The sequence below is a fragment of the Emys orbicularis genome, chromosome 5 (genome assembly GCF_028017835.1).
Source record: "Emys orbicularis isolate rEmyOrb1 chromosome 5, rEmyOrb1.hap1, whole genome shotgun sequence".
Classification (NCBI taxonomy): domain Eukaryota; kingdom Metazoa; phylum Chordata; order Testudines; family Emydidae; genus Emys; species Emys orbicularis.
In genome coordinates, this window is record NC_088687.1 from 17,027,191 (window position 1) to 17,088,138 (window position 60,948).

The following is a 60,948-nucleotide window of genomic DNA, read 5'->3' on the forward strand; positions in this document are numbered from 1 at the left end:
GCCTAAATCAGCCAATGTCTCTCAGGGGATCGAAGGGATGCTTTTATAGCAGGGATGGGGATGGGATGAACTTCCAGGTTGCAGAGGCGAATAATAATAAGAAGGTGATGAGGACATACATAGACGTAAACATACGCATATACAATTCCACGGATGACTATTAAAGGGAGCTTCCACCTCTGACCATCCATCCCTCTGGCCTGGGAATCACAGAAACTTCACTGGATGCAACGGGTCCCCGATGGAAACTCTTCCTGGCCCTTCAGTGGTGCTCGCGGGGCCAAAGAGACATGCAGGCATAGAAGCCTGTCTGTTTCCAGCCTGGACCTCCAGTCTTTCTGCTGTGTGTATTTGCAGAGGGGTCGGAAAGGGACGGCATCCCACATATAACATCATCTAGATGGACTGAAAGAGCTGGGCAGAGGGAACATATACCACACTGGAATCTCAGTGTCAGTTTTAAATACCTTTCTACCCGTGTGGGGGTTCGTCAAGACTTTAATATGGCATTTGTTTTTCGATATGATCCTTGGTCACCAGAGGTGAGATCCTGCTCCTCAAAGAGTGGGGAGCGGAGTACATCAGAATTAATTCTGTTAAGGTCAGGGACGTTACTCCAGATATACCCGAGTGTAACCGAGAGCAGGATCTGGCCCTAGATCTAGTGGTGACAGGCACTGGCCTCAATTTGCTTAAATTGGAATGACCTTTCCTGGTTAATTTCTTGTCAATATGTGGAACTCTAGTCTCCCCTCCCCTCCCCTCATCACCTAAAGCGAAAGAACCCCTGAGCTTGTTTGGCTTGAAGCAGAAAACAGGAGATCGGGAAAGCCAAAAATAGCCAAACAGCGACACCCAGCACAGAGACCTGTGTAAATCACCCAGATGGGGAAATCCTCCTGGCTGTGGAGCTCTGCCTGGAGGGGAGGGGGGGAAGACAAATGGAAAGGGCAGGGCTGGAGACCACGGCTGAGCTTTGAACACGGCCTCCAAACAGGGGCGACATAGACACCGTGTGTGTAACGAACTCACCTGCACGCTCAGCCCGGATCTTTCCCTTCAATAAACGAGCAGCTCAATGGGCTGCTTTGCTCAACTTGCCTGCCTCGAGAGGGCTTTTGCAGAGCCCCGAGCAATTCTGGGTGGTAGGAAAAGTGCCAGAGATTCCGCTTGGGCGATGAAGGAGAATCTGGGGGCACCACGCACGACTTTAGTTCCAAGTCAGATCAGCCACCCACCGCCTACCCCAAAAGATCAACCTGGAAATCACAGCCTCCCCTCCCCCATTCAAGTTGTAATATACTCCATGCCGGTGACTGGGAAGAGGGACACCTGGGGAAGCTCCCAGGTCATTCATATATATAAAATCAGGTCCTATTGTATATATACAATATGTGGAAATCTAATCTATATAGGTCCTAGCTATCTAGCTATCTATGATACAATAAGTGGTTACCATCATACATCCCTATCTATAAGGATACAAGCTTGGTCTGGTTAGGATTCTGACCTCTGTTCTCTGCTACTGATTTCTGCGTGGCTGTGGCCATATCACGTAGCTCTAGAGGCTTTAGGGAAAATACCAAATATTTCAAGAGGTAGGATATAATCGCAAGAGTTGGCAACACTAAATTCCTTGAAATCAAGGGGCTCTGCATAAGTCCCCCTGTATGGAGTCAACTGCGTGATTGGGGCCATACTTATCCACAGAGAGCTGTTCTGAGAATTAATTAGGGAATGCGTGTACTGCTCTTTGATTATGTTCAACTCTATAATAGTACTAAATGTTATCTAATAAAAATAAACAGAATCATTATGTCATTGTATCATTATAAAATACACTTTTCATTCTTAAATGCCACACACTGAAAACAAACAAAAATACACCAGAAAAGAACCAGGAAAATTTCCAATTTCCCATAGCCTCCATTCTGTCTAAATAAGTTTCACAGGGAAAGCAGACCAATCAACAAACAACTCAATTTGTAAAGAAAACTATGTAGTGCCACCTAGTGGAAAACATCCAGCATTTCTTTCTAGTCCTCTGCAATAAATATGGCTGTAATTCACATTTATCAAAAACTTTAAAAAGACAAGTGAAGCATTTTATAAGGTTAAAAATAGCATTTTCTTTACTAAATAACACATGCTCTTTGTTGCCATAAACCTTGCCACCACAGGCTGCGATTATGTCAGACTTAAGATACTAAGTAGAGTTAGGCCTGGTGAGTACTTTGAATGGGAGCCCTTCAAGGAAAACTCAGGGCACTGTAGCAAGTGATACTGGTGATTCGATAGATAGCACTTTGTCTAAGTTAGGCTCTGATCCTGCAAAGACTTATACAGGAGCTTAACTTTACACACGATAGAGTACTTAGATTGTAAGCTCTTTGGGGCAGGGATCAGTGCATTGGAACAATTTTTATAGTGGCGGTACTGAAAGTCATTGAACAAAACTGTAAACCCTGTATATGATGGAAACCACTTCAAGCCAGGGGGTGCTGCCACACCCCCAGCATCCCTAGTTCCAGCACCATGGCAGGGATTCTCTTTTTGTTCTATGTTTTTACAGCACCTAGAACACGACTTGGACCTCCTAGAATACAACAATACTACAAACAATAATAATAGTTCCTAGTCCCTAAGAGAAGTACAGTAACACAACCAGCAGTGAGTTTTGGGGACTGTGCATGCTCTTCAAAATTTTCTAACCTGTGCAAAATTGTCAAAATAACTCAAGTCTCGCACTGACTCTTGTTTGGTCCAATAGTTCCATTTTCTTCTTCTGGACATGCCATGTACACAGCACAGTGGCCACTGCTGCTGACAAAATTGTAACTGACGGGTATGTAAGCTGGAAAGAGAGTGGAAATGCTTGGACTTCCTTGCCTATTGCCTGGGTTGGATGTACTCTGATTTGATTTAAAATACAGCATGGTTATTGCAGGGTGCAGATTCTGATTGGGTGTATACCCATTGCCTAAGCATACATTTAATTAACGTTATTATATGCAAATATTTTTGAAGCCTTTACTTATAAGGAAAGGGTATGAGGAATCTTTATCTATCTCACCCACTGTCCTATACACAGAGAAATTGCTGCTGGTTGCAAAATTCTATTAAGCCTTATTGTTCAAAGGTTCTTTAAAATTACTCACTAGCTATTGATTAAAGGTGTAGCCAATTGTTTGACTACACTGGAGGTTTGTTCTTAAAAATGTTCAAGAGACCAAATAACCAAACTTTGTCAAATGGATTATCTAAAGACAAATACAAAAAGGAGACATACACCCTCCTTCTGGGAAGCAATTCTTATCTTGCAGCTTATTCCCTTTACACAGAATGTGTGCTTCAAAGTTCAGCATTTCAGCTAGTAGTCTTTATAGTATGATTTCACAAATTACAGAATCTTTACGCATCATTAAAATCTGACTCACCAGTTTGTAACAGTTCCTTAATTTGTTGTTTTGTTTGGTCCTTTTCTTATCTCTGATTTGGATACTACATTCCAAGCCAGCTGGGAGTAGAGATAGATCCCAACGGGTGCTGGGACACACGAGTCAGGTATCTTGGCTTTGACAGGCTTCCTATTTTCTAATGACAATGCTGACTTTGACTTTACAAAATGTTGTGGGGTACTTGACATGGATGAACAGAATTGTTGGAAGAGCATAGTACATTCAGTTAACAAAACTTCCCCCCATACATACATATAAGGTATATTATATTAATAATATATGTGCTACTTAAACACGCCATTGAACAAATACTATATGCCACTGGTTCTCAACCAGGGGTACGTGTACACGTGGGGGTTCGCAGAGGTCTTCCAGGGGGTATATCAACTCATCTAGACACTTGCCTAGTTTTACTACAGGCTACATAAAAACACTAGCAAGTCAGTGCAAACTAAAATTTCATACAAACGATTACTTGTTTATACTGCCCAAATGTAAGTACAGTATTTATATTCAAATTGATTTATTTTGTAATTATATGGGGAAAATGAAAAAGTCAGCAATTTTTCAGTCATAGTGTGCTGTGACACTTTTGTATTTTTAAATCTGATTTTGTAAGCAAGTAGGTTTTAAGTGAGGTGAAACTTGGGGGTACGCAAGACAAATCAGACTCCTGAAAGGGCTATGGTTGTCTGGAAAGGCTGAGAACCACTGCAATATGCAATATAGAGAAAAAAGACTTATGACCAGTTTCTTGTTTATGATCTGAATTCTGGCTGTAAATACACTGTGGAGAACACTCCTTGTGGAGGGGAACTTCATTGGTGTAAATCCAGCAATCCTGTCCTGGCTGTACCTCTCTGGCTCACCCTGGAGAGCTACATTGATATTCCACTGGCATAAATTCTATGACTTTGTGCCAGTGGAGTAACGTAGAGCTGCCCATAGACTGCTCTAAATGACACAGGGACCAGGTCAGCACAGGATAAAGGAGCCATGACTGGCTTCTGGATGGCACCAGCCACTTCTGCCGGTTTTGTCTTGTGTTTCTACAGTGCTGGCCCTATGGGCCATTCCTGGGGCTCCTAGATGCTACTGCAATACAAATAATTATAATAATTGATTCATAAATAACTGAATCAAGTGGACCTTAGATGCAGCAGAGAACTGAGCCCTTATTGGTTAGTATTTTAAGGCAAACCCAAATAAGTTCATTTTAAATGTGCGTTGATGGCGTGCATGGGCAAAACTCTATTTTTACAACATACAGCAAACAGTCAAACAGTTGGCAGATATTTGTGTTCAAGTGAGAGCCAGATGCTTGTCTTTGGGCTCAGTCTTACCACCATTGAAATCAATAGGGGTTTTGCCTTTGGCTTCACAAGTTCAGACCTTCATTAGTTAACTTCCATTTGAATAAAAACCTCTAACTCCCTGACTGCGTAAAGAATCTAAAGTGAATATAGTAGAATTAAACAGATTTGCCAGACTTGGTTTTATGGAGTCTTTATTTCTAACCTACATTCATGTCAACCATTCACACTAACATATTCATGCCATCCTTCCTTTACGTCATCCCAGCTTATAGTAGATGCGAATATACCAGATGCATGAGGAAGCAAAGACTTATCCATTAAAAGCAATGTATATTTTTTCTAAAAATCTGATAACTTGACTTAGTTCTGTCTACAAGATGGTAAGCATCTTGCTTGCATGCTGAGTAGTTGTTACAAATCAGGGGTAAAATGCAAGGTGCCAGTGCCCTCTACCCTCACTACAGTAAAAGATCTCTGAGCATTTCCATAATAAAAACTCATCTTTATAGGATTTTTTATTCTGACTGTAAAAATTTGCTTGGTGATTAAACTTACCATTCATATCAATTGTCCATACTCTGAACTATGCTTTTCAAAAAATACATTACTAGTTACATTTTAAACAGTCATGTTATTAATATTTGAAAATCAGCCGTTGTGCATTCACAGTAACTTTGTTCATAATGCATATTTGTATTACCACTGCAATAGCTCACAGTTAAAGACTGATATGTTTTGAGATATCATGTCAAAGGACCATATAATACAGCCATTCTTCAGGCAAAAAATTCACTTTAAAAAGAGTCTAATAATTTATACAAGAAAATCTAAGTGATTTGAAGGAATTGATATGGAATATAAGAAAGAAAGAAAGAAAGAAAGAAAGAAAGAAAGAAAGAAAGAAAGAAAGAAAGAAAGAAAGAAAGAAAGAAACTTCTAAATATTCTAAGAGCTTGATGCTGGACCTTGACCCACCAGTGGCATACAGTTTATCAAAGTTTGATCCATCTATTCATTCATCCTGTGCTCATCACTGTGGTATATGAACACCTCAAAGTAGCACTGCTTGGCTGATTTCCACAGCCAGAAGGCTTCCCCATATGTTGTGTGGGAACCACTCCCCCAGGGATGACCTGTAAGTCACATGGAGTCTTTCAATCCTCTGCCCAGGAATGGAGTCTTCTCCTCCTCGATCACTCTGGGGAAAGTACTGACAATATGTAGTGCCTTCCAAATTCAACCCACTTGACTGATAGCTGGGGAGATTGAATGAGCAATGTGGTTCCTAGCTGATAGCTCTGTAATATAACCAGGTCAGCAGTGCAGGACCAGAAACAAAGCCAGGGTGAACAGCATCATCCAAGGAGGGAAGACAGAAGCACATTATTGAAGAAATCACACCATAGAATCATAGAAATGTAGGTCTGGAAGGGACCTTGAGAGGTCATCAAGGTAATCAAGAAGGGGGTACCAAAAAAAAAAAATTCTCCCCAAATCAAAACATTTCATTTTAACAGTTTATAGACGAAACATTTTGATTTTTTTCAATTCAAACCAGCTTTTTGTTTTGAAATTTCCTTCCATTTCATTTTCAAAATGGTATAAAAAGCTTGAAATCCAAATGAAACATTTTGTTCATCCTGAAACATTTGCATGTGTGTGTGTGTGTGTTGTGTATGTTTGTGTGTATACTTTTTGGTTTGCTGAAATTTTAAAAAATGTTAATTTTAAGTTGACTTGAAATGATTTTTTTTATTATGATTTTTCAGAACAGTCAACAAAGTGAAAAATCAGTTATTTGCACAGCTCTACCCACAACTCCCCCACCGTGTCCTACTGGGGACTAGCGCTGCTCAGAATACGTTTGATTAAATGTATTTTTGTTGAAAAATGCTGTCGTGTCAAAGCCAAAATGTTTCATGGAGATGTACCCATTTCAACAAAGTTATCAATGAGAAGATTTCTGAGATCCAGGACCCTCAGTCTCTTCTGAGGGGCTATCGAGTAAGCTCTTAAATAGTTCAAGAGGGTTCTTTAAACTTTCCCCTTTTTATTCTTTTTATTGAGAGGAATTTACAGAAGAAAAAGTGATGTTGATGACCTAACCTGAAACCAAACAGAGCAAAAAATACAAGCAAGAAAATTAAAGTTACAGCACAAATTCCATTCTTATACCTTCGCATTATTCCTAGGTATTGCAGGCAGTTGGCCTGATTCTGATCTTTCTTACATTGGTTTTACACCGGTCTACATCACTGGCATCAGCGAAGTTACTTCTTATTTATGCCAATGTAAGATGATAATCAGATCCAATGTCTTCAACTATTAAGGGTTCCATGCAGCAGAAAATAGCTTCAACAGCTGCTGGCCCATGGAAGCTCCACTAGGCTAATTGTTTTGTGTTTCTTCTAAGTAAATCCCCTCTTTTATGGCTGGTTGGCTGCAGAATGCCTGATTATGCATTCCACATTGCCTCCTTCTCTGGGCACAATCTCTGGCTTCACCTGTTTGAGTGCAATTAATGGATGACACGTTGGGCTCTTGAGAACGACCTGGGACATGGTTAGGAGTCCTCTAGATGTCCTCTGATGTCCAGTCAGCTGAGAAAGACCTTAAAATTGGAAGTTTGGAGCTGGGCTTTTCCCTTACTGAAAAGAACATGATCCCTGGTTTAGTCAATAGACTGCTTTAGGTATCATTGAGATCAGTAGCAATACATGGGTTACATTTTTCATACAACTAAACAGTCCTTGACCAGATTTCCCATTGTATTAACCAGAATCTGTCTAGTGATAGGAATGATAGACTACAACATCTTGATCCCCATTTAGAACACTTTTTCGTGATTCTACTTCAGAGTCTTAGTGTCATAAAACAGCTGTGATATCACTCACTGATCGTCTCTAACAGAAGCTCCGTTTTCCTGTGCAAGACGGATTGGGATGATCCACCCTTGAACTTGTGACTATCCATTGCCCCTGTTCAATATGAAAAGGATATGCAATAAAAAAAGCAACAGAGGATGAAGAGGAGGTAACCGAAATCATCAACACAGAAAGACTTTGCTGACAGTTATTTCACTCGTTTCCAAACAATCCAGGCATTATCCATGCACTGCTCACTTCTGCACAGTCCACTCCATGCGGAAAATACTTCTTTGTGGCTGAACAGCTTGCAAAGTCTACATTGCACATTAAAGTGCACATTTTTGTCCATTTTAAAGTGTAACTTCCTTTAATGGTAATGGTAATAATGCACATGCCTCTGAAGGAGAAATTATTATCATTTATTCATATCACAGTAGCCCATAGAGGGTCCAACTGAGATTGAAGTCCCATTGTGCTAGAAAGAGAGAGTCTCTGTCTTGAAGAACTTACAATCTAACTAGACAAGATGGGGACACAGTTTGCAGGAAGGGAAGGAAAATTGTCTCCATTTTACAGATGGGTAACTGAGGCACAGAGAGATCAAGTGACTTTCCCAAGGTCGCACCAGAAGTCTATGGCAGAGGTGAGAAATGAATCTAGATCTCCAATCTAGTGCCTTAACTACAACAATAGCCTTCCTCTCATCTGAAAAGCTTAAACCATCTCTATTCTTTGTAAAGCAAAGAGGTTTATAATGGCAACGTTCTTGTACCTTTCCTTAATAAAAAGTGTATATTAAAATCACTAAAAAGCTCTATTTAGCTATTGAAATAGTTCAACAATTCTTCCTTTCCTGTATCATGTTGTGTGCCAAAGAACAAGGATGTTACAAAATATTGTGGCTTATTAATCTGTAGGCATAGAGTAGATCCCAAAGACATATGCTGTTCCATTTCAAAGGGGACGGGCTCCTTCTGCTTGTATTTGCTTTCAGAAATATAAGAGTATAATGTACAGATATATGCTTTGGATCTTCCTTTAGCAGAACAGCAGCCAGCCAATACACATGTCCCACCAGGCACAATTGCTGTGGGGAACAGAAAGAGGAAAATGTGCATATAAAAATCATAAAAACAGTAAAGCAGAACGCTCAGTTGGAACCATAGTTGCTTCAGTCAAACCTAATGAATTCTTGTATAGATGTTTGTCAGTCCCCATGCTAACATGGCATTTATACTCCTTACCAAATCATGGCATTTGGGAACTGGATATTTAAAACGTATACATGTATTTTATATTAACTAGAGTTGACATTTGTAGTGTGAAATGGCCTCGAGTATTAAAATTGTGATCTTCAGAGGAACATAATGCCCCAAATCACAAAATGGAAGGACTCCCATTAACTTCAGTTGGCACTGGATCAGGCCCAAGTTGACTTCTGCCTCTGTGACTCCTGTCTCCCTGTATGACACTGTCCCCGTTACAATAAGTGGAAGAGCTCAAGCTAGAGCCACCTGGATTTAAAAGGGAGGCTGGCTGGGTATTCTCCAGGATGGCCTCTAAATGTTGGAACTCTTTGTATCTTGGTTCAAAATAGCCACAGTCATTTGACCTTTAAGGCATGCTGCGGGGCACATCTGTTTCTCTAGTTGCCAACTCCTGTAATATGTTGCAAGTCTCACAATATTTGCTGTTTGCCTTAAAGTCCCAGCTCCTGGAGTCATGTGATTACCTGAACACTTCGGTTATCATGTTTAAAAAAAAAAGTAAGTTTCTATCCCTCATGTTTGCAAAGAAAAGCTAAAAAATGTAAATTTCATAGGCTCAAAAACCAGAAGACCAATAAAAAGAACTCTTTTTTTAAAAAACACATGATTTTTAAGCCATCCTTATGATTTTGGGGGGGCTTAGCTCATGATTTTTTAATGTGGGGTTGACAATGTTGATATTCTTGTGCATTTGGGGAAGACTGAGTGGTAGAGTGAGTGAATGGGGTAGTTGGGCTTTGGAACAGGGCAAGTATTTTTGTTGGATTTCATTGGCTGCCTGGTTCTTTGTTGTGCTATAGAGATTGAGTTGTTTGGGCTTTTTATGTTTATGTTCTTTTTATGACCTGCTGTGTTTTCACTTTTATGAAAGATATGTATCTCTGATCAAGATATCAGGTGGTAAAGCAGGACATAGATTTTGTAACATTTCAGTATAGTGCTATCCTTGTAACAGGATTTTTAGTATGCTATTACTAATCTACAGAATTAGGTAATTTAACATTGATTTTATATTTATTAATATTAAGGGTGTTACAGTGTTTTACAAGTGTGCTGAGGCAGTTTTGCAACTGGAATGAATATTCCAGTATGTAATAATTCCTTTAAATGCCAATGGTTAGTGCTGTGTCAGTTCAAAATCCACGTTTAATCCAAAACTCTTTCTCCACTCTGTCCCAAATGCCAGTAATTCTAGACAGTTACCAACCCCGACACCTGTTGAGTGAAGCCTCAGGAATTCATTACTCATGGTTTGATTTCCCTGGTGAACTGTTAGTGCGAGGTTTTGAACATTGTCTTACAAAGCGATACCTTTTAAATACTAACCGCTGATGGATTTTGCATGTACTCAAACAGAAGGACATTTTGTCATTTTTCCTTCTCCCCTGTGGTTTTGACTGGTATAAATATGTTCACAAGCATGCTATTGCATTGTTTATATCGTAAGATAAATCTAGTTGTACATAAAAAAATAAAGGAATAAGTAACATTTAAAATGCAGCGTACCTTCTCTGCAAGACCATCTGTTATAAGATTACTGTATCCTGGCTCCCATTTGAACTGAGGCCCATTATAACATCATAAGCACATATACTAGGATCCAGTTGTTTTTGCTATAAGCAGAAATTGTACAATGAGTGCATGGTGGCTGATACAAATTAAAGTCTACAACATTTCACTAACACTGTTGGAATGGAGCTGTGTGGTTTTTTTATTTTGCTTATTAACTGGATCATTTGTGTCTTGTGACATTTTGCATTTTCTATTTTTAAAGGACAGTTAAGATCGAGTCGGGTGATGTTAACGAGAGTTGCTATTTGACAGGGCCGCCCAGAGGATTCAGGGGGCCTGGGGCAAAGCAATTTCGGGGGCCATAAAAAAAAGTTGCAATACTATAGAATACTATATTCGCGTGGGGGTCCCTGCAGGGCCCGGGGCCTGGGGCAAATTGCCCCACTTGCCCCCCCGTCTGGGCAGCCCTGCTATTTGATAATGTGTACAGTACGTAGTGTTGCCTATATACATCTGTAATAAGACACCTATTAGAAAATGCCTACATTTGCTCTAGAGTTCAGAACATTCAGAAAAGGAAAGTGCTGAATAAATGTTGAAAAGCTCAGGTGCAACACAGGTAATGTTTACTTACAGAGCAGGGGAAAAAAAATCCCTCCAGTGCAAGAATGAAGTTCTTTGCCCTGTGTTATGCAGGAGGTCAGACTAGATGATCATAATGGACCCTTCTGTTCTTAAGATCTATTAAATTTATGAATATTAGCCCTATAAATTGAACTTCTCTCCCCAGTTTGGTAAAAGCTTCCACCATAGCCAAGTTTTTAACAGTTTTAAATAATATAAACCAACATTTGGGTTTCAGAAGCTGCCTGACATTAGCTGGAACTACTTCTAAAGACAATTTGTAAGTCCATTTAATCAAGCTGACCATTAAGTGTTATTTACTAATTTAGGCTCTGTTTTTTTCTACAGTGTGTTCCATCATATGTGCATCTGAAAGGTTTTAAGTTAAGTTGAAATAGTGGAGGAGCTGATGAATTCAAATGAAAACAAATATAGATTGTAGTTTTATTGTCCGAATGACACTTTAAAAATGTACTTCATTAACATTTCATTGTGAAGGTGAACACATGTAGTGCACCTTGGCTACAATTTGGTCATGTTGTCTAAGTTCAGCAGGTTTGGGACATGGCCCCACAGAGAGGGATGACCTTCAAGGAAAACCTTGAGTGCTATAGAAAGTGGTCTTCCTGAGTCAGTAGATGGCATTTGTTCCTCTGAGACGGTACTGAGAAAATACCCCAGCAGGTTGTTGGGCTACTCTGTGGTGGTAAAGGGTCCATCTTCTAAATGACATGTAAAGCTAAGACCCTAACCACTTTTGACCCTGAAAGATTCCATGGCATTTTGATCAAGAACAGGGAAGTTAACTCATGTGTCCTATATAAAGTCTAATTGAGGTAACTAAAATCTGCCCATCTAAATTCCCTCTGCAGTTTCAGCTAGATATATTATTCTTGTCCACTTATTGCCCTAAACTATTGCATAGTATCTCCTTGTGATGCTAAACCGTTGTTGCCATCTGCTCCAGAAGTGGCTATATTTTAGAACTCAGTGGTTTCTCTCTCAATAGGATCCTATTCAGGAAATCATATTAGCACATGCTTCAAATTAAACATATGCTTAAGTGCCCTTCCAGAATAGGGATGCTTTCCTGAATTGGGTCCCCCTGCATTCTCTCCAAAGGTCAGAACAACCAGAAAAGAAAAGTTCTGAATAAATATTGTTGAAAAGCTCAGGTGCAAAGAAAACGAAGAGACTAAAAGATTTTATAATGGAAAATAATAGAAGATGTTGTATGGAAACGCTCAGAGTTAAGTTATTTTTCTTAACAGGAGGATTTTCACCACAAATCCTAAATCAAATATACCCCAGTATTATTGTCTTGCCTTTTCTATTATATGTATTTTAATGTAAGTTCTGTCTCCCTCAGAGCCTAACCTTCCCTTCTGCTGATCCTGTCATGAAGTCAGGAGCTTGTGCTCATGACATTACTGTCTGTTGCCTTGAAAATGATTATGATTTATTTATTCAGGGCCAGATTCTGTGCCAGGCATTCTGGAGAAGTGAAGAGGATCTCACTGAGGTTGAAACCCTCAGGAGGAATTCTGGCTTAGTCAGCCAGCATTCCTGTTGGAGGCATGTGGGTTGCAAATTATTAGCTCTACCACCCTTGGAGAATGTGCGGCGAGCTCTCCACTCTGTGCTCAGACAGCTCTGTGACCCAGATGGACGGGTTCACATCTCCACCCTTATCCTGCCTCTTCTCACCTATCTTTAGATGGTGAGCTCCGATAGGGACACTGGATCAAGCCCTAGTGGAGGGACTGACAACAACCTTCATGCTTATTTATTGATCTGGTGGCATTCTTCCATTTTCTAAAGAAGTGACCTGGTGGCCCAGTCTTCCATCACTGGCAGGTCTTAACTGATCTCATACCATCATTGGCAGAGAAAAGGAGAGGCCTTGTAGGATGGTGCATGCTCTGTTTTGAGATGTCCTCTTACCGTTTGGCTGTTCCCCTTCTTTCCTTTCCTTTGGGGCATGTAAGAAAAAAATATGGGCCAGCCCTTCAGCGGGTGTAAATTGGTGTAGTCCCATTGACAGCAATGGTATCAATGGCATCAATGGAGCTATGCTGATTTATCCCAGATGATGGGCTGAGCTTTTGTGTCTTCCCATTTTGAGAGTTAGTTGGAAGGCAGGAAATTTGGCCTAGAGTGCACCACTTGGACCACTACGTTTCTGGGCATCAATCTCTTTCTAGGTTTTGTCAAGTACTTGATATAAATGGGAGCAGGATGAATATGAAAAATGAGAGAAAACAATGGTGTTGTGTACATTTGTTTTAAAATATACTGAAGTACTGGTATAAAATCAATTTCTGATAAAAATAATAATTTACAGCATTTCTATAGCAACAATAATTAAACATATGAATCTTATTTACAGATGCACTAAGCTTAACATACATTCTTCTAATATGTAAAGAATACAATTTGATTCAAAAGTGTGCGGTTTGCCATGCAAATTCAAATGGATTAATACATTTTGTGATGTGACAGTGATTATTTTTATGACTAATAATAAAAAGCATTCAGTCTGCAGATAATACAGAATACACCCGCAGTACTTGTTCTTAATTACAGGCAAATTGCATTTTAGAAAAACTAGCCCCTCTGTATTATCCAGAAGAAGTCTGCAATAATGCTCTGTGACAACTATATCTTCAGCAGAACTGAACAGCCATTCTGCTGGAATGCTGCTTGGTAGAACTCCAAGTAACACCTTCCTGATCAATGCAAGATTTTCAGAGTCTGTTTGTATTCTGCTTCCTCCATTCCTCAATGTTCCTGGACCTGACAAAAAGTTACTTTGATAGATCTCAGTTCGCACATGCATAGAAGCTGAGGAACAAAGTTCCATTACAATTTCATCCAAGCAGCTCCAGAGACTTTCACGGACCAGGAAGGAATTCTTGATGGAGCACTTAACATCTCTTCCTTTGTTTTTCTGGGGGTGGGAGGGCTGTTTCCCCCCCCAGCGTATGAACATTGAAGTCAGTGGGGCTAGCCTGATTTAAACCAACTGAGGATCAGGTTCAGTATTTCCATTTTTTTGTTGGATTTATTCATAAAGATTTAGAATAAAATCTTGGATCCAAATTTTCAAATCTGGGTGCCTAAAATGAAGGTCCTAAATCCATATTTAGGTTCCCTAATAAAAGTGGCCTATTTTTCAGAGATGCTGAGAGCCTACAACTTCCATTGAAGTTGATGATCAGCAACTTTGAAAAGCAGGTCGCTTTTAAATATTGATTTAGGAGTCTCACTTTAAACACTTAGCTTTGAATATTGTTGGCCTTTGGCATCAAACCACTGGATATTGCAGCTCAATTTAGAGGGCACAATTTAAAGCATAGAGAAGGGATATACATCAATATATAATATTGTTCTAAAAATAATATTAGACCCCCTCACATCAATAAGGCATCCTTTGTTCTGATTTACTTTGGCTGAAGCATGAAGAACTAGCATTTGATATTTTTGCTGTCATAATTCTGATCTCATAGGCCCCAATCCTACAAAGATCTGAAGTTAGAGGGATTATTCACAGTAAGGTTAAGCACATGTTTAAATCTTTGCAGAATCAGGTCCTAAATCTGGGACATCCATGATTTCTCCTCTTGCAACCCTAACTCATACAAGACGTCTCCATGAAATTGTACTGTGCTCATTGGAGTCAATGGAATTACTGGTAAGAGTCAGAGCTTCGTGCATGAATAAGGGTTGCAAGATTGATCTCCTTAGCCCAGAGTCCTTAAAAATGTGCATTGCGGACAGAACAATAGAATGCAGGTTGTATTATGGTTTACTGCTTTTGTTAACTATTCAAATTCTTTTCATAACTCCCACTTGGTTTCTGAAATATCCCGTTCTGATGGAGATCACAAGGTAGCATTTAACTGCTGGGGGGGGGGGGGAGTCATTCATTTTTGATGGCTCATTTTAATAACTTGAGTTGTGTCTTGTGACATGTTAAAGTAGCTCAGTTACAGGCATGCCTGAATCTCTTTGTAACTGTGGAATTTGGAGAGGGTGGAGGATGAGTCCTTAAAATAGATGGCTGGCTTCCAGTACTTCCTATATAATAATTTCATCAGTGGATTGTTGTCTTTTAATAAATCATTATTAGTCCACCACTGCAGGTATGTGTGCAATGCAACCTGTGAACACAGCAACCTCAGAAAGTTTTATAAATGTATATGGTGTTATCTCAAAGAATATGCAAAGATCTATGCCAATCTGCCAGTTCTTGATTATTTAAAAAAAAACTCTCAGAGATGGTTGCTCCTCTGGGCTTGCTGTCAAAATCCTCACACGACAATAAAACTAGCTCTTCTAGGAAACTTGCTAATCAAGTGAGCAGTTAAGAATGAGTAGTTATTTTATCCTGAATTGGAATGGATCCACATATCAGCAATAAGTAAAATAGAGTCCTTGGCAAAACCATTCAGCCTTCACATCACACTGTTTTCACACATCAGGAATCACTGTATGAAAAACTTCTGGAGTGTATCTGAGAGTGGTTCCAGAGCACTGAACAGCTGGATACACCATCTTCTCCTGCACAGGAGAATGGCTTCAGATCTGCTCCAACCATCTTCCTTTAAACATTAGTTACAAAAATCCTCAATCTGTGGGAATTCAGTTTTTCAGGGCCTCTTCTGGGAAACACATTCATCCACATTTCTTTGGACTTTGAGTGCAGAATTTGGCCCCAAGCTACATCCACGCAAGTCCATTTGAAGTCAATGGGAATTATGGATTCATAGCTTAGGGCAGAATTTGGCTCTTTGTGTTGATATTCTGAAAACAGGATGCCAGCTTAGGTTGGTTGCTTGTGCAGGGTTGACGGCTTGCCTTGCAAATGTTCCATCTTGACTGTTGTGTTGTAACTTGCAGTTGTGTTACTACAAGTGATTGTGGCTTTGCAAATTTTTAACTCAGCTCTTGTGGAAGTTGAGTTAAACAATTCCCCCTTGAACATGGAAAAAGAGTAAAGAATTCCCACTCAAAGACTCCTTTTAAGCTGATATCCTTCATAGGCTGGATCAATAGAAAAGATTCTCACCAACTGTTCTGGGCCTGATTCTAATCTCTTTCCTACTTATTTTACACCACTGATGTCACATAACTATTTCAATTAGTGTTTGTTCACTGATCAATATTCAAACACCATTAAAAAGACATTCGACCACAGTTATGTGTATGTGTGTATATATATGTATATATTTACATATACGTGTGCATGCATACATATATCTGCTTATATACAAAAAGACTCATCTACATATATGTGCATGGAGAGCATTTTAATCACAACACACTCCAGAATGTAACCCCGTACTTGGATATTGTCACTTGTCAGGTGGCTGCCACTTCTCATGCGTTTGGCTTTCAACTTCCTGTTTAAACCATAGTTATAGTCCAAGGTGACACACTCTGTGGTCTTACTGTTGAAATAATTCATGGTCAATGTACAGTACCTCTGAGACATCTTACCTAGAAATTAGGCAGTATTCAGAAACTCAGGGGGCAATTCATCAAAGGGCCTTGTTAAAGACAAAGAATCTTGGCTTTGGATCAGGCCACAAAAGATGAGTGTGAGAGAAACAATAAAGATACACATTCAATCAATCAAAGACATAAAGTCTCTTAAATCAAAGCTCGGCTCTTCATTATATCTGGCATGATTCTTCATCTTTAAATTCCACACCAGCCCTTAGGTACAGACCACAGCACAACCGTAGCAAGAGCAAGGCTGTGCACAGTCTGTATATAAGGGCTGGTGCCTGCTGGGGAAACAGGGAGAGTTTGAGATGAGTTATTATAAGGAACTGCTGCTTGTGACTGAGGTGTTCTAGTTTAGGATTTCCTAGTGTGAGAGCAACTTTCCCATTAGGCTTTAGCAGCTGTGAAAGGACCAGCAAACAGCCCTAGAAGGGGAAGAATATGTTTTGTGCTCTACCAGGTTGATGAATGGGTTGTCACTCCGAGGTCTCCTTCTGCACCGTAGCATTACATGACAGTTGCCTTTGTTATCTGGGAGAAATATGGCTGCTATCACTGGTGAAGCACATGGTGTGAGTGTCTGAGGGTTATTACTCCAGTAATGGGAGGACAAGGGTGATCATTATGTCAGAGCCTGCAGAACTTCAGCACCATTGTGTTCAGACAAGACCTGTCACTTCCCCACGTGTCAGCGAAGGCAATCACCTCTGTTAATTTATGGCTGGGCCTGTAGCTGTCCCTAGAGAGATTTGGGGGCCAGTCCAAAGCCCATTCAAGTTAATGGGAGTCTTTCCATTGACTGGGATTTGGATCAGGTCCTTGATTCTCAGGTAAAAGAGACATTTTATATTTAAAGGGATATCTTTTTTTCCTCCCATACTGGCACTGAAATAACCATTTTCCTCTTGCCCAGCCCAGTGTACCTTGATGAATTATGACGGGAAAGGGAGCAAGCTCCTTTTGCAGCTGCTGGCTATCATCTCTCCCAGAAGCTCACTTCCCCATAGCCTATAGATGTGCAATACAATATCTCCCTCCTCTGCTAAATGTTTTGTTTAGGATCTACAGAGTCCTGGTTGTAGTTAAGACCAAATAGTTCCTAATGCGACAGCAGCAGTAAGGCCAATAAAAAGGTAGTTTGCAATGGTAACCTGAAGCCAAGACACAGCTAATTTGTTTCAAAAGGATGGGACAAGTTAATTCTCCAGATTTATACACCCTGAAAGCCCCAGCACCTGTTGCAGGACTTTTCGAGTCAGAGAAGATGACACTCCTGATGTCTTTAAATACTCTCAGCAATGACAAGAATCACTTGGTTGGAGAAAACAGTTGATAATGCAAACCTGGGTCTGGCATTTCAAAGCATGTCTTCCCTCAGGGACCCGATCCTGCTCCTTTTAGGCAGGCTAAATTTCCACTTGACCCGTTCCAATCCACGGGACTTTTCCCTGCCTAAGGGCAGTAAGATCTGATCATTAAATGGGTTTGCTTGCTCTCTCTTTCTGTTCTGCTCCTACCCCTTTGTGATAACAACTAACTCAAGGTAATAATGGTATCTGATTTCGGATTCCCCTTCCAGGCCCAGAGATCCCTGTAGGTATGCGATCGGACCAGAATCTTAACATGATTTGCAAATCGGGTTTCCTTAACTGCTGCCAGTTTGTTCTCTACCTGGCAATTTTGGCAGGAGAAAGAAATCTGCATTCACTAGCAATCTCTGGCTCGGAAGCTCCTGGTTCTGGTTTTGTTTGAGGAACAAAGTGTAACTCTACATCAATGTCCGTCTTGCCACATCTGCTCTGTTTTTCTGTAATTGGGGGACATGCACACACGTACCGCTGTAAAACTGCCTCGAACACTGCAAATTGCTGCTTCGTTTGCCATAAACGTGCGGGTGACTCTGTGTGGCACATTTCCCTCCTCCGGGGCTGATGGCAACGCCTGGCCATGCCCAGTCCTCACCCCGAGATGTGTTATGGCTCCCCGGTCCTACGCAGAGCAAGGCAGGGATTAGGGGTAGGGGGAAAGGCAGGCTGTCCGGAGATGGGATTTACAGAGGGATTTGCAGCTCCCCTTCCTTAAAGCAGCAGCAGCTGCAGCGGGGGGCGGGAAGGTGGGCTTCCCAGGCCGTGCAACTTGATCCACTTTCTTGCATCTTTAAAGACATAACTCTGCGCGTCCGACCTTCAGCGGAGTCAAAGGTCCAAAGGGGTGTTCTCCAGCGAGCAGAATGTCACCGTTCGCAGCCAGCTGGTTAATGGGCAGAGCCGTTCGGAGTCAGCTCTAAACTGCCCCCAAAGCCCTGTCAATAATTCGGTCTCCTCGGCAGTACTGTCCACGGGGTGTCGGTTATTGTTATATTTTTGTATCAGAAACAGACGTGTGATAGATAGATAGATAGATAGATAGATAGATAGATAGATAGATAGATAGATAGATAGATAGATAGAGGTGGTGTATGGGGATAGATAGATAGATAGATAGATAGATAGATAGATAGATAGATAGATAGATAGATGTGGTGTCTGGGGATAGATAGATAGATAGATAGATAGATAGATAGATAGATAGATAGATAGATAGATAGATAGATAGATGTGGTGTATGGGGATAGATAGATGGATAGATAGAGGTGGTGTATGGGGATAGATAGATAGATAGATAGATAGATAGATAGATAGATAGATAGATAGATAGATAGATAGATAGATAGATAGATGTGGTGTATGGGATAGATAGATAGATAGACAGAGGTGGTGTATGGGGATAGATAGATGGATAGATAGATAGAGGTGGTGTATGGGGATAGATAGATAGATAGATAGATAGATAGATAGATAGATAGATAGATAGATAGATAAGCAGGCAGCTAGGCAGAGTATATAAAGAGGCAAGTAAATAGATTGGATGGGAGAGGTGGATGGACAGAAGGAAGGATAGACAGATAAATCAGATCAACAAACAGTAGGTAGCTAGGCAGGCAGGCAGACATTAGGTGGAGAGACAGGCAGGCTGATGCACAGTATTATTTGATATTTTCTTAATCACGTTTCTTACGGTAGTGCCTAAGGACCGGCCAGGAGCTGGCCCCCAATGTGCTAGGCACTTACAAACTCAGTAATATGCAGCCCTGCTGAACAGCAATGAGATCATTCTTTTAATATCTAAGTGTTAGTGAACAGAGATCATTACAATGGCAAAAGCAATAATAACCATCTGTGATAACCAGGCTATCATCCTAGGGGGGAGAGGGTTGCTATTAAACTAAATATTCATCTTTCTAACCCGGATCCCCGTTATCCCCTCTCCTGCGCACGGAACTAAAAACAAACGGTAATAATCCGCGAAACACATTAACAGCAATCGGTTCCGCTCTGTTCTTTCCGAAAGGAATGCTTCGAATCTGGTGACACTCCTGCGCTCATTACCAGATGTTGCAGCTCTGGGCTCCCAGTCTCAGAGGGGGTCATTTATTGACATCTTCTGGCAGAAGTCAATAAGCTGTCATTCAGCCTTCAATAGCCCCGAACAGGTGTCTGCTCCTTTCGGCTGTCAATAGGGAAGTCTCCCAAGATTTGCCAATTGACAGCCCCCATGTCGCTACTTAGTGCTTCCATTGACAGGTGTTTCTCTCTACAACCAGACAACAGGTGCTTCCCTGTGTATCCTGCCAAGTGAGAGGGAACCACAGTGGAAAACAAAGCGCATTTGCTAGCGCTGATGACTGTAATTAAGGGCTGTAGAAATCCATATTGCGGAGGGAAGGGGAAAAAAATAAGCAGGAGAAATTATAGCCAACAAATCATCCTGTGGCACATTGGTTTGAAAGGTGGGGACCGTTCAGCAGATAATATTCCCTGATTGTTGGATAGCTGCCTTTTAAAAGGCCGAGCTAACAAAGGGATTTGGGGAGCGGGGGACTTTTGTCTTTTGAAAATGGCCAGGACGCAGCGACAGCGTGTTCCCAGCTTTCTGTGCGTGGCGTCAGAAATCACACTGTCGACAAGACTTTCCCATGGTCCTAGCAGAGCTAATGTCAGGCCAACGGTTTATAAAACCAGTGACCAGCGTGTCCCTAACAACGAGCTGGAATGGAGGGGGGGGGCTCGATCCTGCGCCCCTTGGCTTTAAATGGAGCCGGATCGTTGGGACCAAACCACTTCTGGCTTAAGTCACCCGAGGGACCGTGGTGGCCCCGATCCGGTTCCCACTGACGTCTATAGGAACCTATCAGTTGATTTCAGTGGGAGTTGAAGGGCCCCAGGAGAGAAAAGCTGTGTCACGTCAACCACCGCGGCCTTAATTAGACTCCTCAAAGGCGCGGTATAAATCCAGAGGGTGCCTGAGCGTAAGAGGGGACTCACAGAATTTTTTCTCTTACTAAAATCTGCTCATTAGGAAAAGTTCAACACAGTTGTGTGGTAGGGCGGAATTGCCATCCTGGTCCCAGTCAAGTCGATGGCAAATTTCCCATTGACTTTGGAACTAGGATTTCACTAATGAGTTTACCTGGGATTAAGAGTGAAGGTTTTGAAGTTAGCTGGAGGGCAATGAAAATATTCTTGTTCCATTACATGCAGCGTCGAACTGTCTTTCTCCAGAGATAACAAACACGGATTTGGGAAAAGGAAACAGTGAAAAAGTCCGGAGACGTTTTCTAACCAATGGGGACATGTCTCGGGTGTGGTGTGAATCCAGACACCAGTTATTTGAATGGACCCAAGAGCATCTTGTAAAATGTATATCATTCCAGGTCGCCCCCTATAGAAAATAACCCCCTTTTCCTCTCCCAAAGAATCTAGATGGTCATTTACTACTGGGCTACTGATACTGATTACTGAGAGACATTGATCCAAATTATCAGCCGGCGGAGATCGGCCATTGAAGCAAGTGGAACTAGCTAATTTACACCAGGGGAGAATCTGGCTCCGTGACTACTTTAAAAAGGGCTTGAAGTGTATTCTGGTGAATGTACAGCAAGCTCCTTCATGGTATATGGGAGGGGGTGTTGTTACCCCTCTGCTTTAGTGACAGCTCTCTGGCTGGGTGTGCGTGGGTACCGAATGCATGACGCCTCCCACGGGCCCAGCACCAATTATTATCCCCTCAGCTCCCTGAAATAACCCCCCCCCGCCGCCCCCCACGCTGCAAGGCACCGGCCGGCGTGGCTGGCTGGCTGGTGGGGGGGCCACACGGGGAATCCCCCAGGAATCCCCCCCCCCCAATAGATTCATAGATTCTAGGACTGGAAGGGACCTCGAGAGGTCATCGAGTCCAGTCCCTGCCCTCATGGCAAGACCAAATACTGTCTAGATTCATAGATAGAATAGAATAGATTCACTAGGGTGTCTCTAGCCTGGATTTAGCTCTCCCTCCAATGCATTCGGCTCCCCCTCTCTTTGTGTCTGAATTCCCCCTCCCCCTGCGTGGGTGCCCTCATGCCCACGGCTGTGTGCTGCTGCCGCCGCCAGTGTGGTGGATCCCAAGCATCGGGCTGGACCGGCCGTCCCCCGCCGCTTCGTTCGCCGGTTGCCGTGAGAGGCGGTCCGGATTCAGAAGACCTCCCAGCTCAGGCAGGGCCGAGACACACATGGCCATGCGAATTCGGAAGCGCGTGGCGTGCTTGTGAGTCGGCTCTTTGGGGTCAGCGGTATTTCGGGGGGTTTGGATCGGGGCATCCTTCGCCAGCTGGAGCCGAGATGGGGGCGAAGGAGGTCTGGTTTATCCCAGTGAGAAGCAGAAGGTAACTGGTTGGTGTGGATCACCTCCCACGGCTGATTTGATTGTGACTTCTGTTCTCAGTGCTCGAGATGGGCAAACAGAATCGCGTTAAACATAGGCTGGGAAACATTCCGGATGAGAATAATGGCAGTTCATTGACGCAATAGCGGGTAATAGTAAAGTGCTTGGTGTGCAGCTGCTAATATTCTTTTACATTTTTAATCTTTCAGGCTGCGGTCTTGAGAAAACTGCCCCTGCAGGTTAATTCTTTTATCTTTTCAGGAACGCAATTCCGATGCTACTTTTATATTCCAATGCAGTTGCAATTTGTAGACACTTGTTTAACACAGTTCCAATTTGAGATCAACATTATTCTCTTTAGGGGGATCTATAGAATCATTTCTGGAGGAATTGAATTGTATTCCTAGTTTTCATTTCAAAGCAATTAATATGTTTAAGTCATAGTAAAATTGGAAAGTGTGACCAGGAAATGTACAAATGCTTTGTTCTTAACGTTACATTGTAACTAACTCCAATTCTGAACTTCTCAAGCCGTGATTATGCCGAAATGGACACATTTTAACTCTGATCTCTCTACAGGAATTTGAGATATAATATTTGGGTTTCAAAAATGTCAGAGCTGCTATTTTAACAGGAAAATTGGTTATTACCTGTGTCATTGTATTGCTACAGGGAAAGTGTAGTATAAGGAGTATATATGCCCGTAATGACATTTTGTGGGTGAAGAATAGGCCATTTACAGACTTCTTCTGTATGTATTTCATTTATTTTAGGCTGCTTTTGTTTGGAGGTTTAACAGTTATTTTGCCACCACTTACAAGCACAACAGTTGTGTTATCAAAAAGTTGACACGGCGCTGAAAAATCACCTTCCAGCGCTCTATGCCTGATCTGACTTTTCAAAAGGAACGTCTATTCTTTGCACCAGATTTACTGTTGCAAAATGGGATTCAAAAGTGTCCATTCAGAAATGGGTTTGATTTACTTACCACTGCATCCTGTGCACATCCAGCTTGTTTATTTTTTTTAAAAGCAGACCACGCAGGGAATGAATTGAGTTTGCGTTGACGTGTGCTGCATGGGAACGGTGGGAATGAAAGTGTTTGGGCTTCCCTTTGCCCTTCCCAAGGGGACATAAGACTTTGCAAAACTTTGGCGTTTCATTGTGTCGCTGCTAAGTGGTATCCCTGGAGGGTGGCACTCTGGGCCCCATTAAAATCGAAGATAAAGATCCCATTGGCCCCATTGGGGACTGGGAGGGGTTGTGGCACTAATCCAAGCTTCAGTCTCCTGGCTTGTGACACCTGGTGTCTCTGTAAGTAGGAGCTTCCACGACAGACAACGTTAACCTTGGTCAATGGGCCCCATCTCGCAGTCCTCAGTCGGGTTGTTGGTCAGGGCTTGCAGAACGGGCTGCAAGATACTGAGGGCTTGATCTTGCAGTCCTTACTCAGGCAAAACTCCCGCTGCAGTCGATGGGAGACTGGCCTGGGTCAAGATTTCGGATCGGGGCCTCTAGGACTAATTGAGTTGTATCAACTACATTAGCTGACTTAAAATCAGGGAGGTGGGAATAGAAGAAACTAAACGACTCTGCCTTACAAAACGGCTGGTCCTGGCCCTTCCCCAGGCGATGTGCCTTGATTCCAATTAATAAACACACCTGAAGCAACCCTTGGCGGGGGGTGCGGGGTGGTGGGGGTTACACTTTCCTGGATCGACTGTGCAAAAATCCCTTTCAAGCGCTGCATAAACAACAGACACGAGAACACTCCTCCCCGGGGCATACTTGCATTGCAAGGAGCTTTGTGTTTATTTTATTTGCATGAGCGTTTCTGAGCTGCTTAAAGCCGTAATATTCAGACCATACCTGTTGTTCAGAAGGACACAAAATCTGAAACAGACTGCAATGGAAAAACGCAGACTTTTTTCTAGGGGGGTAATTTTGTAGAGGGGTGTGTGTGTTATGTATGTAGGCATATATATCATGTGTGTGTATATATACACACATATTATACATACATATATCTGTATACAGTATATTATATATACAGACACCATACATACATGCACATATACTATTTATATTGTATTTTAATCTATCTATATTTCATATGAAATAATTTATGGATGTCGGTATATATACAGATATATATCTATATATCTATATATCTATATCTATACCTCATACATCTGTGTATATATACATATGCATGTATATATATACTTACATATGCATATATACTATTTATATTTTATTTATATATATATATATATATATATATATATATATATATATATATATATATATATATATATATATATATATATATATATATATATATATATATATATATATATATATATATACACACACATGCATATGGAATATATATATATAACCTTTGTGAGAGTTCGGTGTGAGGAACGTGGCGTGGTATAGATGTTCAGGTATAAATTATTACATATGAATTATATTACATATGAATTATATATACCTATACCACGCCACGTTCCTCACACCAAACTCTCACGAAGGTTGGGATCCTGCATTATTTCACACTGAAATACCCACTGATATCCGTGAGTGCAGGACTGGGTTTCTCTTTTTCTCTAGCTACACACAAACAAACACACACACGTATTCTCCCCCTCCCGCCCCCCCTCGCTTTCCGACAGCAGCTTTGGCGCTTTGCAAGTACAGGAATGTCTTTTTATAGCTTGGTTTACGTCAAGCACTCTGCCAACAGGAGAATTTCAGCTCTAGAACATCGGTATGTCTTTTATATGCTTTTCTTTATTGAAATGGGAAGCTTTAAATCCGTGCTTAATAATGCATCAGGCCGTATCTGAGTATCAGCCATGGCTTCTGTGCATTGGCGTATTCCGTCAGGAGCATGCCCTTTTCACTACCGTGCCAGAGGAATAATGGCTCAGAAGTACGGCTTCAAACTTTCAGCATGTTTCCAGGCAGAGCCATTCCCAGCGTGCCAGGAAGGTATATTTCTCCGGTAAATGACAGGCGGGCGTTGCATACAGAGAAACGCGCTATTCTCAGGTTTCTTAAGGTTGCATCCCGTGTGCGCATTGTCATCAATCATTCAGTGTGGTCCCCGGAACTGCAGAGCCGCAGGGAGAGACAGCTCCCACATGCCTGCTGCCAAGGGGCAGCGGGACCAGGCCACGCACCGGAGTGGTGCTGTATGCCACGCACGCCCACGGGGGATGCCTGGACGCCTGCCTCTCCGGATGGGCACGCGCTGAATAACCACTTGCACGGATCTGTGACACGGAAGGTGAGCGAGGAGCACTTTCCCCCGGGAGACGCACCAGTGGCGTATCTAAGTGCCCCTTGCGTTTTGCAAGCCACCCCCAATTCCGAAGTTAGCCCCCCCTTTCCCATTCAGCCCCCCCCCCCCCCCAGGCAGCTTGGCAGAGCATCGCCCGCCGGAGTGGAAGCTCTCCCTTGGGTTCCTAATGCACAGCCCGCCCGAGCATCGGGAAAGCCCCACGGGACCCCCACTCCGCCGCGGGTCTCTAGGAATCATTTGGGGCCGGTGCTTAAAATCCGAGCCGGCATCTTTAAGGGGGAGGAGGGGAATGAATCCCCCCCCTCCACCCCCCAAGCCCTATGGCAGCGACCCAATCCGCCGCCGCCTCTCCGGGGAGCCCATTTTGCCGTCCCCGTTATGAATTATTTGCAGCCTTTGCCCTTGGATAGGAATTAGCCCGCTGGTGCGTGAAGAGCCGCTGGCGCAGCCGGGCCTCTGGTGCGATCCGCACCCCTCCCCCCCCCCAGGGCCCATGGGTGCTGCTTCCCCTCCGCCCTTCGCCTCTTCCTCGCGGGGCCACGCAGGGCTCCCCCAGCCCCGCAGCCGGGAAGCGGCGGATGGAGGAGAGAGCCTCCTTTCGGCTCCAGGCGTGCACCGACCAGTGAGATCACCCGGGTTATAAATATCTCCGTGTGCCAAGCGCTGCGCTCCGGATCTCCCTCGCGCGCTGCAGCCAGGGGAGCGATGCCTGCCCAGCGCAGCTAGCCCGTGCCGCGGCGCAGACCGAGCAGGAGCCTGGCTCGCAAGATGCGCTGGGCACCCTCCCGGCTGGAAGAATGAGCTTGTCCTTCCGCTGCCTCCTCTCCCTCAGCCACCTGATCCTCGCCAGCGCCCTGGCGCAACTGCCCCCCGGAGCGCAAGGCGGGCAGGCGGCCAGTGCCAGCAGCTCCAGCAACACCTCCTCCGCTTCATCACCTTCCTCCCCCTCCTCCTCCTTGGGAGCCCAAGGAAGCGGGCCGGAGAGAAGCAGCTTCCAGTGGAGCCCAGCCGGGCGCAGGACGGGCAGCCTCTATTGCAGGGTGGGCATTGGCTTCCATCTGCAGATCCACCCGGATGGCAAAGTCAACGGCTCCCATGAAGCCAATCTCTTAAGTAAGTTCAGTTCTCTGCCCTGGGACGGCCACTGGGCCACGGGGGGACCGACAGCACCAGGGGAGCAAGGAAATCCTTCCCGGCGCCTGGGTCTTGGGTAGGATTCCCAATCCCTCCCCATGCGTGTAGCTGGATCTATCCCTCCCCATGAGTGTAGCTGGATCTGTAGCGTGGTTTGGGCTGGCTGGGGGCAGAGGCCATGTTCTGTCTTTATGGCCTCCTAAAGATCAGCTAAACCCGAGCCCAGCAACTGGAGCGAGCAAAGGTAAACATGCCAGATTGTCTTCCCCGAGCTGGGGGTTCTTTTCTGTCCTCATGTGAGCCTTTTTCCCCCCCACTCCGGGCTAGAGATTAAGCAAAACAACACAAATCTGCGTCAAATAAATGGTAATTAGAAGAAGTTGTAAACATACAACTATTTGATGGGACAAATACCAGCAGTGATGGTAATTTAAACCAGGTTGAACGTTCTAACAGTGATGCGAGTACGCTAGAGAGAAGCTAAGTGCAATTACCTTGTGATGGCAGCAGTGTGTGTGTGTGTGGGGGGGGGGTGCGCGCGCGCGCTTTCCTGTGAGGGAAAGTTGTGTGTGTGTGCACGCGCTTTCCTGTGAGGGAAAGGTGTGTGTGTGTGTGTGTGTGTGTGTGCGCGCTTTCCTGTGAGGGAAAGTGTGTGTGTGTGTGTGTGTGTGTGCGCGCGCGCGCACGCGCTTTCCTGTAAGGGAAAGTGTGTGTGCGCGCGTGTGCGCTTTCCTGTGAGGGAAAGTGTGTGTGTGTGTGCGTGCGCGCGTGTGCGCGCTTTCCTGTGAGGGAAAGAGTTATAAGAAAAGTTCAGAGAAAGGCCAGGCAATAGAGAGAAGCAAAAACGTGTATTTGAACTACTGGGGCATAGCGTTCATAACGCTATTTGCATGCAATAAGGCTGGTATGTCATGTTGCACAGTTGGGCAGAACTATAAATACTATTTAAAAAAACCCAATAGAATGGATTTCACCCTAATTCCTCATCCTCACCGAGTACATTGCCCCAGGCGGATACGCTCATTGATATGTACTGTGAGTAAAGGCACAGGATCTGGCCCTGCAACTAGCCTTGAACAAGTAAGCCTGGGTTTCATGTCTCTGTTTCACTCTATACTTAACGTTTTGACTTTACCTTTGCCACCGCAGTGTGTCTCCTTTCATTCATTTTGACTCGTTAATAATGGATTTGCTGCGCCGAGGCCGGATCCCATTCCCCCGGAAATCACTGAGATACACCTATGACTGTGCGAAGCGATGGGTCGGGCCCCAGCCTCTTTGCCTCTGTGGGGAAGAACTTACTCATGTAGCCAACCAGGAAGGTTTATTCTACTGTTGCTAGCTGAACTGTACATGTGTGTGTGTTTTATAAGTGCAAACTTTAATTCCATAGCTTCATCTAATCTATCTTCACACACACACACACACACACACACACACACACACACACACACACACACACAGATATGTATATTACATGGCTATAAATGAGATTCAATATAGATTAGGTGGCTATAAATATACATAGATTAGGTGTGTTTATATAAAATATTCTCAGGCCTATGGTATGCAGGAGATCAGGCTCGGTGATCACACTGGTCCCTTCTGGCCTCTGAATCTGGAATCTAGATGATGTGGTTATAATTTAGATAGACACTGCGGGACTAGATTATATGGGTGTGAATTTGGCTAGTTGCAGACTATGTGAGTATCAAGAGCTAAAGACGACTGAGATGCAGGCCGTGGGAATAGGTTCTGTGGCCCTACATCAGCTCGAGACTAGATGGCTCTAGATGATTGATGTCCATGTCACTCGGATCGAGACTCGGTAGCTGTAGTGAAGCTTGCACTGGTCACTAGCGCGCAGTCTGTATGGCCTGGTCCTTCGGGCCTCCTGCTCTCCGAGCGGGTTGCTGCCCCGAGGGGCAGGGAGTCGCAGAGAGCTCGGGGCAGTAGCTAGTGCAGCTACTCTGTGAGCGGCCGGGGCAGCGGGATACAAGGCGGAAAGCCGAGGAAATGCAGCGGGAGGACAGGACTGGGGGAGCCCGCCCGCTGCCTCTGTGAATAACGCAGCGTTACCGCGCGGTAATTTCAGAGCTCAGCCCCCTGCGGTGGGCTCCACATCAGAGAGCACCCGGTGACCGCGGGCCCCTGGCTTTCAGCCGCGGAAGGATCGGGCCCGGGGCCCCAGGGTGGAGCGAGCCTGCGATCGCTGGGCAGGGAGCCGCTGCGAGGTTGGGGCGGTTGAAGCGGACACGGCCCCGGACAGGTGCAGCCCCTGTAGGAAGCCAGGGGCGCAGAGTCCTTCCGTCCGCCAGCGGCCTAGTGCAGCTTTGTTTGGGTTCAAGGCTCTTCCAAATGGAGCGGCGCCTCTGGCTGCTGGGCTGGAGCAGGGGGACGCCTGCTGATGGGTGGCTGGGGGGAAGGGAGCCCCGTTCCCTCCCCACGAAAGCACCCACCCACCCAGCTGTCTGCCTTGCGCCAGCTCAGCCTGTGACATCCCTCCAGTCCTCCCTCCGCCGGTGCCTCGTCCTATTGCCACTGGGCCCTTGTCTCAGCCCCCTATTCCCCCGCCCCCAACACACGGAGAGAGGCTCCTGGGCTCCTCGTAGCCTAGAGATCCCTATGAGGAGAGACCCCAGCGTTTTAGATCTAAGCCAGGGTTCCCCGCGGTGAAAGGCTCTGGCAAAGCAAGTTTAAGAGGAGGAGGAGGGAGCAGACCATGGGGAGAAAGGGTATATAATTGGAGTGAGTCCCGCAGAACAGCTGGAGAGTCACCCGGCCCCTTTACCAGCCTATTGAAATAAGGGGGCGTGCAGGAAGGTGTCAGCTGGCCCAGAATTTGACCCACAAAGAAGAAAACGGTCTAGGACTACCGGGCAGGATTTTCAAAATAGCTCAGTGTTGGCTTAACTGCTCCCACTGAAATCACTGGTGAAACTTCCCTTGATTTTAACGGGAGTAGAGTTAAGGCATGGTGGACCGCGTTTGAAAAGGCCACCCACGGGAGTTAATTTATTTCCTGAAAATGCAGCGTTTTCACCTATTGTCCAAGTCTGAATAATACTCGACTAAGCCTTGTTTTAAAATCTGTCACGCAATGGGGCTCCCATCACTTTTCCTGAGACTTTCCTACAGTCTAATACGTTTTATGGTCAGCGTTTCATTTATTTATTTGCTGTTACTCATTCTAAATTTTTCAGTTTCTTGATTTCATTTTATGTCTCTCTCCAACTGATTGCCTATTTTGGATTCTTTCCCCTCAGCTGGAACAGTTTACCTTTTCCCAAGATGAATCTCTTTATGTCTCTTGGGATTATTATCTCCCCTGTCTTTACTGGTGTTCACAGTTTCACCCAATTCATCTGTTATTTTCATAAACCCACTCTTTATTCCTTCATCCATATCATTAAAGAAGAAACTAGATAATATAGGATTTGGTAATACCTAGCACATGTAGATACTGCTTTGAAAATGTAAAGGACTATAGGGTATTCAAAATGTCCTTTTTTTAAAAAAAATGTGACTAGGTAAAATATTACCTTACTCAACAGATCTGCTCTCCTCCAGTATTCAAAATCGTAACTAATTATTACTCCACAAAAATAAGTGTGTACTACTTGTTAGCCTTGGACAGCCAATACAGCTAAACCAGCGGGAATTGTGTTCTACTTCTACAAGTGCATCAGCAACAGAATTGTGCTCTAGGTTCCAATCAGTTACATCTATGCAACCCCAGTGAAAGCAATGGTGTTACACACTTGTCACCAGAGGCAGAACTGGCAGACGACCTGGCTGCACAGGTATCACTGAGGGAAGAATTTTGCTGCCAGAACCTCTATTACAGATGATTGTGCACAAGAGGGAAAGAAACCAGTTTGATTTTTGGTTCCTGGGTTCCATCTGCAAGGCTGGTAGTAAGAGAAAACATAATTTTAATAATGACAGGTTTCAGAGTAGCAGCCGTGTTAGTCTGTATCCGCAAAAAGAACAGGAGTACTTGTGGCTAACACATTTATTAGAGCATAAGCTTTCGTGGGCTACAGAGCTTATGCTCTAATAAATTTGTTAGTCTCTAAGGTGCCACAAGTACTTCTATCATTTTAATAGTAAACAGTACACATTTGATATGGAAATAATGAAGAGACAACAAACCTGGAACCCTTCAATATCATCTTTATAGTCACTTTTCAGAACAGAACCCCATTTCAACTAATGAATCCTCCGAGCAGCCATGTGATGAAGTAAATATTATTAGCCGCATGTTAGATCTGAGAAAATTGAGGTAGAAAGTTTAATAGCTGAGCAACTCCAGTTGATGTCAGTGGCAATTGTGAGTGCTCAGGACCTCTGAAAATGAAGCTACAAGCAAGAGATTTTCAAAAGCACTCTGCACTGGCTTAGCTCGGCTCCCATTGAAGGAAATGAAAACTGAACACTTTTGAACATCACACCCCAGATGACTCACCCATACCTACGTCACAAGCCAGTGGCAGTCACTATTAGACTTTAGGAGTTCCTGACGTCTATTTCCATGCTCGAACCACTAGACCATACTGCCACTTAAAGTCTGAACAGATGCGTCATGTTTTGTCCTGTCTTTCATAACTTCCTACTTATAACTTTGTCATTCTTTCCTTTTTTATGTTTTGTATTGTTTGAGTGAAGCAACAAGATACTTTTGTTTAAACTTAAAACTCAGGAGAAATGCGAATACCCATCTCCTCCCGGAGGAGCTCCTGTCTTGCTGTTATTGGCTTTGACTACTGTTCAGGTCTTACTATTACTGTGCAAAAGTCCTATTATTGGAAATCAAAATGTCAGAAAGAGCTGGTGGTGCTTTAAAAAGAACATTAAAAACATAGGGTGTGGTTCTGTATCACCTCTGGATGTGGAATGCTGGTTGATTCAAGTGGGAGTTCTGCTCAAAGAGCACTTACAGAATCTGGCCCATAGTAAATAATTTAGGCCCTGATCATGCAATCAGTTCTATTCAGGCACAGGGCTGCACCTGGGCATAGCTGATTGCCTCACATTCTATCCACATTCAGTGTAATTCTTCCTAAAAGAAAGGATAATTTTGTACTAATTAATAGCAGAACTGTACTAAAAACTGTGATAACATCTCATATTCTGTCCTTAACTCATCACATTTTTTTTTATAGTTATTGCACCTTACAGAGGGCTCCATTTGGCCATTTTTGAGGCTCATTCACAAAACCTAGAAGGTTGTAGGCATGACCAGGAAAGCCAAACTTATACTAGATTCTGTCCCTTTAATCTTTTCCAGGCATTAGTGTGTGGATCTGCCGGTGGGTGAAGTTATTAGGTCTCTGTTTCAACTCATAGAGTTTCCAGCTAATGCACCTCTTGAGGAGACAGTGTTGGGGATTCCAGAGGAGGTGGCTGGGGAAGTCAGGCATCTGAACCCATTGATTCTCAGAATCAGTGGGGAAAGACGCACTCAGCCAGCAAAGGAGCGATCTGTCCACTGTTCTCTCCAACCTTCCTGTCCTCCTGGGAACATAGGTACTCCAGGAGTCATGCTGCCATTGGCTGTCCTGCCTACAGTTGCGCAAAATCACCAAGAGGGGTGCAGGTGCAGAGTGGAAATTAATGCTGCCAGGCTCAGCATTAATTCCATGTGGATAGCCACATGGATAACCAGCTGCTCTTTAGCACCCTCCTAAACATGTTTCTCTTCCTCCCCTTCTCTTGATTCACAGACCCACCAGCCTGGTGGCCAAGTTGCTTCCCCAGGCTCTTGTGTATGGCAGTGAGCATGTAGACGTGTGAATCCTTCTCCTTCCTGTCATCACCCACTCTTCCTCTGCAATCCCCTCCTCCTGCACAGGTGGAAAAGGGGAACCGGCGTCAGTGTTTGACCCATACATACATATACAACCCCGGCAATACATCTTAGATTGATGCTTAGACAAACAGAATCTCTAATTTCCTTCACTGGACATAATATACCAACTGCGAATAGTATTCTCTGGAGTTCAGCCTTGTTTGTTCTGTTGCTTCTTACTTAGACAGGATCATCTTTAAAATTATATGATTAAGACTTGGAACATGTTCTCTTGCCCTGTACCCACAAATAAGGCTAAGATTTTGTCATGGTTATTTTTAGGAAAAGTCACGGACAAGTCACAGGCAATAAACAAAAATTCACAGAAGCCGTGACCTGTCTGTGACTTTTGCTGCTGTGGCTCCATGGTTTCCCCCACCACCGTGGTGGCTAGGAGCTGTGGGGTTCCCCCTCTGCCTGCGGCAGCTGGAATCTTGGGGGGAGGAGGGGCCCTCCGCCAATGGTGGCTGGGAGCTGCAGGGTGGCCATATTTCCCAAAGAGAAAAGGGGACACCCCCAGTCGCTCGCCCGATGCATCCACTCCCCTGTGTGAGGGTGTTGCCCATGGCTGGAACCCTGAGGAGGGCCCCCTCAGGAGTCTGTCACCTGTCCCTGGAACCTTGCAGGGGGCCCCTGTTGCCTGTCACTGCTGTTGCTTGTCGCTGGAACCCTGCCAGGGCCCCGCTGGCTGCCAGCTCCAGTCCTGCAGCCCCTGGGGCTGAAGCAGAGAATGTCATGGAGGTCTCTGGAAGTCAAGGATTCATTGACTTCCATAACCTCTGTGACATAAACATAGCCTTACCCATAACTGAGGCTTCATCACACAAGCTGCAACATAGGAGAGCATCTGAGATACTCATGACCAAAGGGATATTTTGAGTGACTGAAGCTCATCATCAGAATTCTTCATCAGGGAAGTTCCAAGATCCAGTGTGTTTTCCTGAAGCCTCCTGGGGAGATGTGAGAAGAGGGTCATGAATTTCAGAGGCATTACACAGACAGGGTTGTTCACACAAAAAGTAAAGGTCCGTAGACTTGCCAAATAACTGCGAAGGATCCATGAGCAGAGGAGGGCCCCTGTGCAGAGATCACACTGTTCTCAGGTGGAAGAGGGGCCGTAAGCTACTTCCACAGCCACATTCCCACCTTCTCAGTGACCCGGGGAAGGAGGGTTCAAAGTTCTACAAGTGGGGAAGGTCTGAGCCAAGGGAGTGAAGTCAAGAAAACTCAATAGACATGGGGTGTGAGGAAAAGTACTGCCATGCATTAAAAACTGGCCAAGAGACAAGCAATAGGGATCAGTTCTGAACATGGCAAAAGGTTAATAGAGGGGGCCCCAAGGATGTTGTTTAATATATTCATTAGGGAACTGGAAGAGGGGTGGACCAGCAGAGTGGCAAGTTTTTCAGCTGACCCTAAATTATTTGAGTATATCAAGATTAGAGAAGATTCTGAGGAACTTCAGCAGGACCGTATGCATCTAGATTAATGGGTCATATGAAAGATGGTGTTGACAAAGGCAAGAAAATGCACATTGCAAGGAATGGGTTGAGCATTTCTGGGTTCTGAATTCAGTGTAACCACTCCAGAAAAAAGACCTGGGTGTTATTGGGGGAAATAACCTCAGCTGAATGTGCAGCAGCATTCTAAAAAGGAAACAAAACATACAACTGGATGAAGAATGGGATAGAAAATAATACTGAAAATATTATAATGACATTTTATAAATTGATGTTCTGCCCTCACTTGGAATATTGTGTTCAGTTCTGGTCACACCATATTAAAAAAGGAGTAGTGGAAACAGAAAGGGTTCAGAGAGAAACAACAAATGATCAGAGACTTTTTTATGAGGAGAGATTGAAAAGACTGATATCATTTAGTCTAGGGCGGAAATCAGAAGGACCTTAGTCTCAAAAGTTTTTCCCTATAGGTGGACCTTAGGGCTCCCCAGGGACACGGGTTAACTCACATAGAGCAGTTTTTAGGATGAGGGCCTAAGAGGCAGCATTATAGAGGTACACAGAATAACCTATGATCAGGTGCTCTTAACTATCTCTTTGGAGAATTCAAGAACAAGGCAATATTCAATGAAACAGAAAGGTGACAAATTTACAGTTGGTGAACAGAATGTGTTTTAAAAACAGCGACTAATTAATGGGTTGAGTTCATTGCCACAACACATCACTGAGGCCAAAAGTTTCAAAAAGTGACAAGTGATATTGAGTGCCCAACTTGAGACACTTGAAAGAGGTCAGATTTTCAATAAATGCTGAACACTCACCCCCCTCTGAGGTGTCTCAAGGTGGGCACCCAAAACTTGAGGTACACAATATCACTAGTGACTTCTGAAAATCTCCACCTAAGAGTTTAGTAGGATTCAGGAGAGGGTAAGATGTTTATATGGATAATGAGCACATGCACAGTGACCGCCGATAGGTTAAATACATTTTTTTAATAAGTAAAATACCACATCAGGTATAAATCACCCACTAACTCATGAGATTTAGGAAGCAGATTCCCAAATGAGCAGGTAAATCCATAATTGTCCATTGATGGGTTGTTTCAACTTCATCGGAAGCACGTGGTATTGGCTAATGTCAGAGACAGAATATCAAACCACTGGTTTGATCTAACTCCTGTGTTCCTAGGCATTGGCTGGGCGGGACCAGCTCAAGCTCAAGGTGGCTTGAGGGGAAATGCACCTTGTTAACCCACATACCCTGCACAAACACCAGGGGAAAGGGTTGCATTTACTTCCCAAACCTCTCCATGTAAGCGAGGCCCAAGAACAGATGTAGTAGAGGAGCCTCCTGCAAAGAGGCTCCAACAGAGCTGTGTGGCCAGGAAGTGGTGGGGCAGCACTGGGGACCCACGCCTGGATCCTCAAAAGTATTTAGGCTCCTAACTTCCATTGATATCAATAGAAATTAGGAGCCTAAATACCGTTGAGGATCTGAGGCCCAGACCCAAAGGCAGGCACAGGGTCTCAGTGTCAATGCTGCCTGCGGATCATGAGGCTTAGGAGGTAGAACCACTGCTTGTTCTATGCACCTTGCACAGAGTTTATTTCCCCTCAACCTTCTTCTGCGGGTTTTTGTCATGGGAAGTGGTGATCTGGTCCTGTCTCCAGTGCGTTTCATTATGGCTACAAATCTGCACTGGTTGTCACCTATGAGATTGGCAACTGCTTCCATTTCACTAGGCTACACGCTATCTCTGATCCACAGCACAGCTCCTACATAGAGTAAAAAAACGGACTGAAGGCAGCAGATGGCCTGTTATATTGGCTCAAAAACTGTCTGTTTCAAACAGCAGCGTGCAAATAACTTCTCATGTTAGGTTATCTGTGCCTTTTTGGGTCACATAAACCATAAAAGCTGAGAATATGCAGAGCTTGGAGGATGGAAGAACCCAAGTGAATCAACAATTCTGTGGTCTACTCTTCTAATGCAGAAGTTATGCTAAAGCTAGGAGAGCTGCAGTGTGACTGTGAGGTCAGAAGAGAAAATACAGGGCCCCCTTCTAGCCAGAAATATGCTTGTGTCTCTCCTATTGAAATCTGTGGAAGGATGTTCTAGTCCAGGGGTCAGCAACCTTTGGCATGTGGCTCGCCAGGGTAAGCACCATGGCGGGCCGGGCCGGTTTGTTCACCTGCCACGTCCGCAGGTTAAGCCGATTGCGGCTCCCACTGGCCGCAGTTCGCCGCTCCAGGCCAATGGGGGATGCGGGAAGTGGCGGCCAGCACATCCCTCGGCCCGCACTGCTTCCCGCAACCCCCATTGGCTTGGGACTGCGAACCGCGGCCAGTGGGAGCCGCGATTGGCCAAACCTGTGGATGCTGCAGGTAAACAAACTGTTCTAGTCAGAGAAAGCATTGGACTGGGATTCAAGAGACCTGGGTTCAGTTCTTGGCATAACTACAGACTTCCTCTGTGAACTTGGGCAAATCACTTCAGCTACCATCTGCCCCAGTTTCCCTTCTGGAAAATGGGCATAATATTTCCCCAACTCATAGTGGGGTTGTGAAGATAAAATCCATTAATGATCATGAGGTGCTCAGATGCTACAGTAATGAGGCTATAGAAGTACTTAGATAGACACATCATATATCTGAAGTTGGAATTGGGCCCTTGCTATATAAGATATCTACATTTCTAGCTCATACAGGTTGCAATTCTTAGGCTGAAAAAGGTTAAGGATGGGACATGTACCGTCTGAACGTGCTTCTGATACAGAACTACTCTGTCCTTAAATCTGAATATCCTTGCTGATGTGGGTTCAATCAAATCTCAAAGGCCCGATCTTGTATTTTTCTTGTATACCAGAACTCCCCCTGAAATAAAAAAGAGATGTGTATGCTCAGGGATTGCAGGATCAGATGGGAACATTTATGATATTCCAAAATAGCTTTATAAAAGTGGGTTTATTTTATTCATTTTTCAAAGCATATTGTAACCCGAATATTTCCATGGGCAAAGTTCTCTCTTAATCAGAAAGGCGTAGCACAGGGGTTCTCAAACTGGGGGTCGGGACCCCTCAGGGGGTTGAGAGGTTATTACATGGAGGGTCGTGAGCTGTCAACCTCCACCCCAAATCCCACTTTGCCTCCAGCATTTATAATGGTGTTAAATATATAAGCAAGTGTTTTTAATTTATAAGGGGGGGTCGCACTTAGAGGCTTGCTATGTGAAAGGGGTCACCAATACAATAGTTTGAGAACCACTGGCGTAGCAGCAAGCATAGCACGTTCCTCACATATATTTATGTACAATACTATACACTATTATGCAGTATTGCACCATTATGTAGTTTATATAATTTCTTCTGGCACAAATTATAGTGAGATCAACAGTGCTGCTGATCAATTCATTCAGTGGCTCTTTGCACAGTGAAACTATTGATTAGGCTTTTAGAGAATGATGATCTTATATAAAATGAATTGTCAAGCATGCCTGTATTTTGGGGGTCAGATTCTGATTATTTATGCCAGTTTGAAACTGAAGTAACTTTATTGACTCAGTGGAGTCACTCCTGATTTACACCAGTGTAAGTGACATCAGAATAAGGCCCTCCGTGTAGTGGGTCAAATTCTGATTCAATTAACTGAATTAAGGATAGCAAGATTTGGCTCAACTGAAGTGACCTTTGAAGGTAGAAATTGTACGGGACTCTGGCCTCATATGCCTTTAAAGTGAAGTATCCTAATCATTTTAAGAATAATTGGCATAGTTGAATTAATATACAGTTAGGATCAAATTAATCCCTTAATTGATAAACAGAACTCCCATTGTCATTAGGCGTTGAAATCATGGATGCAGGCCAAATATGGTCTTAATTTTGCATCATATTGCATGAAAAACTCGTAAGAATAATATATTTTCCCAGTCTTTTTTAATAATATTTTTTGTTCTTAAAAATTTGGCATAAAAATGTCAACTGACATCAAGAACTAATCTCCCGTTTTTTTCTCTGAGTTTTGGGAAGGGAAAAGGAAATCTGAAAAAACATATTTTTTTTTACCAGCTCAGTAAATGTCTTTATAGATTACATTTTTTCATGTGTGTGTATGAAAAATCTGTGTACAGCAAGCTGAAAAGTTACAGTCTCATAAATTTTCAACAGCCAAAATAAGATAGCCCCCCCAAATGAGGGTGTATGGATGTAGAACAGAAAAAAGGAAATATTATTGATGAAAATAAAGGGCCTGATTCTCCTCCAATTTACACTGCATTTACACAGTTGTATGTCCATTGACATCAATGATGTTATTCTTGATTTACACTAGTGCTAATAAGTGCAGAATTAGGTCCAAATTGTATATATACCCATTTGCTTTTATACATACATATGTATTTTGGTTTGTTAATATATAAACAGCTCAATTCACTTGCAGGGAAACCTGGGCTGTAGTTCCTTACTTGTGGAAAGTCCACCTGAAGAGGAGAATGGGGAGATCGCAGAAATGCATGGTGACTAAAACCTCCACTCTCCAGGGGACCCAGAGATAGTTGTCCCAAGCAAATAGTGGATGGTGCTGGGCAGAGAGGGAACATGGATAGGATGCTCAGGACAACTGATCCAGTCCATTTCCAGGTCAGCTGGTGGGTACCTATGGAGACATGGCTCCAGGATTTCATAACCGGAAGAGGTGGGGCCTTTAAATCCCTGGGCCCTTTAAATCAAGATTTAAAGGGCCCGGGGCTCCAGCTGCAGTAGTGGCGGCTGGGAGCCCCGGTCCTTTAAATCACCCCTGGAGCTACCAGCTGCAGAGGCGGCCGGGAGCCCCGGGGCTCGGGGGCAATTTAAAGGCCGCCGCTACCTCCCCGGGCCCTTTAAATCACTGCTGGAGTCCCCGGCTGCCGCTGCTACCCTGGGGCTCTGGCAGCAGGACTCCAGTGGTGATTTAAAGGCCCCGAGGCTCCCCGCAGTGACCGGAGCCCCGGGCCCCTTAAATCACCGCCCGAGCCGCTTCCGCTAGCCAGGGGCTCTGGCAGTGGGGTTCTGGTGGCAATTTAAAGGGCCCGGGGCTCCGGCCATTGCCGGGAGCCCCAGGCCCTTTAAATCGCCGGCCTGGGGAAGCCAGTCCTGGTATGGCACGGCGTACCAGCTCTTGCCGGTATGCCGTACTGGACCGTACCGGCTTACTTTCACCTCTGCATGACTCTGAATTAAAACTGCCTTCCCCTGCCAGATTCCAGCACCTTGCTTTGGAGATAACTTCTCCATCTAAAATGAACTGGCCAGACCTGGCACAGAAGGAATCAAATTGCAACCTCCCGACCCAGCAGGAGTGACCCAAGTCCATTGTAATTAAAATAACAAAAAGCACCAATGCACAAAAATTGTTGTATGCTTATAAGTATTTTAAAGCAATCCCTTTTTTAAATCTGGAGCTGAGCAAACAAAAAAAGAGCACCAACAAATAATAATAAAAAAACCTTGCTGAGGTCAGTAGATCTACTTTTGACATTCTATAACAGTGAGCTTCTCTTTGCAGAGCACTTAGTCAGCCTAGAAAGCCACAAAGTCCTCGGAGGGCATCCTGACCTCTCTTGGTTTGGTCTGTGACATTGCATCCTCACAACACAATGTCAACACCCATTCAGGCAAAGCAATGAAGCAAACATTGCAATGCCATGTCAAGTGCCTGCTTCATGGTTACTTTGTGGCTCTCTGGGATGCCATTCCAAATAATATCTCCTATAGTTCTCCACTCTCCAGATGCTTGAAGGGACAGTGAATGACCCCATCCATTACTCAGGATGCGTTACACTGTTTCAGTGTCTCAAGCAGCACTAGTAGCACTCTGTGGTAAGTACTCTGCTAATTCTGGCTAAGGTCAGTCTTGCAACTTTAATATGGGCTCCAGTGGTCCAATCCAACTCCCATTTAAATCTGCTATTGACTTCAGTGAGAGTTGGCAAGGGCTAGACACAATGCCCTGAACAACCACATGGTGCTCTAGAGCTATAGGGGAGGATTGCTTTTTGCTGTCTTTAAAACCATTTCCCCACCTACTGTTTTGCAAAGGGGTGTCTAAATTATTCCATCTCAGTGAAAAGAGGATGCAGGGAAGGATTGTTTCAGGTTTGGGGTGTATACTTTACAGATGAGTCACAATCAAAACACCAGATCTGAACATCCCCAAAGTTTGCAGTATTCAACATTTGGATCCAAATTGTGAGTCCTGAGCACATAATTTATGTATTTATAGAGCGAGAGCTAGAGGTGTCATATTATTGTTGTTATTGTTTTAACCTCAGAAATAAAACAGAATTTACAATTAAACTGATTACTCTGTATACATCAGGTAATAAACTCACTCAGGGCCCAACCCTGCCCTTTAATGAAATTGCAGGGATCTCTACCCTGTACAGGAAAATCCCTGGCTGGGGTGGAAAGCTCAAAGCCTATTCCCTATCCTAGCACATTAAAAAATGTGAGGACCCTGGGAAGACTGCAGGAAGAGGGAGCTAGATCAGTCACAGATCTGGAGTTATTAATATTCTTTGTATGACATCCTATGCTGCCTAACCATATTCATATCGCTGATTTCTGGGGGAATGGGCAGCAATCCCATAATTCCTTAGCAGAGGATTGGGTGACATGCACACAGAGTGGCATCAACATTGGGTGATGCACTCTGGGATGTCCTACCACAGCTAGGAGGAAACAGAACAAGTTCACAGTCAGGGGAGTCTTGTCCCAAGTGAAAAAGCAGTGTGCCAGCCTGGTTACAGGATGCCAAACGTGCCAATCTAGGACGAACACTGTTATAGCTGCCATGGTTACTAGCCATGTGGACACAAATAATATTTAAAGCCAGTTATGTCAATACCTGGTTACAAACTCAAGGTATGTCTATACTGCAATCAGGTGGTGTGTTTACAGCTCATGTATAGATACCTGAGCTTGCTTTGATATAGCTAGATTTAGCTGGATCAAAGCTAGCTTGAGTAACAATAACAGGGAAGCTATGGCAGTGCAGACATTGGCTGCTCGAATGTGTACTCAGGGTCCTCAGTGGGTGGGTGCCACCACAGCTTTGCTGCTACTGTTACTTGTGCTAACTTCACTCTAGCTAGCTTGGGGATGTTTACATGTGCTGCAATCACATCTCTTGATTGCAGTGTAGATATACTCTGCCTCAGTTAAAAGTTCTAGTGGGTCACGACCTAAGGGCTGAGCCTTCCACCCCAGGAAGTAGTTCTAATAGTTTGTAAGCCTATTAGGAGTCCGAGGGTCAGTGCCCGCAATTCCGAGTGAAGTTGTTAGATCAGCGATGTCCTGAAGCTTTGCAAAGAAGTAGATCCATTTCTTGGCACAAACAAATCTGAATAGGCCTGAAACTTTACACTTGTCTGCCTGTCCAAAATTTCCCTGGAGACATCCAATTTTATGAATCGGATGAACAGAACACCAATCTGTACATCTCATTGGCTTCAATGGGATATGAGCACATGCTTAATGGCTTTGCTGAATTAGTGATGGGATTCCCTATGTGCCCAGGTGCTTTGCTGAATTGGGGCCCAAGTCCTCAAGCATGAGATTTCAGTAAATAAAGAATTGAGCCCAGCGTATCTCTCAGCATTCAAAGGCCCAAATATGGCCATAAACATTGATCCCTTACTCAAAGAAGGAATTCAGATACCCTGGTAACAGACAAAGTAGTTCCATGGAAGTCAATAGGGAAAAGGAAAAATAAATTTTATTCCCTTACGGCCAGATTCTGCTATTCTCAGTCAAACTAAATAGTGTATTATTCCACAAAAAGTCCCACTGAAATCAGTGGGAATGCTTGCTGAGTAGGATTCTACTCAATGTGAGTAAGTGTATTAAAATCTGACCCATGGGAAGTTTAAGAAGACATGGAATTTATTCCTTCAGCATAAATTATATTTGCTGTAACTTTATTTCCATAATGCAATATACCAGAGAGTAAGGAGGCCTGGTTTCATTTTGGATAAAATGGGGCAAAATTTAAAATGCTTTATTTTCCCTTCTTTTCCCCTTTGCCAAATTTAATCTGCCCTAGTTTTGCATATGTTAAAATTAGAGACATACCCAAATAGCGTGTCTTGAATGGACACAGTAATACACGCTAATGTTATCCAGCTAGATAAACCCTGCCAAAGGAAAAAAATTTTTTTTTTGAACTTGTGAATGTTTCTCCAGATCTGAAGTAGTTAAATTTCATCTGAATCAGAATGTGTCATCCAAAATTCAGATCAGCTCTACTCCTGTATTTCTGGTGCAAATCCTTTATAACAATAAAAGTGAGAGACTAAATTTGTGTGAACTGGCGGGAAATTTGGGTCTGAAATAAGGGACATCACTGAAAAACAGGGACAGTTGAGATGTATTTGGCCAAGAGGTCTCCTAACAGTATAAAAATAATTGCTGCAATGGCAGTGGCACAGTGTCAAGGAGCCATATGGTTGAAATTATTGGCTTTTGCTGATTTGTGTTATAGCCTACTTTGAACAGAGCATAGGATTTTTTTGTTTGTTTGTTTGTTTTGTTTTTTGGATGTGTTCATAGGAAAAGAGGTCTGTTAAGTTTAATAGAGAAATAGGTTATTGTATGGGCATTTAGCCCTGATCCTACAAAGACCTATGCATGTACTTAACAATATGTACATGAATAGTCCCAGTCACATCAGTGGACTACTCATATGTTAAAGGTTATGTACATTCGTAAGTTTTCGTGGGATTGGGGCCCAACAAAAGACATCCTCTGCATTTCTAAAGATCATGTGTCAGTCATCTGAAAGATGACTTAAGGTTTTAAGACATATATAAATAAATGCACATTTCCAATAAGCAAAGCAGTAAACAATCAAACGTGAAATTATTGCAAAAACCAAGGAAGATGAGAATCGGGGTTTTTCAAAAGGAAACTACAATTTCTTTTTGTCACAGTGATCTGAAAAGTATTGTGATTTATTTTGGGATTTCTGTCATCCTAGGTATTTTGGAAATATTTGCTGTGTCTCAGGGGATTGTAGGAATACGAGGAGTTTTCAGCAACAAATTTTTAGCGATGTCAAAAAAAGGAAAACTCCATGCAAGTGTAAGTAAAAATTGAATTACCAGTATATATTGTTTTTAACGGTATTGTGGCAACTTCACATATACACTGTAGCAAAAGCAGTTTTCCTGGGGCTCAACCCTGCTAAGTACCTACATACTGTCCTGAGTTTCCTCAACCTCCATGACTTCAATGAGGAGTGCCTTTCAGGATGGAGCCATAGGTAGGTAAAAAGACAGACAGCCAATTAGATGACAGGTAGATATAAAAACTTGAAGCTCCGGATAATATTTATTACATTTTTACCAAAGAAAGATTTTTTTTTTTTTGCAATCAGATTTCTGTCTTCAAAACAATAAGGCTCTTTGTTCTCATTAGAGAAAGGAAATAGATTTTCACAGAAAGTTTTATCCATGTGTTTCCTTAAGAAAAAGATGAGGAGACACAGAACTGGGGTCTGATCCTGTGTTTATTGAAACAGATGGAAATTAAGATGCAGACTTGGCACTTGGGTTCAGTTTGCTCTGATGGTATATGATGGAATGGAGACATCCCAGTTGTAATAACATGTAATACCACTCAGAGAGAGAAAGAAAAGGAAAAAAGAGAAAATTCCAAGTCCCCAGTTCAAGCAGGTATCTCTATTCAGAAAAGCTAAGTCACTGAGAGGCCTGTATTTTAACCTGGAGTACGTGCTTGACCTTAAGCACACTCTTTAATTTATCCACATGCTTAGATGCTTTCTTTAACTGGGGCCAGCATGCACTAATCCCCTTACCATTAGCCCCTGCAAGGATAAGGTATCGAACAAATAATAAAGAACAATAATGACTACAAGTGTAGTTTTTTACCTAAAGGACACATTGCATGTACAAATCTCCCATCACAATCAGTGGGAAATTCATAGTGGATTGAAAGGAGTCTTCAAATTTTACCCCATTCAACTGACCATTATTTAAAAAAATGGAATTCATAGATTCCAAGGCCAGAAGGGATCACTGTGATAATCTAGTCTGACCTCCTGTATAACCCAGGCCAGAGAACTTGCTCCAAATAATTCTTAGAAAAATATCCCATCTTGATTTAAAAATTGTCAGAGATGGAGAATCCACAACAACCCTTCGTAAATTGTTCCAATGGTTATTTACTCTCACTGTTAAAAATTTACGCCTTATTTTCAGTCTGAATTTGTCTAGCATCAGCTTCCAGCCATTGGATCATGTTATACCTTTCTCTGCTAGATTGAAGAGCCCATTATTAAATATCTGTTCTCCATATAGGTACTAACAGACTATAATCAAATCACCCCATAACCTTCTCTTTGTTAAACTAAATAGATTGAGCTCCTTGAGTCTATCACTATAAGACAGGTTTTTGAATCCTTTCATCCTCATGGCTCTTCTCAGAACCCTCCCTCTCCAATTTTTCAACATCCTTCTTGAATTGTGATCACCAGCACTGGACACAGGATTCCAGCAGCAGTCGCACCAGTGCCAAATATAGATATAAAATAACTTCTCAGCTCCTTCTCGAGCTTCCCCTGTTTATGCATCCAAGGATTGCATAATCCTTTTGGCTGCAGCGTTGCATTGGGAGCTCATGTTCAGCTGATTATCCACCATGATACCCAAATCTTTTTCAGAGTTACAGCTTCCCAAGATAGAGTCCCCCATCATATAAGTGTGGCCTACAGTCTTTGTTCCTAGATGTATACATTTACATTTAGCCATATTAAAATGTATATTATATGCTTGTGCCCAGTTTACTAAGCGATCCAGATGGTGACCTGTCCTCTTCATTATTTACCACTCCCCATATTTTTGTGTCATCTGCAAACTTTATCAGGGATGAGTTTATGTTTTCTCCCAGGTCACTGATAAAAATGTTAAATAGCATAGGACCAAGAACCAATCCCTGCGGGACCCCACGAGAAACACACCCGCTCAATCGAGTCCCCATTTATGATTATATTTTGAGACTGATCAGTTAGCCAGTTTTTAATCCATTTGATGTGTGCCGTGTTAAGTTTATAGCCTTCTGTTTTTTTAATCAAAATGTCATGTCGTGCCAAGTCAAACGCCTTATAGAAATCTATGTGTATGACATCAACACTAGTACCTTTGTCAACCAAACTTGTAATCTCATCAGATTTGACCCTCTTCCCGAAAGGAGTCCGACACGTCTGCCGTAAGGAGACCAAATCCACTGGTTTCTAGCAAGGTAACAAGGTGGTGCTCACAGCAGCAGAGCTTCTTCATTTAAGCCTGATGGGGATATCGAGTGAAACATATGTTTTGTATCTGACTCTTTGTCAGTGTGTTCTCTGAACTGAATGAAAAGGCAATAAGATTAGTAACTGAATGCTGGGGGCTGATTCACCACTGGCTTCTGCAGACAATAGCAACAGGGTGCAGCCGTGCCTAGAGCTTGCCATTGCATTTTACAAAGGACTACAGTATATCATAGGTATTTATACGGTTCTCATCACGGTAGTGTTTGAGCACCTCACCATCGTTAATGTATTTATTCTCCCACTACCCCTGTGAGGTCAAGAAGTGTGATTATCCCCATTTTATAGATAGGGAGCTGAGGCACAAGGAGGCTAAATGACTTGTTCAAGGCTGCACAGGAAGTCTGTGGCAGAGGAGTGACTTAGACCCAGGTCTCCGAAGTCCTTCGTTAGTGCCATAATCCCTGGAGCATCCTTCTCCTCTGTTCTGCCACCCTTACTCCCACTGAGAAGTCCTTTACTGCATGGGGAGATGTATTGATTTCGGCAAGACTACAGAGCCAGGTATTACTTAACATGAGTAAGAGTGACCAAAGTGTGTCAGGCCAGCCAGGGTCTGCCCAGAGCTAGAATACCCTGGAGTTCTGCTAATCCAGGGTTCAGAATTTAAAGCTTGTCCTCCCCTAGTAGTTGGCAATGGTATCACCTCTTGGCCTCACAAGGTGGGGCAAACCCTTGGTTGAGCGCCGTTGCCTCCAGGGGAATACCAATGGCATGCATGCCACACTCCATCATGAGGCAGAAATCAAGCCCTGTTTTTTTTTTGTTATTTATAAGATAGGCTGCCTAGCACCTACCAGGCATAAACATGATTATTCTCTCCTTTTATTTAATCATCATGCAATAGGAAAATTCAGCATGCCTAGGAAACATATGCTAAATAGAACCATTCCTCTCTATAAGGGGGATGGCCTTTTGCTTTAAGTAAAACACAGGTGCTTTGTAAAAAGAAGAGTCTTCAGAAAAGAAAGATAAAGGCACCTACAATTACCATAATAGGTTTTCCTTAACTGCAGCTTCAATGTTAAGAGGATGTGGAGAATAACACTTTTGTATAAATCTCAGGACAGTCAAGTAACCACTGGCTAGATTATGCTTAAGAATCTGTTCTTTTTAGTGGCATCCAATACCTTCATTATTCCGTTTTAAGTTTTGATTTATGTCCCGGCATTAGCAGAAATTAAATTAAACCCTTGTCAGCATATGGTTAATTGTCACTAAAAAAACCCCCACAGTGTTATAAATGGACACCAATTAGACAGGTCAGACTGAAAGGTTAGGACACATGAGTCCTCAGTCAGATGAAAGCAACAAATTTGTAGAAACTTGACCCAAATGTCTAAAGATTGCTGGGCTAAATAATGCAGATAATGCAAAAACAGCATCTGTTGTTCTTTCCTGTCTTGGCAGGATAAAGTTATTTCATGGCCTAATGAGTTTTAACCAGTACAAAGCAAATCCTGCGCCTGTCACTCACTGCACCTCTTTGATATAAAAGTCATTCTGATGACTCTGAGCGAACTGTAGATAAAAGTAATTCCTACAATTATTTGGGGTCCTTCTAAACCAATTCTCTGGGACCTGTTTTCTCTTATCTGAGCTTAGTGCTTTAAATTAGCCCTCTTGCTTTAGATGGCAACTTAATTAAATTATAAAGTGGTTCATTTTTAAGGAAACTGGATTCAGAAATAATATTAAAACTAGCAATTATCAGTTCCGTGCACAGATGGGTTCTTTCTAATTTTTAAGCCCTCAGTTAGATGTTTAAACATTATTATCATTAAATGGCTGAGCTCGAAAGAGGGTTTGGTATTAGCATAAATGCAGAAATATTTTCCTACAGGGTTTAAGGTAATTTTCCTTTGTTAAGAATTGTTCTAAATTAATAATTATGGGCTAAGTGCTTCAGTCCTCACTCAGGCAAATCTCCTATTGAATTTCATTTTAAAATGTAATTGACTTTAGGATTTGTCCCTATAGTTCTATTTGTATTTCCAGTTTCCGAACACGTGCCAACATTCAGTGACCAAATGATATGTAGAGTTGAATAGAGTTGGTTGCGTTTTTTTAGATGGAAAGTGTTTTAGTTAAATATATTGCTTTTCAAAATTGAAAACTTCTGGTTTTGAAAATGCAAAATGTTTTATTTTTGAAATTTCAATTTTTGTAAAAGAGAATTGGGGGTGGGGCGAAATCATGAAAAATAATTATAATAAAAAAAAGAAAAACCAGTGAATTGCGAACCCTGCAAAATGAAAACAACGTCAACATTTTCCAGAAAATTGGGTCTTCCTTTTTTTGACCTGATTTAAAGTTGTAAGAAAATCTACTTAGATAAAGCCCCTCCTCAGCAACATTTTTGTTATTCTTTGTTGATGAGATCCTCATTGTACTCCCATAAATTTATTTATGGAATCTACTTAGAATCTAAACTTCAGTTCGTGAAACCTGACATATTAGGTAGTGATCTAAAAGTCATTTCCATTCAAAAGCCTTTCTGAAATGCATTGGTGGCCACAGACCAGTTCTTAGGAGGCAAGCATTACTATATATTAAAAAGAAAAAGCCACTACAATTGGCAGTAGCTGGCACCCTTGTTAGCATCTCAGAAGAGAAGATTAAACTGACAAAGAGACTGAACACCAGCCCGTGCTTGAGACACATAGGAGAAAAAGGATGGTCTTGTGTTTAAGGTACTGGATTGGGATGTTGGAGACTTGGCTTCAGTTCCTGTCTCCTGTGTGAATTTGGGCAAGTCACTTACATTCTTTGTGCCTTGGTTTCTTCATCTGTAAAATGGGAATAATAATAACTCCCTAGCTCAGAATGGTAGTGTGAGCATACATTTGTTAATATTTGGAAGGTGCTTAGATATCATGGCTCAGGTCCTCAGCTGGTATAAATGGTCATAGCTCCATTGAGGATCTGCCCTTGTGATGCGGGCCATATAAGTACCTAGATAGATGGCAGTTTGGGCTAAGCTTGTGCTTGTGATGTGGACAGTATGTCAGCAGCAAAGCTGTTTACTGAGCAACTTCCAGGAGCACCAAAAAAATTAAGAAGCCTGACATATTCCTCCTGCCTCCTTGGCATTTCAGCTCCTTGCATTGCTGAACTGCAGTCCCATCAATGGCTTTTCAGTGTCACAAATGCTTTCGTATTCAGATTTCAAAAATCAGTTCAAGTATATGGACTCCACATTGAATCTCTCTATTGACATGTGATGTTACACTGGAAATCACTGGGCAGCTGGCAAACAATTCAAATGCTGTATCTGACCCCGATGTTTTTATCAGAGGAAAGATAATCAGATTGGAAATATTTTAGTATGTGTTTGTTTGTATGTTCTCTTGCCATATTGGACATGGAGAGTGGGACTTTTAAAAGCACTCAGCATCACTCTGCCCCTATTGAAATCAAAGGGACATTTCCCAAAGTGGGAGAGAGTGCTAGGGAAAATAAGGGAGAGAAAGGAGGGAAAATTGAAACAAACCAAAACAAAATTGAAAAATCAAACGAATCATTCATTTTGAATGAAAAAGTGAAAAAAAAATTGTTTTGACACCATTTGATTGGAATGGAAACATTTTTTTTAGCTGTGCCATCAACAAAATCAGAAGGTTCAGTGAAAAATTTCACTTGACATTTGTTTGAGACGTTTCACAGAAAAGAATTCCCATTTTTCCATTAGCCCTAGTCATCCCCTCTCAGGAGACATGCAAATAAAGCGGTGATGGGTGCCAGTATAGGAACCAGACAGACAGATTAGATGGGCATGCATGGGGATAGATAGAATCTTTTATGCCATAGGTGTTTCCAAAGTTTTTAAATCAAAGTTAGAGGCCCTTAGTGAAGTGACTATATATTATTGCTCAATGTGAAAGCTAGTATATAATCAGCAACAATAGCTTACCCAAAACCTTGAACAATGCTAGCTTTTTTTTTTGAGAAAGAAAACGTTGGCAAGGGCACTGGGGTTATTCTTTACTCTTTTTTCCAAAAGGTGGCCAGGTGTTATCTGGGAATCCCAGTTGGCTTGGAAGTCCCAAAGAAATTCCAAAGGAATGACAGATGAGATTCCAAAAAAACCCAGACCCCCGAGATCTTTAATTTCCAACTGAACAGATTTCCAAAGGACAGATTTAATTATTCAGATTAATTATTCAGACAAAGGACAAAACTTCTAGCTATGCAGCCCGACCCTAATACTGTACAGCATTGTCAATGTTGGGTATCTTCTCGAGCCCACGATCTTTTAGCCATGCTCTAATATATTTATTAAACTTCCCAGTTAACAAAGCTATTTTAAGCTTAATTTGCACACCTGTGTGTGTGTGTGTGTGTGTGTGTGTGTATTAGTAAGTAATAAGCATCCACCAAATATTCGCAATAACTCATAAAAAGAAAATTAAAATTCAGGTAGAGGCCTCCGTATTTCAACCTCAGGTTCTAAGGGTTCTGTCATCATTGATTGCAAAGGCAGCTGAACAAATGTAATGTCCTAAAACACAAAGGGCTTGTTCTTTTAGTTTCTTCAGATCCTGGCAGGAAACAGAGGACCTGCTTCAGTGCCCTCATACAAGATTGCATCAATACTTTTAATTCCTTTGTCCTAGCCTGTATGGCCAGACTTATAGTAGAGAAAGAAAAAAAAGAAAGAAAGAAAGACTCTGACCTTCAGAACACATGTCTGGTGTACTGAATGTAGCCACCTCTTATACTCTCTTGGGGTCCATCACTCAAGTTAGGATAGCATTAGAAATCCCAGTAATGTATGTCTCCAGCCTTGATCTCCCTTGCTAGGAAATAATAAAGCTGCAACAAAATTTGGATTGTGATAGTAGGCCAGAACTAAGTTGATGTCCAGAAAAACAATAACCAGGTGATGAAACAACCCAGGAAAATGTCTCCGAGTACCCAAATGCTCTGAGTGCAATAAATAAAATACTGTTTTATTAATAATACTAATTAAAAGCACAGGTAAGTAAGGACTTGGGCCTGCAGTACAGTGATTTCCATCAGTGTTTTGTCTGCACGGTGCCTCTATGGTTTCAACTTGGATTGGGTCCCAGAAAGGAAGAGGGCTAGATAGTATGGCCAGTATTAATCAGGTGGCTCTGCTTGCCTTTTCCCAACCCTGGGAGGACGACTCATGGATATGGAGGGCTGAGGATGGAGATTGGGTAGGCCGGGTGAAGAGCGGCTGTGGAGGAGTGGTTAGGGCAATGTTGGGCATGCTGAGCATGGGAGAATATTGTCCCTTACTCCAGCCCTGTGGAGAAACGCTGGTGAGGATGATAGCCCCAGGCAGTGCTAACTTTTCTATGCCCCCACCCCTGGAACTCCCAGTGGCAGCTGTTGGCGGCGATCTGCGTCAAGATAGCCCGGACTTCCTGCATGGATCCCTGGAGCCTGCCAGCAGCGTTCATGGGCCACAGGGTCTTTTCTGTGGGGTGCAGGGCATGCGCCACCTTCTGAATATGCAAAGTGGGGAAGTGCAGAAATTTCCTCCTCTGAGACACCACTCCTAGCCCACCGATTTTACCATGACAATGGATAATCTGGGCCTCTCAAGTGAGTGCAGTTTGTCTCCCCCTAGAAACTAGCAGTGTGGAGGTCTCATGTCTCCACAGTGGCCTCCAGGTGCCTTGGAATGGACCCATGCTGCCTGGCTTCCCTTGCTGGTGGATGCACCCAGAAATCCCCATCCAGGGGTATACCAAGAGCAGAAGTGATTCTTCACAGCAGTTGGTGCTGTCCCAGAATGCATTGAGTTTTACTTGGATTTACCACTGGTATCCTCTGGGATTAACCAACACATGGCCCTCTGTCCCTCTTTTCTCCTGAAGTTCCCTGACCCCATAACTGTCTGGGTTGGGAGAGACCCATGCAAAGACAGCAACCTCCACAAAGAAATCTTCAGGGGACAACCCCTCCTCTTTGGGGATTTGTCTCTTTTCCATCTCAATGCTGTATCCTTCTCAGGGCAACAGACAACCCATGTAAATAAGGGTTCCAGGATTCAGTGTTTTAGACAGTGGCTAGGAATTTAGCTCAAGCCTTTATTTCTGGAAGAGGAATATTCATTTATGTATGGCACATCATATTGGATAACAAAAGGCAGAGAAAGCAAAAATGCATAATTAAAATAATTCTTTCTTCTTTCAAGCAAAGAGCTAAAGGAGATTAAAGTGAAGTTGTTATGGAAAAGATGCAATACAGGTCAAGGACGTTGCCATTTGAATTCTAGAATTCAAGTCCTTTAAACAAAATATGGGTTTAATAATGCGATATCAAGCAAATCTGACCATTTTCTAATTGATTATAAAACACTGTTTCTTTTTGCTTTCCACTGCATCAGACTTTTAAGTTAAAAAGCCCAGCATCCCTTTTAAAATAAATAGATTTGAATAATCTACTTTGAAATCAAACTTTGATGCACTTAGAAACCATTTTAGATGATCTCAGGACACCAATTAACACTCTCATCATCAGATTCCAGAAGTGGCAAATTCCTTGAGGGCTGCTGCTTAAGAATATTAATAAATAATAATCTTCAGACACACACCTTTAAGATTTGTAAGGCCCTATTCTCTCTTTTTGTCTTTATATGTACATCTCAGTATCCAGCCCTTCCATTAGGAAAAATGCACTATGATATCCTGTGATTTCATCTAGGCGGAGATTTGCTTAGCTTACATTTCACAGCTGCCCTGATGTCTGACCATGGCAAAATGTCTACGTCTCACTTTTTATGGCTGATGAACTGACTGGCCTTATTCCTGCACTCTGTTCACACACACAAGAAAGGACCTGTTTCAGTGTTCTCATGAAAAATTGTTGAGACTAGGGTTGATATTTTCAAAGTTTACTAGGGGATTTAGCCACTCAACTTAATGGGAGTTGGTGATTGAATCCCCCCATCTGCTTTGAAAATCTCTGCCCAGCTCTAGAAGGCCCCGATTCTGCAAAGAAGCAGCTGCTTAACTTTTATGCCTTGGCCACATGCCCCCATAAGGGACTATTCCCAGTGTGTAAAATTAAGGACATGCATAAATCTTTGCAGGGTCTCAGCCCAAGAGAGAAACTCTCTTGAGACAACTGCCAATCCTAGGGGCTGATCCAAAGCCCACTGAAGTCAATGAAAGCCAGGGGTATTTAGGTGCCCAACTCTCATTGATTTCAGTGGGAGTGAGGAGCCTAAATATTTTTGAGGATTTGGTCCTTAGTGCCTCTGGCAAAAGATTAAGCACCTACAATTTCCTTTATATGTTTATTTTCTGGAAAGGAACAAAACCTGCCTTTACATCAACAACATGGGAGGTGAGCTGAGGCACTCTGAGATTGGCTTTTCAGTGGAGTAGTATTAGAATTATACACTAGAACAGATTAATTTCCACGGAAGCGTAACATTTTCCATACATCGTTTTCTTGTTATTAATTATAATTACCTTTTATATAGCTATATCTGGTATTGTATAAAGGTATCTGGCACCTTACAGACACAACCCCAATCCTGCCACTATGCAACGGGAATTGTGTGTCTCTGTGGATTCAGAGCCATCTGTGGACCTTAATCTTGGATTGCGCAGGGTTAGTTTCTCAGTGGGATGTTCAGATTTACTCTGACAGTCTGGGGCCTGATCCCTGGGCCCTGAAGTCCATGGAAGTCTCTCCGCTGGGAATTGGTGTGCAACAAATACAACTACTCTGTAAGGAAATATGCTCTTTGACTGAAAGGCATTTTTAAAGGTTATCAAGAGACAACAAAACACCCAAAGTTAAAACAACAATGTGATCAAGACTATGGGCAGTGAAGCAATGAAAATCTGCATGCAAATTGTCATTCTGGATTATTAAGCGGTGACGCAGCAGAAAGCAATTTTTGTGAGGGCAGGAAATTAGACACACTAAAGAGCAAAAACTAATATTCATTGAAGGAGCTGCTGCAAAGGAGACCAGGAGGCATTTTTCCTTTTGGTGGAGGATAGCAGAGAAGCAGAATGGGAAGGTTACTCCTCAGGCAGATGATAGATACCTCCAGCCAAGATTTTTAATAATGAGTGCCTCAAGTTAATCTCCTAAACCTATAGTTAGACACGTAAATGGCCTGATTTTCAAAAGTGCTGAGCACCCAAGCAGCATCAATCAGAGTTGTTGGGTGCACCTCACTTTTGAAAATCAGGCCACTCAACTAGGCAATTATATAAGAATTGAGGAGCCTAAATTATAGGCAGTTATTATTGACAGTGTTGGCCCTCCTTTCTTACCTGGTAAAACAAAAACCTTTCAATAGATTTCTATTTGTTTGTTTTCCTAGGCCAAATTTACAGAAGACTGCAAGTTCAGGGAGAGGTTTCAAGAAAACAGCTATAACACATATGCTTCGGCAGTTTACAGGACCGAAAAGACTGGGAGAGAATGGTATGTGGCTTTGAACAAGAGAGGCAAAGCCAAAAGAGGCTGCAGTCCCCGGGTGAAACCCCAGCACATCTCCACCCATTTCCTTCCAAGGTTCAAACAGTCTGAGCAGCCAGAACTGTCTTTCACCGTCACTGTTCCTGAAAAGAAAAAGTCACCTGCCTCCACCCCAGCAAAACCAAAGGTTTCATTGTCCGTGCCTCGGAAGAACCCCAACACTGTTAAATACAGGCTGAAGTTTCGCTTTGGATAGCGGTTAAACTGATGGCTAGAGAGGAACACTTTTCTCAGGAGCTGCTGCGTGCGTGTGTGAGTCCTTTGCTTACAATGGCAGATAGGGCCTTGATTGCACTTAGCTGCATTAGGAGGTCAGACAGGGAGATACCCATTTGTTTCAGTTTGACCCCAGCCAAATTGCTTTTTGATAGTCAAGAGTGTTAACTGAACTGGAATTCTTCATCTAGCCCTAGGGAGGAAAGCAGTGGTTCAGGTCAAATGAACATAAAGGCTTTTGTTTTTTGCCTTAAATAGCATTCTCATTTTCCTACTCTCCAAAGCATTGAGATGGGACTGTACATTTTGAAACAATGTCTGATGGATCCGTTTAATTTTTTGCTTTCCAAAGAATACACTTTTGGTGTCGATAAACTATTTTATGAACTTCTGTTTATTTTGGTTGTCGGAAGCAACAAAAAGGTACCTCTACACTGAACATATTTTCTTACTTTCACTGTTTTAATGAATGACACTTTTTACAATCATTTTCATATGAGAAATTTGTTCAGAGTCAAGTTATAATTTATAAGGATTTTTTTTTCTGCATCTTCTCTTTTTGCTGCACTTTTTACTTCTGACTGTACCTCAAACTCGTATATCCAAATCTGTCTTTTTTTTAAAGTTTGATTCCTCTCCTCTTAGAAGTCAACTCTTTTTTTTAAAAAAACACAACAATCTGTACATTGTAATTTGTGCCATGATGTTGAATCCTTTCTTTCTCTTTTATTTGGGAAGGATTTTCTTTTATCCAAGGGAGATAATGCATTTTAAGTTCATGGAGGGGAACGCTTCATTTATAAATGACCCTGATTCCAGTCCCCCACTCCTACTCTTTCTTGAACAGCTGGAAGAATAAGTCTTATTCTGTCCATCAAACTATCATTTCGAAGTCTGTGTTTAAAATACCTCTGTCATGACCCTGTGGCATTCCTGCTATTATAGGTCCACAGGGATGGAGCTGCTTTTCAGGGGAAACAAAGGGAGGCAAAAGTCATTCCATAGGTGTATCAGATAACAGCCATCAATGTCATGGCCTGTTATCAAATGCTGTCATCATTATACTCAGCAAGTAAATCCCTCTCCCGAGACTCCTACTCCAAAGGTAAATGATTCCTGTGAGTGCATCTGCCTTTTGTAACAAAACGATGGGCTGTGGATTTAAAGGCTGGTCATGTACTACAGGAATCAGTCCTATTCGAAGAATGTGTGAGTTGCTGTTGACATCCAACCAGTGGGCCAAATGGGGTGCACGGGTGTAACTAAAAGCAGAATTAGGTTCTTTGGGTTGGATCCTAAACTGGTGTAAATCAGCCTCGTTCCCATGGACTTCAATGGAGCCACGTTGATTTATTCCAACTGATCATTTGGCTCATTATCACTCCAAATGGAACATAGTTCTGCAAATGTTTTAACTCATATGATTTATGCGATTTATTTATTTAATTGATTAATATACACTTCACACGGAAAAATGTTTTATTTGATCTTAAATATAGCAATGTGGCAATAAACAATATTATAGCTACTTGAACCTTTGAAAGTATTTTTTCTAGTTATGGTAGAGTGGTGTAGATTTTAAATGTCAATAATTATTCATTTATATTTTGTCTAGTAACTAATTATGCATATAAAAGAATTTTGGACATACACACAGATCTAGCTGTGTTGTGTATGTACAAAAAATACTAGAGTTGAAACTGATCACCAATTAAGCCTTAATAGACTTTACAATGGCTTGCATTAGTAGAACCAAAACTCTCATATTAACTGTACTAATATATTTTAGTTGCATATCAGTAATAACAAAGCCATGTGCTACTTTCAAATATTTTACCAAAAAATCAATAATCATACAAAATATTATTTCCATTAAAAGCTTGGCTTTTCATCCATCATTGTTTTGAGTGAGTTGAAGGCCTTTTCCCAAACATTTCATTTAATACAGTTTAAATATAAGCATACTACATAGTGTCTTTATTTTTAATAATGGGAATAAAGAGATTTTGCCTACATGCATACACTATAGATACCGCAAGAGATGGTGATGCCATAATAAAGTATAACTGTGTTTAATTTTAAAACATAGTTGTGTAATTTCTCTTTTCTTCTGTCAACTATCCTACAATGTTTTTATTGAATATGAAGAATGGATGTTGCTAAATTAGCTACTACAAATGTTTCTATTAAAGGGTTTGGCAGGAGATAATATTGTTGACAGTAAAGAGTGAGGCAAAATGAGCATACATGCTCCTTTTGTACTACATGCTCCACATATTTTACATGATGACAAAAGAACCCAATCACTTATCTTGTACACTTATTTTGACTTGATTAGCAACAGCAAAGGTAAAGCAGAACAACACAGATGTGTTATGCGGGCCCGTGCTCATTAATTTCAAATGCTAAAGCCAAACTAAAATTAAAAAATTCAAATTGCACTTCTTATCTACAGTTTACCAGCCATACACAATTACATATAATTAATGTTCAGTGAAGCATAGGACTACCTAAATTAACTAACTGAATGAACACATATGCAGAAGACATATATAATACAACACCTTCCTAATCCTCATTACCCAGGGGATCTACACATACAATACGTGGATGGTTATGTCTGATGTCAATAAGCAGAACTGTCTTTACCGGTAGAATAATAACAACCAAAATATAGTCAGGATTTGCTATGAAATGTAATTGTCTTCTATCACAAAACACAAATTAAAAAAATTACATTTAGGGAAGAATCTTTGCAGATAGCCCAGCCTGTACAACAAAGAACATTCTTCTCTTTTATCTATGTATTGCCCCTCATAACAAATCCAAAATCCAGCTGTAACTTTAGTGTCACATTTTAGTAACAGCAGCTACCAGAATAAACAGATCTCTGTGTCCCTGGCAAAATAACACATTTAGAATTCTTTCAGAGATAGCCCATATCCTGCCACAAGAAGGACCACCAATTTTACCAACTAGGTCCCCAATCCTGCAAGCACTCATGTGCATAACTTTACCCATGTGAGTAATCCAATGGAGATAATTATGATTTCTATGACTATAAGAACCTCAATCAGGGCTGAGGGCACCGTGGTACAAAACCCCCCGCACAAAGACAGTTCCTGCTCCAGGGAGCTCACATTCTAAGATAAACCATGCTGTTTCACTGTCAGACTGGCATCTCTTTTGCTTAATAAGATTTTGAGTCTGAACAAACTGACCACCACTTGTGGAACAAAACAAAACATAGATTTTGAAACCAAATGAAAATTGACTGTTTTGCCTGTTTCTACTCACAGTGAAATTTCCATCCCTTCATCAATCCATTGGATTGTTGCCAATGCTTGGATTCTATTTAAGAGAGCTTGATTTATAGGGGCAACCTATTTATAGCAGAAAGGATAACTTTTATCCCTGTATTAGAGAGCTCATGTTAGGCTATGATCCTGCAAACATTTAAGCACATGAATTACATTACTCACATGTGCAGTCCACTGAAATAAAGGCTCTGACCCTGCAGCCCATAGGAACTTGGGCATGACTCATCATCAAGGGAACTCTTTCTAATGGTTTTAATAGGAGTTACCCTGGGACCTGAAGAAGTCCCAGATCAGTGGGACTACTCCCATGAGCAAGGGTTGTAAGATTGGACCCACTATCATCACGATATCTGCTTTGTTATTTTGCAAGCCATATAAACTGTTCTATTGGAATACCAGAAGGTGTCCGAATAAATTTTACTTTTAATTCAATAGTCAATGTGGTTAATTCCACTAGACTAGACACCCCCCAGCACACAGAAGAAGGGATCTCTCTATATCCTACAGAGAGATTAGCAAACATGTAATCTCATAGTTATAGGTCCAGTTCAAATGTGTTTCTCATTAAATCTTTTGCTATTCCCTCTGTGGGAAGTGGAGAATTTCTCAGATTTCAGTGCAGTCAGGTGAAATTCTGCTGAGGAAGCAATACCAGGCTTCTTTTTTCTCCAGGGTACAATTAAACCAATGCTTCCCTAGCAGTATTTTACCTTACTGTGGGGTTCTTTCTAGTGCATTTAAATTCCACAGAGTTCAGTGCCTTTTTACTGGATGACTGCTGTTGTTGATCCCATGGTTCTGTTAATCCGGAGCACACATGGGATTACAGGTGGGGTTTTACGAGATTATTAAAAAATGTTTAAACAAGAATTCTAAACCCCGCAAAATGTATCATGAATAAAATTGTTAGGGGCACAGGAAGGCTGTCCATATGGACCCAATGCCTTCACACCACCTCCATTTCCACGCCTGGAGCGTTTGGCTCTGTTGGAGGGCCGGGATGTGAGGGCTTTTCCCTGCTAAGAGCTGTGCCCAGAATCCCTCTCCAGGGAGGTTTCTTAACTTGGAAGGGGTCCTCTCTGCACTAAAGTTAATGTAGCTTCATGCGGAAAGGGTCACTCCAAGCAGAGGAACCCCTGCTGTCCAGGAGAGGGATTAGTACAATCTGTGGGAGATGATGCATAGTCTATTAGTAGCCCTACCCCCTCCCAATCCCTTTCCTTGTATGGATCTCAGGGCAAGGGATGTCCGAATACAGAATATGAAGTTTGGGTGCAGGTCTAAAAAAAAAGTTTCCTTTGATATCAGTAGAAACATTTTTTTTATTTTTATTTTTTTGCTTTTGAGGCTTTAAAAAAATGATTTAAAAAAATAATAAAATAGTGAGAAATTCCGAAACCAAATGTCTTTCCAAAATGACAAACCAAAACAGTTCGCTTTGGAAAGGCTGAAATGAACTGTTTTGACATTTACGAATTTCCCCCCATCCAAGTAATTGACTCTAATTCATGTCCACCTAAATCCACATTCTTCAGGGAAAAAAGGTTTTGCACGAAAATTTTGCCCAGCTCTACTCAGGACCCGAGGAAGGCTCTTGGCGGGGGGTGGGGGTGGGGGGGAATTGTGCCATGGGAGGCATCTGATACACCTTGCTCTGTGAGGGGGAAGCCGAGGCAGTACTTAAGATGTTCTGTGTGGCAGTATGCTGTATATTTTGTGAACGAATTCATGTTACCGTTTTGAAAAAAAAACAAGGACAGAGATTTCTCCCAGAAGCACATAAAATTCACCGAGCCAAGCAAGAATTCAGCAGAGTTCCCTGTCTGGCGCCTGGACTGAATTTGGTCCATATTCTTCACTACAGGAACTATTACTATGTGATGCTGAATAAACAGACGTTTGCATCAGCAGTGATGAAGTTAAGATCCAGGGCCAGATTTACTAAGTCCCTCAGCATTGCCCTGCTTGGTGGTCTAAGGTACAAATTTCTAGGGAATATATTACCTAGCTGTATTTGCATACCGGAGCCAGGTAGATGTTAGGAAATGGGGACATGTTAAAGCTTAATATCTGACATTTCTGAAAACCCCAGAGTGAGCGCTGGCTGCCAAACTGAACAGTGAACTAAATAAAAGTGGACTTTAAGCGGTGGGAAGCAGGTCGGTCCCTCTGCACCAATGTCAGCCTCAAACGATTGTCTTACACAGTCTATCACCAGCTTCATCTGTTGCAGCTCTGGCCTGTACAAGGACTTTCTCACTACCCAACACAGTGCTGGAGACAAAAAAGTCAACTCTTTTCCCTCTGGGTACTCTAGTAAGTCCAGTTGGCTGGGGTAATGAGATTGAACGCACTCGTGTGCCCCTGTTCCCTCATTGCTCAGCTTTATCCACCAGACACAGAATGGTGAGTGAGTTCTCCCTCTGTGCTGCATTACCTGTACATGGGATCCGACGGGGATGGGGGAAACTTAAAGGAAAACAGCCCTCTATTCCTAGCATACACAGACCAAATCCATTGCCTTAATTCTCAGGCACAAAGGATCTGTAGAGAGCAGCAGAGGCAACTCTGAGGGAAGCCCGTCTCCACAACATTCTGAACACACTCCACCTACGTCGAGGGGCAACCTTGAGCTATGCAAATGTATGCTGGCCCTGGAGATCCTAGAGTGATGGAAAGGAAAGGAGGAACAGGAGAACCCTGCCATTGGGGCTGGTGATAGCCCTGGGACATTTGGTGCTCAAGAGGTACATGAGAATCCCCCCCTCCTCCCCAGAGACTGGGAAAATGACCAACAAGTTGCTGAACTAAGCCAAACAGTTCTCCATGCCCTCACCCTATCCCTGCTCCTTAGCCCCACAGATTCCATCCCTTCCCCCCATCTCCTCCTCATCCTCTCTCCTCTCCACCACCAGACATCAGCCCCCACTGCCGACAGACAGCTCCCCTGACTCAAGGTGGATTTGTAACTGTAGTAAAGTGGTCATGATAGGGTTAACTAGGCTCTCCAGAGTATTATGGCCTTGAGCCACCCTCCACCCCTCCTTTGCTTCTTGTTTTGTGGGTGGGAGTTTTCCCTCCCCACTCTGTTATGATGCTGTTGAATAAAACAGCAAGTTCCCAGCCTACCGTCCAGTGGCCCTTTGATAGCGGTAACCATCTGCACAACACTCACCTACCCTCTGGGCTGCCGCTGCCAGGTGCCTGGCTGTATTTCCAGATTATTTTTTTACCCCTTCTTTGGCTGTGGAAAGCAAAGAATTCCCTAGGGACCGGAGCCACTGATGACTTTGCCCACAGAATGCAGAAGGTGAATGCTACCATTTCCCATAGTGCTGAGCTTTCCCCCTTTTCCCCCTTTCCCTTGTACCACTTTGTCAATTTATTTTCAAGGGAGGAGCAGTTTTTTCTCTAAAGGACCTTAGACAAAATCTTTTGGCAGAGTCCAGCTGCCAGTCTGAGCTTGGCACCAACTTGTATTTTTCCTTTCAGATAAGTGGTCAGGAGGGGCTGGAAAGTTG

At 42.7% G+C, this 60,948-nt stretch overlaps 1 protein-coding gene across 1 annotated transcript; it reads left to right on the top strand.

Annotated features, from left to right (window-relative positions):
- Positions 1–26,405: 26,405 nt before the first annotated feature.
- FGF5 (fibroblast growth factor 5) lies at positions 26,406–54,087 on the top strand. Its single transcript, XM_065405540.1, has 3 exons — positions 26,406–26,721; positions 43,062–43,165; positions 53,734–54,087. Exons 1-3 carry the CDS (start codon positions 26,406–26,408, stop codon positions 54,085–54,087), a joined length of 774 nt encoding a protein of 257 aa, XP_065261612.1.
- The last annotated feature ends 6,861 nt before the right edge of the window (positions 54,088–60,948 follow it).

What these genes read in the sequence shown, in the direction of transcription:
- FGF5 (XM_065405540.1), top strand. Translation starts at nt 26,406, where the DNA reads ATGAGCTTGTCCTTCCGCTGCCTCCTCTCCCTCAGCCACCTGATCCTC. An exon ending in CCATGAAGCCAATCTCTTAA is followed by an intron (nt 26,722 to 43,061) that starts GTAAGTTCAGTT and finishes CTGTCATCCTAG; the next exon opens with GTATTTTGGAAATATTTGCT. An exon ending in AAGGAAAACTCCATGCAAGT is followed by an intron (nt 43,166 to 53,733) that starts GTAAGTAAAAAT and finishes TTGTTTTCCTAG; the next exon opens with GCCAAATTTACAGAAGACTG.